We start from the raw sequence: 72,089 nt of genomic DNA on the forward strand, positions 1-72,089 counted from the left end.
AGAAAAGGATTGAGAAGATGGAAGAAAGGTTTAAGAAGGACTTAGAGGAAATAAAAAAGAGTCAACATACAATGAATAATGCAATAGATGAGATCAGAAACACTCTGGAGGGAACAAACAGTAGAATAACAGCGGCAGAAGACAGGATAAGCGAGCTAGAAGATAGAATTGTAGAAATAAATGAAACAGAGAGGAAAAAAGAAAAACAAATTAATAGAAATGAGAACAATATTAGAGACCTCTGGGACAATGTTAAACGTTCCAACATTCAAATCATAGGAGTCCCAGAAGAAGAAGACAAAAAGAAAGACCATGAAAGAATACTTGAGGAGATAATAGTTGAAAACTTCCCTAAAATGGGGAAAGAAATAATCACCCAAGTCCAAGAAACCCAGAGAGTCCCCAACAGGATAAACCCAAGGCGAAATACTCCAAGACACATATAATCAAATTAACAATGATCAAACACAAAGAACAAATATTAAAAGCAGCAAGGGAAAAACAGCAAATAACACACAAGGGGATTCCCATAAGGATAACAGCCGATCTTTCAACAGAAACTCTTCAGGCCAGGAGGGAATGGCAAGACATACTTAAAGTGATGAAAGAAAATAACCTACAGCCCAGACTACTGTACCCAGCAAGGATCTCATTCAAATATGAAGGAGAAATCAAAAGCTTTACAGACAAGCAAAAGCTGAGAGAATTCAGCATTACCAAACCAGCTCTCCAACAAATGCTAAAGGATCTTTTCTAGACAGGAAACAAGAAAGGGTGTATAAACTCGAACTCAAGGCAATAAAGAAAATGGCTACGGGATCGTACTTATCAATAATTACCTTAAACATAAATGGGTTGAATGCCCCAACCAAAAGACAAAGGCTGGCTGAATGGATACAAAAACAAGACCCCCATATATGTTGTCTGCAAGAGACCCACCTCAAAACGAGGGACACATACAGACTGAAAGTGAAGGGCTGGAAAAAGATATTCCATGCAAATAGAGACCAAAAGAAAGCAGTAGTAGCAATACTTGTGTGAGATAAAATAGACTTTAAAACAAAGGCTGTGAAAAGAGACAAAGAAGGAAACTACATAATGATCAAAGGATCAATCCAAGATGAAGATATAACAATTATAAATATTTATGCACCCAACATAGGAGCACTGCAATATGTAAGACAATTACTAACAATTATGAAAGGGGAAATTAACAATAATGTAATAATAGTGGGAGATTTTAATACCCCACTTACATCTATGGGTAGATCAACTAAACAGAAAATTAACAAGGAAACACAAACTTTAAATGACACAATAGACCAGTTAGACCTAATAGATATCTATAGGTCATTTCACCCCAAAACAATGAATTTCACCTTCTTTTCAAGCGCACACGGAACCTTTTCCAGGATAGATCACATCCTGGGCCATAAATCTAGCCTTGGTAAATTCAAAAAAGTTGAAATCATTCCATGCATCTTTTCTGACCACAATGCAGTAAGATTAGATCTCAATTACGGGAGAAAACTATTAAAAATGCCAACATATGGAGGCTGAACAACACGCTGCTGAATAATGAACAAATCATAGAAGAAACCAAAAGAGAAATCAAAATATGCATAGAAACGAATGAAAAGGAAAACACAACAACCCAAAACCTCTGGGACACTGTAAAAGCAGTGCTAAGGGGGAAGTTCATAGCAATACAGGCACACCTCAAGAAACAAGAAAAAAGTCAACTAAATAACCTAACTCTACATCTAAAGCAATTAGAAAGGGAAGAAATGAAGAACCTCAGGGTCAGTAGAAGGAAAGAAATCATAAAAATTAGGGCAGAGATAAATGCAAAAGAAACAAAAGAGACCATAGCAAAAATCAACAAAGCCAAAAGCTGGTTCTTTGAGAAGGTAAATAAAATCGACAAACCACTAGCCAGACTTATCAAGAAACAAAGGGAGAAGAACCAAATCAATAAAATTAGAAATGAAAATGGAGAGATCACAACTGACAACACAGAAATACAAAGGATTATTAGAGAATACTATCGGCAATTATATGGCAATAAAATGAATAACCTGGAAGAAATGGAAAAATTCCTAGAAAAGTACAACTTTCCAAAACTGAACCAGGAAGAAATAGAAAATCTGAACAGACCCATCACAAGCACGGAAATTGAAACTGTAATCAAAAATCTCCCAGCAAACAAAAGCCCAGGTCCAGACGGCTTCACAGCTGAATTCTACCAAAAATTTAGAGAAGAGCTAACACCTATTCTACTCAAACTCTTCCAGAAAACTGCTAAGGAAGGGAAACTTCCAAACTCATTCTATGAGGCCATCATCACCCTAATCCCAAAACCTGGTAAAGATCCCACAAAAAAAGAAAACTACAGGCCAATATCACTGATGAACATAGATGCAAGAATCCTTAACAAAATTCTAGCAATCAGAATCCAACAGCATATTAAGAAGATCATACATCATGACCAAGTGGGCTTTATCCCAGGAATGCAAGGATTCTTCAATATTCGCAAATCAATCAGTGTAATACACCACATTAACAAACTGACACATAAAAATCATATGATTATCTCAATAGATGCAGAGAAAGCCTTCGACAAAATTCAACATCCATTTATGATAAAAACCCTCCAGAAAGTGGGAATAGAAGGGACATACCTCAACATAATAAAAGCTATATATGACAAACCCACAGCAAACATTATCCTCAATGGTGAAAAACTGAAAGCATTTCCCCTAAAGTCAGGAACAAGACAAGGGTGCCCACTCTCACCACTACTATTCAACATAGTTCTGGAAGTTTTGGCCACAGCAATCAGAGCAGAAAAAGACATAAAAGGAATCCAAATTGGAAAAGAAGAAGTAAAGCTTTCACTGTTCGCTGATGACATGATCCTCTACACAGAAAACCCTAGAGACTCTACCAGAAAACTACTAGAGCTAATCAATGATTACAGTAACGTTGCAGGATATAAAATCAACACACAGAAATCCCTTGCATTCCTATACACTAATAATGAGAAAATAGAAAGAGAAATTAAGGAAACTATTCCATTCACTGTTGCAACGGAAAGAATTAAATACTTAGGAATATATCTACCTAAGGAAACAAAAGACTTGTACATAGAAAACTATAAAACACTACTGAAAGCAATCAAAGAGGACACTAATAGATGGAGAAATATACCATGTTCATGGATTGGAAGAATAAATATTGTAAAAATGAGTATACTACCCAAAGTAATTTATACATTCAATGCAATCCCTATCAAGCTACCAACGATATTTTTCACAGAACTAGAACAAATAATCTCACAATTTATATGGAAATACAGAAAACCTCGAATAGCCAAAACAATCTTGAGGAAGAAAAATGGAACTGGGGGAATTAACCTGCCGGACTTCAGGCTCTACTACAAAGCCACAGTCATCAAGACAGTATGGTACTGGCATAAAGACAGAAATATAGATCAATGGAACAAAATAGAAAGCCCAGAGATAAATCCACGCAGCTATGGACACCTCATCTTTGACAAAGGAGGCAAGAATATAAAATGGAGAAAAGACAGTCTCTTTAAAAAGTGATGCTGGGAAAACTGGTCAGCCACCTGTAAAAGAATGAAACTAGAACACTTCCTAACACCATACACAAAAATAAATTCAAAATGGATTAGAGAGCTAAATGTAAGACCAGAAACTATAAAACTCCTAGAGGAGAACGTAGGCAAAACACTCTCCGACATAAATCACAGCAGGATCCTCCATGACCCACCTCCCAGGATATTGGAAATAAAAGCACAAATAAACAAATGGGACCTAATTAAAATCAAAAGCTTCTGCACAGCAAAGGAAACTATAAGTAAGGTGAAAAGACAGCCTTCAGAATGGGAGAAAATAATAGCAAATGAAGCAACAGATAAAGGATTAATCTCCAAAATACACAAGCAGCTCCTGCAGCTCAATTCCAGAAAAATAAATGACCCAATCAAAAAATGGGCCAAAGAACTAAACAGACATTTCTCCAAAGAAGACATAAAGATGGCTAACAAACACATGAAAAAATGCTCAACATCCCTCATAATCTGAGAAATGCAAATCAAAACCACAATGAGATACCATTTCACACCAGTCAGAATGGCTGCTATCCAAAAGTCTACATGCAATAAATGCTGGAGAGGATGTGGAGAGAAAGGAACCCTCTTACACTGTTGGTGGGAATGCAAACTAGTACAGCCACTATGGAGAACAGTGTGGAGATTCCTCAAAAAACTGGAAATAGAACTGCCATATGATCCAGCAATCGCACTCCTGGGCATACACACCGAGGAAACCAGAATTGAAAGAGACACATGTACTCCAATGTTCATCGCAGCACTGTTTATAATAGCCAGGACATGGAAGCAACCTAGATGTCCATCTGCAGACGAATGGATAAGAAAGCTTTGGTACATATACACAATGGAGTATTTTTCAGCTATTAAAAAGAATACATTTGAATCAGTTCTAATGAGGTGGATGAAACTGGAGTCTATTATACAGAGTGAAGTAAGCCAGAAAGAAAAACACCAATACAGTATACTCACGCATATATATGGAATTTAGAAAGATGCAAATGATAACCCTGTATACGAGACAGCAAAAGAGACATAGATGTATAGAACAGTCTTTGGGACTCTATGGGAGAGGGTGAGGGTGGGATGATTTGGGAGAATGGCATTGAAACACGTATGTTGTCATATGTGGAACGAATCACTAGTTCAGGGTCAATGCATGTTATAGGACGCTCGGGGCTGGCATGCGGGGATGACCCAGAGGGAGGATTAAGGGAGGAGAGAGGTGGGAGGGTGGTTCAGGAGAAGGAACTTATGTAAACCCGGGGCGAATTCATGTCAATGTATGGCAAAACCAACCAATGTAATATTGTAAAATAAAAAAAAATTAAAAAAAATACAAATGGCATTTTTCACAGAACTAGAACAAAAAATCTTAAAATGTGTACAGAGACAGAAGATTCCAAATAGCCAAAACAATGTTGAGAAAGAAAAAGAGCTGGAGGAATCAACCTTCCTGAAATTATTCTACACAGCTACAGTACAAATTTTTATAAGTCTCAGTAGATTTTTCCAAATACATATATATTTCCCCAAATATATATAGGTCAGGCATACATCTTTCCAAGCTTAACATAAATAAATATGTGGTTATGAGTATATACATAATTAAAGTTATAGGAAAAGGAGTACGTCAAGGTTGTATATTGTCACCCTGCTTATTTAACTTCTATGCAGATTACATCATGAGGAACGCTGGGCTGGAAGAAGCACAAGCTTGAATCAAGATTGCCGGGAGAAATACCAATAACCTCAGATATGCAGATGACATCACCCTTATGGCAGAAAGTGAAGAGGAGCTCAAAGGCCTCTTGATGAAAGTGAAAGAGGAGAGTGAAAAGTTGGCTTGAAGCTCAACATTCAGAAAACAAAGATCATGGCATCTGGTCCCATCACTTCATGGGAACTAGATGGGGAAACAGTGGAAACAGTGTCAGACTTTATTTTTTTGGGCTACAAAATCACTGCAGATGCTGATTGCAGCCCTGAAATTAAAAGACGATTACTCCTTGAAAGGAAAGTTATGACCAACCTAGATAGTATATTAAAAAGCAGAGACATTACTTTGCCAACAAAGGTCCATCTAGTCAAGGGTATGGTTTTTCCCGTGGTCATGTATGGATGTGAGAGTTGGACTGTGAAGAAAGCTGAGTGCCGAAGAACTGATGCTTTTGAACTGTGGTGTTGGAGAAGACTCTTGAGAGTCCCTTGGACTGCAAGGAGATCCAACCAGTCCATTCTAAAGGAGATCAATCCTGGGTGTTCATTGGAAGGACTGATGCTAAAGCTGAAACTCCAATACTTTGGCCACCTCATGCGACAAGTTGACTCACTGGAAGACTCTGATGCTAGAAGGGATTGAGGGTGGGAGGAGAAGGGGACGACGGAGAATGAGTTGGCTGGATGGCATCACCGACTCGATGGCCATGAGTTTGAGTGAACCCTGGGAGTTGGTGGTGGACAGGGAGGTATGGCGTGCTGTGATTCATGGGGTTGCAAAGAGTCAGACATGACTGAGTGACTGAACTGACTGACTGATGATAATGATGTAGCCAAGGAAACAATTCAAAAGTTTTTCAAACTAATAACATAAGAAAATGTGAGTAATATATTATTCAACTGAGGTTATTTTTGAAAAACTATGTATAGCACTACCATAATATAATTTATATATAGAAATGTTTATATAAATTATGTGAATATAAATGCATATATAATATCTGTGTATTATTATACATAAAACCCCAAAAGTTAGCTGCAATGATCAGTGATTAGTGAAATTAGAAGAATTTGTTTCCCTTGTACTTCCTACATTTTCCACTTTTTTCTAAAATTAAACTTTTATTCTTTTGTTTTTAAAAGAAAGAAGCACGCTATAAAAGTAATAGTTGTAAAACAATATGTTTGAAATGCTTTGTTGATTAGTGTATAATGCCCAGTAGGTTGACTTTATTCTATAGGGAATCTTTTGATGGCATTGGGAGAATTTTAATATTACCTGCACAAAGAGACTTGAACATCAGTTCAGTTCAGTTCAGTCGCTCAGTCGTGTCCGACTCTTCTTCTGTATTTTATGGCATCTATGCATCTGCTTATAGGAATTAGGTGAGAATACAATGCTTTATTTTATTGTTGTTATTCTTTTCATAAAAATTACTTTTAGTACATAGAGTCTCTCATCAGCTGTCAAAATATTTGGATTATTTTTCGGATTATTTATCTATCAAAAAGAACAGAAAGCAATCCTAAACTGAATAAATTATATTTATTAGGTTCTGTGCAGCTTCCCTGGTGGCTCAGACGGTAAAGAATCCGCCTTCAATGAAGGAGACCTGGACTTGAACCCTGGATTGGGAAGATCCTCTGGAGGAGGCCATGGCAACCACTCCAATATTCTTGCCTGGAGAATCCCTTGGACAGAGAAGCCTGGCGGGCTCCAGTCCAGGGGGTCGCAAAGAGTCAGACACGACTGAGCAACTAAGCACACACATACATGTTCTCTGAACTGTTATGGATAAAAAGCTATATACTTGGAGAATGAAGACTTGAATTCATGCTATTACATGTAGAGTTTGTGTGCTTAACCACTATGCTATGCCACTTACTAAATAGCAAGGAGGACTCATAGTCTCATAGGCTATAGGCAGATGTTCCTTAGAAAATCCAGGGTGCTACAGATAAGAATCTTAAAACGAGGCCATAAATTGTTTTAAGTATAGTCATTTAATAATTTAGAGGTAGAAAATTAGCTTCAGAAAATTGGTTACATTTTTGTGAAAATTTTCTTTGCTAGAATAATTTGTTATAGAGCTAATCTATTTAATATTTTTATCCGTAAAAGTGGAATTCATTCTGGCCTTTACTGTAGTTCCACAGAATCTGGAAGGTTTTCCAACAGTGAAGAATCATAGGGTTATGGAGCTGTTAGGGCAGTTTGTCTTTGCCTTCATCCTGGTTCTTGTTTACTTTGTACTTCTCTGGAAATAGGCAGAAAGATGGAGTTGACCACATTTGCCCAGAGTCACACTTTATATTCTAGGCAGAGTGTAAAACAGGATAATGTGCTCATTTTAGTGATTTGACAACAGTGTGCTTACTTAATCAGTTCAGTCAGTTCAGTTCAGTTGCTCAGTCTTGTCCGACTCTTTGCGACCCCATGAATCACAGCACGCCAGGCCTCCCTTGTCCATCACCAACTCCTGGAGTTCACTCAAACTCATGCCCATCGAGTCGGTGATGCCATCCAGCCATCTCATTCTCTGTCGTCCCCTTCTCCTCCTGCCCCCAATCCTTTCCAACATCAGAGTCTTTTCCAGTGAGTCATCTCGTCGCATGAGGTGGCCAAAGTATTGGAGTTTCAGCTCTAGCATCAGTCCTTCCAATGAACACCCAGGATTGATCTCCTTTAGAATGGACTGGTTGGTTCTCCTTGTAGTCCAAGGGACTCTCAAGAGTCTTCTCCAGCACCACAGTTACTTAATAATTACTGTCAATTTAACCAACTCTCTGTACTGTTAAAGGCCTAATATTAATCTCAAATCATCTCTTTTCCTATTCTATATGAAGAACTTTTTCTCAACATAGCCTCTCTTGCAGAAAATATTCCAATTCTTCTATAGATTTACTGGTTAGAGGTAAATCTTGTCAGAACTGAATTTTTCACAAACTCTATATTCCTTAAATTTTCCACACGGTATCCTCTCTTTGGATTATAAAGTAGGCACTTGGGGAAAATGTTTCAGACCAGCAAAGACTCGGCAGTAAAGTCTTCAACAACGTTGTACAGGATTGGTGACTAGGTTATAGAAATAAAGATCTGTGTTGGAATGACTCTCACTTAGCTGGACATGTCATGAAGACAGGGAGCTGTGAATCCAACAATTGTGAGGACTCCCTTGCAGGGTTCTGTTCTTAGATCAGCTGCTTCTAAATGGCCATACCCTCCTTTATATAAACCGGGCAGGGATTTGGGTACACAAAGCACATTTTGTGTCCAGAATTCTGCATAATTTTTCATTGATGAAATGCATTGTGATGATGTGGACTTAGGTTTACCCCCTGGGTTTCCACAGGATCTATGCTTCTTACATGCTTCCCAGGATCAGTTGCTTCACAGATATCTTTAAAATATTTTTTTTTTATTTGGAGAATATTTGCTTTACAATATTATAGTGGTTTCTGCCATAAATCAGCATGAATCAGCTATACATACATATATCACCTCCCTCGTGAGCTTCCCTCTCACCTCGTCCCCATCCTACTCTGTCACAGAGCACCAGGCTAAGCTCCCTGTGTTATACAACTTCTCACTGCCTATCTGTTTTACACATGATAATGTATATATTTCAGTGCTACTCTCTCAATTCATACCATCCTTTCTTTCCCCCACTGTGTCTGCAAGGCTGTTCTCTTCATCTGTGACTGTCTTTCTGCTCTGCAGTTAAGTTCATCAGTACCATTTTTCTAGATTCCATTATATGCATTAATATATGATATTTGTCTTCCTCTTTTGACTTACTTCACTCTATATAACAGTCTCTAAGTTCATCCACCTCAGTTCCACTGACTGAGATTTGTTCCTTTTTATGGCTGAGTAATATTCCATTGTGTATACGTACCACATCTTCTTTACCATCATCTGTCAATGGACATCTAGATAGCTTCCGTGCCATGGCTATTGTGAATAGTGCTGTAATGAACATTGGGGTACATGTGTCTTTTTTAATTATTGTTTTCTCAGGGTATACGCCCAGTAGTGGGATTGCTCGATCACATGGTAGTTTTACTCCTAGATTTTTAAGGAATCTCCATACTGTTCTCTGGGCTTCCCTGGTGGCTCAGACGGTAAGTGTCTGCCTGAAGTGCGGGAGACCCGGGTTCAATCCCTGGGTTGGGAAGATCTCCTGGAGAAGGAAATTGCGATCCACTCCAGTACTCTTGCCTGGAAAATCCCATGGATGGAGGAGCCTGGTAGGCAACAGTCCATGGAGTTGCAAAGAGTTGGACACGACTGAGCAACTTCAGTATACTGTTCTCCACAGTGTCTGTATCAATTTAATTCCCACCAGAGATATCTTTATATTAGTTATTTCCTATCAATGTAATTCATCTTTTTCATTATTTGGATATAAACAACCTTTTTTTTAAAACTATTTTTTACTAGTTTTTACTATTTAAATTGAAACAGCTCCAAAACAGTGGCTAATCTTTTTGACTGTTTTGTCTTTTGTAAGATTTTAATCCACTCTGATTTTGAAAGTCCCAGTTCTAATTTCAGACATAGCAGGAAAAAAATGCTGCAATTTTTTAGTATTATGTGCCTTTGACATATCAAAAACATTCCTGTTTAATTGAATGATAATTGTTTACTTGGCATGTTTAACAACATCTCTTAGATCTTCCCCAAATTGGCAGATGAACTGGTTAGTGTCAGTTATTTTTCTTCTTAAAAGAGGGGTTATTTTAGCATCTTGGTGTAACACCTGAGTTAGTGGTTCTATATTTGACTGAGCCAGGAATAATGGTGTTCTAGTTTAGCGATTTCACTTTCACTTTCATGCATTGGAGAAGGAAATGGCAACCCACTCCAGTATTCTTGCCTGGAGAATCCCAGGGATGGGGGAGCCTGGTGGGCTGCCATCTATGGGGTCACACAGAGTCAGACACGACTGAAGCGACTTAGCAGCAGCAGCAGCGGCGGCAGCAGCTTAGGACATCAAACAAAAAATGTTTGATGGCAGAATGAATGATTACGATCATATATGAGAGTTTGTTGGATAAAATTATTAAATAACAAGAATCTATTTGAAATGTGAAGTGGTTTTGATGAATATATAATCAAAAGAGTCTACTAGGATTATGGGGTAAGTTGTTGTATATATAATCAAAGAACATAATGATAACAGATAGAAATCAGCAGAAACAGGATTTTAACTTATTGTCTTCTTACTCTACTCATGTCTTAGAAAGAAAAAATTATATATATTTATCAGTAATATAAAGGTATAGTCTATTTTTTGGTGCAATAGAAAATATATAAAAAAAGTTTCTATGAAACAGTGAACCAGAGTCTCACTTTTAGAGATTTTAGTATAAAATGCAGTATGAATTTTATACATATGCATTCAGTTTTAAGGTATTTATGAGTGACAATATATGGACTAAGTTAACTGGTAGACATCTAGAACTTCCTCCATAAACCTATAAGTAGTTATATACATATATATATATACTGACTTCTAAAAATCATTTATAATATTTATAACATACCTATAATACTCTTCAGTGTGCTTTACAAAAGAGAGACTCTGTACCTTCAGTTAGGGTATCTGACAAGATAAATAAATATACCATCCAATATATTTTTGTGACCCTTATTTTTCATTTCAGTTCTCCACTGCAGTGATCAGCCTGAGTGGATATGATGGAGGCAAACAAGACTCTGGTGACAGAATTTGTTCTCACAGGACTCACAGATCTCCCAGGGCTGCAGGTCCCCCTGTTCCTGGTGTTCCTGGTCATCTACCTCACCACCATGGTGGGCAACCTTGGACTGATTTTTCTCATCTGGAAGGACCCCCATCTTCACACCCCCATGTATTCATTCCTGGGCAGTTTAGCCTTTGCAGATGCCTGTTCTTCCTCTTCTGTGACTCCCAAGATGCTTATGAATTTTTTATCTAAGGATCACATATCCTTCATTGAATGCATCACCCAATTTTATACTTTTGCTTTTAGTGTCACCACAGAATGTTTCCTCCTGGTGGTCATGGCCTATGACCGCTATGTAGCCATATGCAACCCCTTGCTTTACCCAGTGGTGATGTCCTACAGACTCTGTACTTGGTTGATAAGTGCATCATATGCAATTGGTTTTCTGCATCCTATAATACATGTAGGATTATTATTTAGATTAACTTTCTGCAGGTCCAACATAATACATCATTTCTACTGTGAAATCTTGCCACTTTTTACAATTTCTTGCACTGATCCATCTATTAATGCTTTGGTGCTTTTTATTTCTGCCGCTTTTATACAAGCTTCTACTTTTATGACCATCATGGCCTCTTACACCTGTGTCCTCTTTGCCATCCTGAGAAAGAAGTCTGAAAAGGGCAGGAGCAAAGCCTTCTCCACGTGCAGTGCCCACCTGCTCTCTGTCTTCTTGTTCTATGGCACTCTCTTCTTCATGTATGTGCGTCCTGGGTCTGGCCCAGATCAGTATCAGGATAAAATGTATTCACTGTTCTACACAATTATAATTCCCCTGCTAAACCCCTTTATTTATAGTTTAAGAAATAAAGAAGCTTTAGGTTCATTTAGAAAAATGATAAAGAAATAAATATTTCTCAGGAAATCTTTCATTGTCTTTATATTTTACTGTTTTTAAATAAGGTATAATGACTGTCTCTGGGTTTTCACATAGTAGGGACTGCATGAATAGCTGTTTAATGAATGAATAATAATATTTAGTCTAGATATGCTTGTCTTAGTTATAAGTTAATGAGATCATAAAAATAATGAATACAATAAGAACAATCATCATTGACTTTTTTGTTGTTTTAATTTTCAAGGATGAAAATGAAAAATGAATCCCCAAATTGCTAAATCTTTGTAATATGAACTCTTGTGTTTCCAGATACACATATTTAAAACTCTTCTGAACTTATATTTTTTTAGAGGAAGATTCAGTCTGTGTAAATACTTTGTTGAAAAAGTATTCATGTCCTCCAAAATAACTCTTGGGCAGGTAGATTTCAAAACCTTATCTTCAGTGGCTATTTATAAATGAGCCAAACAATATGAACATCAAATTAATATTGTTATACTAACTATAACAACATACATTCCTCCTTAGGGCTTTGAAATGAATATTTCTAGATTTAAAAGTATTTTGAAAATTAACATATCTGTGTGGCATTCATTGAAAGATTAATTTAGCAAATAGTTGTAATACAATGAACTTTCTGGCAATACGATAAAATGTTGAGTGTTTAAAATGTTTTCCTTTTCAGTTTAGTAAGTAGTCTTACTGAGTACCTTGTTCCCAGCATGCATATAACAATTGAATACATTTTCTGCCCCAGAATTGACAGCAACCTGATATAGCAGGTGCTTTTGTTCAACTCATAATTATGTAACTTAAATTTTTTTTTCTTACAAGAACTTTGCATGTTTTGTGTTAATTAATCTTTGACAAAAGAGGCAAAAGTATACAACAGAGAAAGGACAGTCTCTTCAAGAAGTAGTGTTGGAATGCAGGACAGTTATGTGTAAATCATAAAATTAGAACAGGCTCTCATATCATCTACAAAAATAAACTCAAAATGATTTAAAGACCTAAATATAAGACACACGACCATAAGTCTCCTAGAAGAGAACATAGGCAAAACCTTCTCTGACATAAATCAGTCTCCCAATGCAAAAGAAAGTAAAGTAAAAATAAACAAATAAGACCTGATTAAACTTTAAAGCTTCTGCACTGCAACAGAAACCATCAACAAAATGAAATGAAAATCTACAGAACAGGAGAAAATATTTGTGAATGACATAAGGGGTTAAAATCCAAAATGTACAAACAGCTCATGCAACTCAATATTAAAAAGTAATCCAATCAAAATAGCAAAACTCCTGAATAGACACTTCTCCAAAGAAAACACCCAGGCCAACAGGCACATGAAAAGATACACAATATCACTAATTATTAGAGAAAGGTAAATGAAAGCCTCATGGGATATCACCTCACGCTGGTCAGAAGGCTATCATCAAAAAGTCTACAAATAGCAAATATTAGACAGGATGCAGAGAAAAGAAATCGCTTGTATAATGTTAATTAGGGAATGTAAATTTGTGCAGCTGTTATGAAAAACAGTATGAGGTTTCCTTATAGAACTACAGTAGAGGTACAATATGATCCAGCAACCCTGCTCCTGGGTATATATCTCCAAAAGATAAATACTAACTAGAAAAGACAGATGCATCCCAACGTTCATAGCAGCATTATTTGCAATAGCCAAGACATGGAAACAACAACCCAAGTGCCCTTCAGTATATGATTGGCTTAAGAAAATCTTTATATGTAGATATTAATCAGTCATTAAAAAGAATGAAATATTGCCATTTGAAGCAACATGGGTGGACCTAGAGAACATTATACTATAGACAGAAAAAGATTAATATTACATATCACTTATATGTGGAATCTAAAACATAATACAAATGTATGTATGCATGCTTTAGTCACTCAGTTATGTCCAACTCTTTGCAACTCCATGGACACAAACAAATACACATGAAATAGATACACAGATACACAGAGGATTTACTGTGTAGCACTGGGAACTAACTGTATTCATTATCTTCTAATAATTTATAATGGAAAATAATCAGTAAAAATAATTGTCAATATGCTGTACACTTATAATGCAAATCAAATTTACTTCAATAAAAGAAAAACCCTAGTCCTGGGTTTAATTATTGCAAAACAAATATAACACTATATAAAATTTCCTCCGTGCTTGTAAGTGGTATCTTTGGAGATGACTTTTAAGTTATTGCTATGCTAAGGGGCAGGAACATCTTTTGGCATGAAAAGGCATGAATAAACCATAATTCAGAGAGAATGAAAGTTGTCCCTTTCCTGAGGCCACCTCATGCAAGATTTCCATATTCTAAATGTTTGTGAGAGGAAATCTTAGCAATTCAACAGGGCTGTTGGGTAAATACATACATTTATTTCTGGTGATTCTGTGATTTAACTTTATTTTTTAAAGTAATTCAAGGCAGACGCGAGAGACAGCGGCCCCGGGGCGTTTTAAAAAATTACTTACAAAAATGTTAAATCACAGAATCACCAGAAATAAATGTATGTATTTACCCAACAGCCCTGTTGAATTGCTAAGATTTCCTCTCACAAACATTTAGAATATGGAAATCTTGCATGAGGTGGCCTCAAGAAAGGGACAACTTTCATTCTCTCTGAATTATGGTTTATTCATGCCTTTTCCTAGAGCCAGACATCTTGGAATGTGAAGTCAAGTGGGCCTTAGAAAGCATCACTACGAACAAAGCTAGTGGTGGTGATGGAATTCCAGTTGAGCTATTTCAAGTCTTGAAAGATGATGCTGTGAAAGTGCTGCACTCAATATGCCAGCAGATTTGGAAAACTCAGCAGTGGCCACAGGACTGGAAGAGGTCAGTCTTCATTCCAATCCCAAAGAAAGGGAATGCCAAAGAATGCTCAAACTACCGCACAATTGCACTCATCTCACACGCTAGTAAAGTCATGCTCAAAATTCTCCAAGCCAGGCTTCAGCAGTATGTAAACCGTGAACTCCCAGATGTTCAAGCAGGTTTTAGAAAAGGCAGAGGCACCAGAGATCAAATTGCCAACATCCGCTGGATCATGGAGAAAGCAAGAGAGTTCCAGAAAAACATCTATTTCTGCTTCATTGACTATGCCAAAGCCTTTGACTGTGTGGATCACAATAAACTGTGGAACATTCTGAAAGAGATGGGAATCCCAGACCACCTGACCTGCCTCTTGAGAAACCTGTATGCAGGTCAGGAAGCAACAGTTAGAACCGGTCATGGAACAACAGACTGGTTCCAAATAGGAAAAGGAGTGCGTCAAGGTTGTATATTGTCACCTTGCTTATTTAACTTATATGCAGAGTACATCATGAGGAACGCTGGGCTGGAAGAAGCACAAGCTGGAATCAAGATTGCTGGGAGAAATATCAATAACCTCAGATATGCAGATGACACCACCCTTATGGCAGAAAGTGAAGAGGAACTCAAAAGCCTCTTGATGAAAGTGAAAGAGGAGAGTGAAAAGGTTGGCTTGAAGCTCAACATTCAGGAAACAAAGATCATGGCATCTGGTCCCATCACTTCATGGGAAATAGATGGAAAAACAGTGGAAACAGTGTCAGACTTTGTTTTTTTGGGCTCCAAAATCACTGCAGATGCTGATTGCAGCCATGAAATTAAAAGACGCTTGCTCCTTGGAAGGAAAGTTATGACCAACCTTGATAGTATATTAAAAAGCAGAGACATTACTTTGCCGACCAAGGTCCGTCTAGTCAAGGCAATGGTTTTTCCCGTGGTCATGTATGGATGTGAGAGTTGGACTGTGAAGAAAGCTGATCGCCGAAGAATCGATGCTTTTGAACTGTGGTGTTGGAGAAGACTCTTGAGAGTCCCTTATACTGCAAGGAGATCCAACCAGTCCATTCTAAAGGAGATCAATCCTGGATGTTCATTGGAGGGACTGATGCTAAAGCTGAAACTCCAATACTTTGGCCACCTCATGAGACGAGTTGACTCACTGGAAAAGACTCTGATGCTGGGAAAGGTTGGGGGCGGGAGGAGAAGGGGACGACGGAAAATGAGATGGCTGGATGGCATCACCGACTCTGTGGACATGAGTTTGAGTGTACTCCGGGAGTTGGTGATGGACAGGGAGGCCTGGCGTGCTGTGATTCATGGGGTCGCGGAGAGTCGGACACGACTGAGCGACTGAACTGAACTGAACTGAACTGAACTTTCATGCCAAAAGATGTTCCTGCCCCTTAGCATAGCAATAAATTAAAAATCGTCTCCAAAGATACCACTTACAAGCATGGAGGAAATAGATAGAGTGCCTGATGAACTCTGGATGGAGGTTCATGACATTGTACAGGAGACAGGGACCAAGACCATCCCCATGGAAAAGAAATGCAAAAAAGCAAAATGGCTGTCTGAGGAGACATTTTCACAAATAGCTGTGAAAAGAAGAGAAGCCAAAAGCAAAGGAGAAAAGGAAAGATATAAGCATCTGAATGCAGAGTTCCAAAGAAGAGCAAGGAGAGATAAGAAAGCCTTCCTCAGTGATCAATGCAAAGAAATAGAGGAAAACAACAGAATGGGAAAGACAAGAGATCTCTTCAAGAAAATTAGAGATTCCAAGGGAACATTTCATGAAAAGATGGGCTCGATAAAGGACAGAAATGGTATGGACCTAACAGAAGCAGAAGCTATTAAGAAGAGGTGTCAAGAATACACAGAAGAACTGTACAAAAAAGATCTTCACGACCAAGATAGTCACGATAATGTGATCACTGACCTAGAGCCAGACATCTTGGAATGTGAAGTCAAGTGGGCCTTAGAAAGCATCACTACGAACAAAGCTAGTGGAGGTGATGGAATTCCAGTTGAGCTATTTCAAATCTTGAAAGATGATGCTGTGAAAGTGCTGTACTCAACATGCCAGCAAAATTGGAAAACTCAGCAGTGGCCACAGGACTGGAAAAGGTCAGTCTTCATTCCAATCCCAAAGAAAGGCAATGCCAAAGAATGCTCAAACTACCGCACAATTGCACTCATCTCACACACTAGTAAAGTTATGCTCAAAATTCTCCAAGCCAGGCTTCAGCAATATGTGAACCGTGAACTCCCAGCTGTTCAAGTAGGTTTTAGAAAAGGCAGAGGCACCAGAGATCAAATTTCCAACATCCGCTGGATCATGGAGAAAGCAAGAGAGTTCCAGAAAAATATCTATTTCTGCTTCATTGACTATGCCAAAGCCTTTGACTGTGTGGATCACAATAAACTGTGGAAAATTCTGAAAGAGAGGGGAATACCAGACCACCTGACCTGCCTCTTGAGAAACCTGTATGCAGGCCAGGAAGCAACAGTCAGAACTGGACATGGAACAACAGACTGGTTACAAATAGGAAAAGGAGTACGTCAAAGCTGTATATTGTCACCTTGCTTATTTAACTTATATGCAGAGTACATCATGAGGAACGCTGGGCTGGAAGAAGCACAAGCTGGAATCAAGATTGCCGGGAGAAATATCAATAACCTCAGATATGCAGATGACACTACCCTTATGGCAGAAAGTGAAGAGGAACTCAAAAGCCTCTTGATGAAAGTTAAAGAGGAGAGTGAAAAGGTTGGCTTGAAGCTCAACATTCAGAAAACGAAGATCATGGCATCTGGTCCCATCACTTCATGGGAAATAGATGGAAAAACAGTGGAAAGAGTGTCAGACTTTATTTTTTTGGGCTCCAAAATCACTGCGGATGCTGATTGCAGCCATGAAATTAAAAGACGCTTACTCCTTGGAAGGAAAGTTATGACCAACCTTGATCGTATATTAAAAAGCAGAGACATTACTTTGCCAACAAAGTTCTGTCTAGTCAAGACTATGGTTCCCATGGTCATGTATGGATGTGAGAGTTGGACTGTGAAGAAAGCTGATCGCCGAAGAATTGATCCTTTTGAACTGTGGTGTTGGAGAAGACTCTTGAGAGTTCCTAGGACTGCAAGGAGATCCAACCAGTCCATTCTAAAGGAGATCAGTCCTGGGTGTTCATTGGAGGGACTGATGCTAAAGCTGAAACTGCAATACTTTGGCCACCTCATGCGTTGAGTTGACTCACTGGAAAAGAGTCTGATGCTAGGAAGAATTGGGGGTGGGAGGAGACAGGGACGACAGAGAATGAGATGGCTGGATGGCATCACCGACTCTGTGGACATGAGTTTGAGTGAACTCTGGGAGTTGGTGATGGACAGGGAGGCCTGGCGTGCTGTGATTCATGGGGTCACAAAGAGTCGGACATGACTGCACGCCTGAACTGAACTGAATTGAAGTAATTCAATTCTTGCAGTTATTCAAAGCACCTCAGATAAACACAGTGCTAGACCATGGTTTCCTCTAGCATTTAAAGGATTTACAATTGCCTGTGACCTTTAGAACAGACTTCCTCAGAACGAAGAGTTCAACTAGTCCTTTATGGGCTTCCCAATGCAAACTGTGGGGTCTGCCAGCTTCATTCAATGGGAAAAGTTTGCATCTCTTTTTGCATCTGCAAAAGTGCAGTGTATCAGTCATTTTTGGTGTAACTAATGTGATTCTCGGAGAAGGCACAGGCAACCCACTCCAGTACTCTCGCCTGGAAAATCCCATAGACTGGGGAGCCTAGTAGTCTGCAGTCCATGGGGTCGCTAAGAGTCGGACATGACTGAGCCACTTGACTTTCACTTTTCCTTTCCTACATTGGAGAATGAAATGGCAACCCACTCCAGTGTTCTTGCCTGGAGAATCCCAGGGACGGGGGAGCCTGGTGGGCTGCCGTCTATGGGGTCGCACAGAGTCGGACACGACTGAAGCAACTTAGTAGCAGCAGCAGCAGTGTGATTCTCAGAAACTCAAAGGCTGCAATTGTGATGATCCTCAATAAATCCTTATTTGTTTTACTATCCTAGTCTTTGCAAAAACTGTATAAGGCATAGCTGATAATGATAGAAACCAGAAACAGCCCTGTAGAAAATTTCAATACAGTATCTGGTATGAGACATATGCTACTGATGTATGGAAAATGTATTCTGCCAATACCAATCATGAATGAGGATTAGAAGTATTTTATGTTCATCTGGGAAGGGTAACAGTATAAACTGAAGGTCTTGCTCCAGGGATATATGAAGAAAACTTTATTTCCAGAAATTTTTTTGAACAGCAGGTGGGTTTATTATATTGATGACAATATGTTAATTGAACCTGATAAGTACTGTGATTACCTTTGTAAAGTTCATATGCTCCACAGGATGCCAGAAAGATCCTATAAGAATTGCATCTTGGGTGGAGAAAAGGGAACTGTCTTGCACTGTTGGTGGGAATATAAATAGATACAGCCAGTATGGAAGACAGCCTAGAGATTCCTTAAAAAGCCAGGAATAAGACTACCCTATGACCCAACAATCCCAATACTGGGCACATACCCTGAGAAAATCATAACTGAAAAAGACACATGTAACCTAGTGTTTATTGCAGCACTATTTTAATAGCTAAGACATGGAAACAATGTAGATGTCCATTGACAGATGAATGGATAAAGAAGCTGTGGTACCTGTATACAATGGAATATGTCTCAGCCATAAAAAAGAACACATTTGAGTCAGCAGTAATGAGATGGATGAACCTAGAGCCTATTATATGAATGAAGTAAGTTAGAAAGAGAAAAACAAATACATATTTATGCATATTTATGGAATCTAGAAAGATGGCACTGATAAATCTATTTGTGGAACAGCAATGGAGATGCAGACATAGAGAACAGCCTGATGGACACAATGGGGGGTAAGAAGGAGAGGGTGGGACAAATGGAAAGAATAAGCATGGAAACATAAACACTAACATATATAAAACAGATAGCCAGTGGGAATTTGCTGTGTGACTCAGGGACCTCAAACTGGGACTCTGTGACGACATAGCAGGGTGGGATGGGGCAGGAGGTAGGAGGGAGTCTCAAGAGGGAGAAGACATATGTATATCTATGGCTGAGCCATGTTGATGTATAGCAGAAACCAAAGAAATTTTGTAAATAAACTTCAATTAAAAACAAGTTAAAAATTGTATTTTGGGAGTGTGTAATTGTAACCTGTGGCAAGATAATATGTATTAAAAGTTGTTGGTAACAACACAAAGAAGAGTCACATCTGAGTTTGCTGGAAAGAACAAAGTATTACCTTGAAATCATAGCTTTTTATTGAGCTAGGGACTAGATGGGAATTGGGTTTGACTAATTTTCAATTAGTTTGACTCTCGTTGGGAGAGGCTGAGAGTGTTCTACAAGTGGAAAGGAGGATAAAACAGGTAAATCATAAACAAAAGAAGTACAGAAGAAGAAAGCATTAGCTGATAACCAAATCCAGATAACCATTTTGTTCTCTCCCTAGATACATGGCCTCCCTTTTCAACTGACTGCAGTATTATTATTGAGGTTAGGATTGCAAGTGATAAACTAGCTCATAAGCCCCTCACAGTTGGAATCCCCCATGAATTGTCCCCTTCCAGCTTGATCCAGACGAGAACAAAATCGCTGAAGAAAGCTATGTGTGGGGACGTCCCTGGCAGTGTAGTGGTTAAGACTTCACCTTCCACTGCAGGGGGTGCAGGTTCAATCCCTGGTTGGGGAGGTAGGATCTCACATGCCTCGTGGCCAAAAGGCAAAGGCTTAAAGCAGAAGCAATACTGAATGTTATTTGTGGAAAATCCCTGAATGATAAGATGGAGCCTAGGATTCTGGATCATCAGTTGAGGCAGAATAGTCTATCAGTTAGGAACATGCGTTTTATACTCACCATGAATGGGAAATTAACTTCTATTTTGTCAACTTACTTAGATATGTTTATAATAGCCAGGACATGGAAGCAACCTAGATATCCATCAGCAGACGAATGGATAAGAAAGCTGTGGTACATATACACAATGGAATATTACTCAGCCACTAAAAAGAACACATTTGAATCAGTTCTAATGAGGTGGATGAAACTGGAGCATTGAAACATGTATATTATCATATGTGAAACGAATCGCTAGTCCAGGTTTGATGCATGATACAGGATGCTAGGGGCTGGTGCACTGGGATGACCCAGAGGGATGATATGGGGAGGGAGGTGGGAGGGGGGTTCAGGATGGGGAACACATATACACCCGTGGCAGATTCATGTCAATGTATGGTGAAACCAATGCAATATTGTAAAGTAATTAACCTCCAATTAAAATTTAAAAAATTTTTAAAAATTTAAAAATTAAAAAAATTGTCTATAAGTTCAATTAATGTTACCATAAAGGATACACACATACAATGCAATAAAATTCCTTAACTGCATACAGTTAATTATTGGCCTTATTTCTCAGTACAGGGACATGTATATGAGGTTTAAGAATTTCAGTTGTTGACAGAAACAGACCTACAGACTTAGCGAACTTATGGTTACCAGGGGTTTAGGGTGGAGGGGAGGGATAGTTAGGGAGTCTGGGATTGATATGTACACACTGCTATATTTAAAATGGGTAATGGAGCTTCCCTGGTGGTCTAGTGGTTGAGAGTCCACCTTGCAGTGTGGGGGACACGGGTTTCATCCTTGGTCAGGAAACAGGGATCCCACATGCTGGGTAGCAACTGAACCTGTGCACCACAACTACAGAGTCCATGAGCCACAATCCTTGCGCCGCTACTACAGGGTCCGTGGGTCACAACTACAGAGCCCATGCACAACTACGGAGTCCCTGTGCCACAACAAAAGATCCCACATGGCACAAGGAGCATCCTTCGTGCCACCACTAAGACCTGAAACAGTCATATAAATAAATTAAAAAATTTGTTTAAAACAGACAACCAACAATGACCTACCATACAGCACAGGAAACTCTGCTCAGTATATTATAACAAACTAAATGGGGAGAGAATTTGAAAAAGAATGGATACATGTATATGTTTAACTGAATCACTTTTCTGTACACCGGAAACTAACACAACATTGTTAATCAACAATACTCCAATATAAAATAAAGAGCTAAAAAAGAATTTCAATTATTATTTTATGTGCAATGAGAAATTATCAATAACATTTACATGGGGGCAAACGTGTTACGGTGTGGTAGTTGAACAGTATACATTTGATAAAAATCAGTCTGGTGTCAATGTGAAAAATAGATTGGATGACTGCGTTAGGAGTTGTAGATAGTATAGTTAGGAGGTTATTTAATAAACCAGGCAAGAGATGAATGTATTTCAGATTTTAGTACTGACTGCATAAAAAGGAATATTGGATTTAAGACATCTTTGGCAGATGAGTTCTTGGTTTGTGACCCTATTTTCTGTGACAGGAAACACTGGAAGAATACCAGGCTTGAGGGCAGAATAGAGGAAGACCATACTTTCCGATTTGGACATGTTGATTCTAAGGTACCTCTGGGAATTTCAAGCGAGCAAGTCTGGTAGGTAGTTGGGGAGTGGCAGCATTAGAAAAAAATAAGAGGAGGGAAAATAGCTTACTCTAAATTCTGTTCAGTCATATTTTTTAAACATGTCCCCACAGTGAACTTTGAGGACATTATGTGTAGTTTTAATTGTTATGACTAGAAGTGTATGGATAATTTGATGATTAGCTTATAATGCCCAGTAGAACAACTTTGACGTCATCCTACCTACTGGGAATATTCTGGAAGCATTAAGGGAATTTCAAAACTTTTTAAGAATGGGTTTGCAAATAGGAGAAAGAAATGTTATATCCTTCCAGTTTTGCGTTTCCAAGGAAAAGCAATGCTTAAATAGTTGTGCTTCATTTCTGTACCTTTTATACTCCTTTGAGAAAACCAGCACGTTTTCAGTTTCCCATATTTTACAGAAGCTGGGTGAGGATGCAGATATTTTCATAATTTTCATTATTATAGCTTTGCAATTTGTCTGTATGATAAAAAAAATCTAAATAAGACATTAAAATCCTAGACAGGCCTTTTCCTTTTTTATGTCAGCAAACAAAATCTGAGCAAGCAAGTAAATGTTTGTCTAAACATGAATATTTGTTAGAATATTTACTGTACAGATAACAAATTTATTGAGATATTTTTAAATAATAAACTTTGATTAATAGAAGAATGACAAATAGAACAAATGGTAGTGATAAAAAAAATCAGAGTGTATTTTATAATATGAAGTGTTAAAAATTGAGACATAAGCTATGCAGCCCAAAATTAACTTATTTGCAATTTTTCAGAATGGGAATTCTGGCTTCAGGTTTATTATATATAACAAAAATTCTTTAATTTCATGGAATCATAGGTATGTATGCTAAAGTCACTAAAGATAAAAGACTTTGTGTTATCTAACTCGAGAAAAAATTTCATAAAAGTTACTCTTTTTGTCCAAATTATATTTATACATTATAGGAACTAAAGTAAAGATAGCAATGACTTGGTTATTTGAGGTTCTAAAAGGAGTTGGGTCAATATATGCAGGGTAAATATTTCTTAAGGTTCTTAATTTCCAATTAATATTTCTGATATATATATATATATATATACACACACACACATATATATATATACACTGCTTTTCTCATGGAACTGTTATTCTTTCACTCACCTTTATTTCGATCATTATTATCTCTACTCTAACTCCAGGAAAACCAGTGCTGTAAACTTAGCGTCTATTATTCACGTGTTTCTCCATGTAAAAGATTTAAAAAATACATTGCTTGTTTTACAATGATAAGACCATAGATTTTATACCTCTTTGGATCTTGCACTTCAGAGATAACTCTATATTGTGGAAATGCCAAAATTAAAATTAGGTAGACTAGCTCTTTTCTTATGACTGAGTTATATTTCTTAATAGGAATGCTCTCAGTCTATTTAACCATTTCATTATTGATATGTCTGGTCTTTGTTGTTGTTAAGTTGCTAAGTCATGTCTGACTCTTTGCAATCCCATGCACTGCAGCATGCCGGGCTCCCTCGCCCTTCACTGTCTCCCTGAGTTTGCTCAAACTCATGTTCATTGAGTCAGTGATAACATCCAACCATCTTGCCCTCTGTTGCCCTCCTTCTCCTCTTGCCCTCAATCTTTCCCAGCATTGGGGTCTTTTCCAATGAGATGGCTCTTCACAGCAGGAGGCCAAAGTATTGGAGCTTCAACTTCAGTATCTGTCCTTCCAATGAATATTAAGGCTGATTTCCTTTACGATCGACTGGTTTGATCTCCTTGATGTCCAAAGGACTCTCAAGGGTCCCCTCCAGCACCATAATTCGAAAGCAACAAATCTTTGGCGTTCAGCCTATTTTATGGTTCAACTCTCACATCCATACATGACTACTGGAAAAACCATAGCTTTGACTAGATGGACCTTTGTTGGCAGACTGATGTCTGCTTTTTAATAAGCTGCCTAGGTTTGTCACAGCTTTTCTTCCAAAGAGCAAAAGTCTTTTAATTTCGTGGCTGCAATCACCATCTACAGTGATTTTGGAACCCAGGAAATCTGTCACTATTTCTACATTTTCCCCATCTATTTGCCATGAAGGGATGGACTGGAAGCCATGATCTTACTTTTTTGAACACTGAGTTTTAAGCCAGCTTTTTTTACTCTCCTCTTTCACCCTCATTAAGAGACTCTTTAGATCCTCTCATTTTCTCCCATTAGTGTGGTATCATATTCATATTTGAAGTTGTTGATATTTCTCCTGGCAATCTTGATACCAGCTGTGAGTCATCCAGCCCAGTATTTTGAGTGATATACTTTGCATATAAGTTAAGTAAGCAGAATGACAGTATACAACCTTGACATACTCCTTTCCCAATTTTGAGAACCCTATGAACAGCATGGTCTTTGCTACTCTAAAAAATAATGCATGGACTATTCTTTGCATATTTATCTTTGCATAGCAGTGCTTTTATTTCTAGAATATTTATATATATATGAATAATAGATGAAAGGATATATGTATTTTAAAATTACATGAAATCGTATAAAATTGTTTTTCAAAAAGGCTGTTGTAATTCATAGTTGCACAAGTAACATATGAAAGTACCACTTCTGTCACTTCAGTCAACATTGAGTATTTTTATTGATTTTAATTCCTGCTATTCTGATACATGAGAAAGGAGGTATTCACCTGTTTTTGTATGTCTGTTCATGTGCACATGTGTGTATTTGTGACATATAAATTTGGGCATCTTTTTACTTTATTTATTGGTTATTTTGATTTCTTCATCTGTAAACTTGCTTATTCTTATCCTTTATTCATACTTCTATTAGATTATTTGCCTTTTTTTAAATCTATGTGCTGTGTACTTAGTCACTCAGTTATGTCTGACTCTTTGCGACCCCATGGACTATAGCCCACCAGGCTTCTCTGTCCATGGGATTCTCCAGGCAAGAACACTGGAGTGGGTTGCCATTCCCTACTCCAGTTTTTATCTATACTTAAGTTGTATATTATGGATATAAATCTATGTCTTTCATAAACATACAAGATATTTTTCCAAACTAATTATATATGCTTTGACTCTGTTGGATATTATTTTGCTATGCATTCAAATTATTTTACTGGCTTCCTTCTCTTGGACAATAATTTCTCTGTTCCCTATGTTACATTCTCAATTACTTAAACAATATCTATGGGTGGGGTAGGAGCCTAACCTTATTTACCAATCCTTCCACACAGATAGTAGACAGTGTCAGCATAACCAATTAAATCAATTGTCCTTTTCCTACTGAACTGAAATATCATATTTGTTTAATGTCACATTCCCATGTATATTGGAACCTACTTTTGAGCTCTCTATTCTGTTGCACTGATCCTCTGCCTTCTTCTTATGTCACTATCTTAATGTTTTGATTATTATATCTCTAAATTATTGTTCAACATCAATTAAGGTATTCTGGACTATTCCATGTTTATATTTTTCTTGGGCATAATGAGAAGTTACTTCTTCCATGTGAATTTTAAATGAGTTTATGCAGTTCTAAAAACCATAAGTTACCCATGTTAGATGGAAAAGGATTTGCGTGAAATTTACTTGTCAATTTAGGTGAATATAATTTTAAAACATTTTATCACAGATAATTTTGAATGTATATAAAAGCAGATAAGTGAAGGTAAATGTTAAGAACTAGTAATTAAATGAGAAGCATGTCTTATATGTCAGTAACATAAAAATTCAGTTTTTATGACTCTTTTGTGAATTTTCCCTTACTTATTCTTTCATTTTAATTATTAGCTGGTCAGATACAGCAAAACAAAATGTTACTCTGGTGACAGAGTTTGTTCTCACAGGACTCACAGATCTCCCAGGGCTGCAGGTCCCCCTGTTCCTGGTGTTTCTGGTCATCTACCGCATCACCATGGTGGGCAACCTTGGACTGATTTTTCTCATCTGGAAGGACCCCCATCTTCACACCCCCATGTACTCATTCCTGGGCAGCTTGGCCTTTGCAGATGCCTGTTCTTCATCTTCTGTTACTCCCAAGATGCTTGTCAACACCTTAGACAAGAGTCAAATGATGTCTCTCTTTGAGTGCATGGCCCAATACTTTTTTTTTGGTTCTAGTGCCACCACAGAATGTTTCCTCCTGGTGGTCATGGCCTATGACCACTATGTAGCCATATGCAACCCCTTGCTTTACCCAGTGGTGATGTTGACAGACTCTGCTCTTGGTTGATAAGTGCATCATGTGCAATTGGTTTTCTGCAACCTATTATACATGTAGGATTATTATTTAGGTTAACTTTCTGCAAGTTTAATATAATACATCATTTCTTCTGTGAAATCTTGCCACTTTTTGCAATTTCTTGCACTGATCCATTGATTAATGCATTAGTGGTTTTTATTTTTGCCGCTTTTATACAGATTTTTACTTTTATGGGTATTATAGTCTCCTATACTTGTGTCGAGTTTGAGTGAACTCCAGGAGTTGGTGATGGACAGGGAGGCCTGGCGGGCTGTGATTCATGGGGTCACAAAGAGTTGGACATGACTGAGAGACTGAACTGAACTGAACTGATACTTGTGTCCTCTTTGCCATCCTGAGAAAGAAGTCTGAAAAGGGCAGGAGCAAAGCCTTCTCCATGTGTGGTGCCCACCTACTCTCTGTCTCCTTGTTCTATGGCACTCTCTTCTTCATGTATGTGCGTCCTGGGTCTGGCCAAGATCAATATCAGGATAAAATGTATTCACTGTTCTACATGATTATAATTCCCCTGCTAAACCCCTTTATTTATAGTCTAAGAAACAAGGAAGTTTTAGGTCCACTTAGAAAAATAATAAATAAATAATCGTTAATCAGGAAAACTTTCCTAGTCTTTCCTTTTTACTCTCCATTTACATAAAGTATAATAACTGTACCTGGGTTTTGCACATAGGGACCAGCTAAGTAGTTTTTAAATCAGTTTATAATATTTAGACTAGGTATGCTTGCCTTTATTATAAGTGAACCTAGGTCCTAAAATAACTGAAAAACAGGGTAAGATATCACTGACTTGTTGGTTTAATCCATTCTTATGAAGGAAATTGAAATTCCCAAATTACTAAGCTTGAAATATGTATAAACTCTTCTATTTCCAGATAAACATTTAAAAATTTTTTTATGAACTTCTATTCTTTTAAAGAAAGATTCAAATCCATGTGAAATTTCTATTAAAAAGTACTCATGCCTACCAATATAATTCTTGAGCACATAGTTTTTCAAAACCCTCTCTTTTGTTATTATTTGGAGAAGGAAATGGCAACCCACTCCAGTATTCTTCTCTGGGAAATCCCATGGACTAAGGAGCCTGGCAGGCTACAATCCATGGTGTCACAATAGTCAGACACGAATTAGCAACTAAACTACTAAAAAATAATGAAACTTGAGGCAGTTAAATGAACATTTCTAAGAGTTTTAATAGTAATTTTACAAATTAAGTTAGATTTGCATCACATTCATATAAAGGTATGAAAATTAACAAATACTTAAAATAATTTTCTTGTAATATAATTGAAAGTTCTGTTTCAAAAACTTCTTAATTTATTAAGTAATCTTACTGAATCTCTTTCCCTGATACACACATACTGATTGAATATATGTGTGTGTGTGTGTATAAGGAATAGGCAGCTACATGAATCGTGGGGGTATACTTGATCAAATCATTATTGCATAACTTAAATGGATTTTTCCTTACAAAAGCTATGCATAGTTTCCATTTGGCCCTTTTGCCTCTTGCCTCCTAACTTTATAACATTTGGCTTTGTGAATACCCTAAGGAAAATAAAGGAAATGATATTCCCATGAACATGATACATCTCTTGTCCCATAGCGTATTGATTTGAGGAAATAAACAATATGTGGGTCAGACACCCCAAAGCCCCAGATGGGTAGACTGCCTTCAGCACAGTGTGTTTGGGATTTGTTTAATCAGACCCTTGATCCTGTGATGCATCTGAGCTCTGACCCTGTTGTGAAGACTCATTCTAAGTAGGTTGCTCCCTGTGGATGCAGAAGCTCTGTAGGAGTTCCTGCCTCTATTTCATCACAGTCAAAGCCAGTGGCAAAGTTTTCTTTTTATTATGTTCCACACAGGTGGTTTAGGCTTGGCCATTATGCAATTGCTATATGTCAGTAGATAGTCATTGACATATCTATTGGATGGTTTGAAATCCACATAATACCTACATACCATGAGAACTGGGACTTTCAGGTAATGCTCAATCCAGTTTACAGCATATCATAAAAAGGAATCATTTTTGATGTGTCAGACCCTGTTGATAACAAGTGACAGAACCAGTAAATGAATAAATGTCACCAACTAGGTCTTGAATATTTTCTTCTTCCTCACCCAGAGAGTACAGATTATGGTTCTCACTCTTGGTTATCAACCCAAATCAAGCAAATTAGAATCTGTAGGAGGCGTTTTCAGGCACTGGTAGTTTTATAAACCTCTCCAAGTGGTTCTAACGTATAGGCAATGTTAATAATGACTGGAAACAACTGTGAAACTTAATAAGTTTTCCATGAAGATAGATGATTAGCAATTCACAAAAAACTAACTGTAATTATTCCCTAAGAAATTCTTTTCTTGCCTTATTAAGTCTCATATTTAGGCAGGTACTTAATTTTAGCTGGACAGCTCTCCACTTTCTGCCATATTATAGGGTATTAAAATCAATCCACTGAATATCAGCTGAACTATTATAAAATGTCTACTAGGTATTAGTTTACATAGTTGGAGCATATAGCCTCTATATAATATTTAATTTGGTCACTTAAGCAGAAGAGGAGACAATAATATAGAGATTTTTCACTTGAGTTTGTCATCATCAAACTTAGAAGAGCATGAGTTCACAGCTGTTGGATTCAGCAGATCATTGGTGGGCAGGGTCTGAGGTTTTTCATTTTTCAGAATATTCTCAGGTGGTTCTGATGCATCTGTGGGCATTGGACCACATTTTGAAAGTCAAATGACTAATATTGTGCAAGCATCCATGACCACCAAGTTAGAATCTGAATTCTGATTTCTTCCTAATAGGAAAGCCTACTTATAATGGTCTGAATGTGTACATCACCTCAGCATACATATGTTGAAATACCAAGCCTCAAAGATGATGGCTTCCCTAGTGACTCAGATGGCAAAGAATCTGCCTGCAGTGCAGGAGACCTGGGTTTGATCCTTGGGTAGGAAGATCCCCCGGAGAAGGGAATGACTACCCACTCCAGTATTCTTGCCTGGAGAATTCCATGGACAGAGGAGCCTGGTGGGTTTTGGCCAGGGGGTCACAAAGAATCAGACACAACTGAGTGACTTTTACGACTCACTCACCAAAGATGATGGTAGGCCTTTGGGGAGTTGCTTAATCTATGCTGTGGAGCCACATGAATGGGATGAGTGGAGTCTCATGTGGTGGAGTCTCATGAATGGGATGAGAGTCTTACAAAAGGGGTTTCAGAGAGATCCCTACTTTTATTCTTCATGTAAGGACACAGTGAGAACATGTAGGTGATGAACCAGGGAAAGGGTCTTCACCAGAGTTAGGTCATTTTGGCACCTTGATTTGGACTTCCCAGCCTCCAGAACTGTGAGAAATAAATTTCTGTTGTCCATAAGCTATCCAGTCTAGTGCGCATGATTTTATGGCAGCCCAAATGGACTAACACACGACCTCATATTTAATTATTACTTCAAGACTTTCAAAGTGTGTTCATCTGAATCATCTTAATTGTTAATGAGATGGTATGTCCTCCATTTACAAATCAGGCAGCCTGGAGCAGTGGAAAAGCATAGGATGTCAAATCAGAAGACCTATTTTTTTCCCCTGAATCTCAAATGAGAACCTCCATTAAATTTGCTAATGCATAGAATGAAGAAAGAATGTTTGAGGCTAACTCAGTAGACAGTGCCTTAATTTCTTCATGTATACAATGAGTATAATAATATGCACTTGTGATGACGCTATACATAGAAAATCCAAAAGATGCAATCAGAAAACTACTAGAGCTAATCAACGGATTTAGTGAAGTTGCTGGATTCATAATCAATACAGAAAAATCACTTGCTTTCCTATACACTAACAATGAAAAATTGGAAAGAGAAATTAAAGAAAGAATCCCATTCACCACTGCAAGAAGAAGGATAGAGTACTAGGAATAAACCTCTCCTACCCAAAGCAATCTACAGATTCAGTGCAATATCTATCAAAATACCAATGGCATTTTTCACAGAACTAGAGCAAAAATCTTAAAATTTGTATAGAAACACAGAAGATCCCAAATAACCCAAGCAATATAGAGAAAGAAAACAGAGCTGGAGGAATCAACCTTTCTGACTTTAAAATATACTACATAGCTACATAAAAAAACTTTTATAGATCTCAGAATTTGTACATGTCTGCCAAATACATATAGGTCTGGCATATATCTTGCCAAGCTTAACATAAATAAAAATGATTATGTGATTATTATGTGTATTCATAATTATAGCTTTTGATGATGATGTAGCCAAGGAAACAACCCAAAATTTTCATACTAATAACATAAGAAAATAAGAGTAATATATTATTCAACTGAAGTTATTTTTGAAAAATTATGTGCAGCACAGTCATAATATTATTTACATATAGAAATGTTTATATAAATGCATATATAGCTTCTGTGTATAATTATACATAAAAACCCAAAAGATAGCTGCAATGATCAGTGATTAGTGAAATTAGAAGAATTTTTTTCCTTTGTGCTTTCTACATTTTCCATTTTTTTCTACAGTTAAACAGTGATTCTTTTGTTTTTAAAAGAAAGAATCAGGCTATAACAGTAATAGTTGAAGAACAGTATGTTTGAAACGATTTGTTGATTAGTGTATAATGCCTGGTAGGCTGGCTTTATTCTATGGGGAATCTTTTGATGGCTTTGGGGAACTTCAGTATTATCTTCACAAACAGATTTGAAGATGGAAGATATAAATACCCTTTTCTTCAAAAGGCATTTTTCAAGGAAATTAATTGGAGATGAATATTTGTTTTGACATCTTTGTTCTTATACACTGAGCTGGTCATGAAAGTCTGTATTTTCTGGCATCTTTGTAACTTATAGGAATTAGATGAAAACACAATGCTATTGTTGTTATTCTTTCCATAAAAAGTGTAGAACAAATTTACTTTTTCAGGATACTGAATGAGGATACTGAATTCAGGATACTGAATGAGGAATTCCCCAGGTCGGCAGGTGCCCAGTATGCTACTGGAGATCAGTGGAGAAGTAACTCTAGAAGGAATAAAGGGATGGAGCAAAAGCAAAACCAATACCCAGTTGTGGATGTGACTGATAGAAGCAAGGTCTGGTGCTGTAAAGAGCAGTATTGCATAGGAACCTGGAATGTTAGGTCCATGAATCAAGGCAAATTGGAAGTGGTCAAACAGGAGATGGCAAGAGTGAACATAGACATTCTACTAATCAGTGAATTAAAATGGACTGGAATGGGTGAATTTAACTCAGATGACCATTATATCTACTACTGTGGGCAGGAATCCCTTAGAAGAAATGGAGTAGCCATCCCAGGCAAGAAAAGAGTCGAAAATGCAGTACTTGGATGAGTCTCAAAAACGACAGAAGGATCTCTGTTCGTTTCCAAGGCAAACCATTCAATATTAGAGTAATCCAAGTCTATGCCCCAACCAGTAATGCTGAAGAAGCCGAAGTTGAATGGTTCTATGAAGACCTACAAGACCTTTTAGAACAAACACCCAAAAAAGATGTCCTTTTCATCATAGGGGACTGGAATGCAAAAGTAGGAAGTCAAGAAACACCTGGAGTAACAGGCAAATTTGGCCTTGGAGCACGGAATGAAGCAGGGCAAAGGCTAATAGAGTTTTGTCAAGAGAACATACTGGTCATAGCAAACACCCTCTTCCAACAACACAAGAGAAGACTCTACACATGGACATCACCAGATGATTAACACCGAAATCAGATTGATGATATTCTTTGCAGCCAAAGATGGAGAAGCTGTATACAGTAAGCAAAAACAAGACCAGGAGCTGACTGTGGCTCAGATCATGAACTCCTTATTGCCAAATTCAGATTTCAATCGAAGAAAGTAGGGAAAACCACTAGACCATTCAGGTATGACCTAAATCTAATCCCTTATGATTATACAGTGGAAGTGAGGAATAGATTTAAGGGACTAGATCTGATAGATAGAGTGCCTGATGAACTCTGGACAGAGGTTTGTGACATTGTACAGGAGACAGGGACCAAGACCATCCCCATGGAAAAGAAATGTAAAAAAGCAAAATGGCTGTCTGAGGAGGCCTTACAAATAGCTGTGAAAAGAAGAGAAGCGAAAAGCAAAGGAGAAAAGGAAAGATACAAGCATCTGAATGCAGAGTTCAAAGAATAGCAAGGAGAGATAAGAAAGCCTTCCTCAGTGATCAATGCAAAGAAATAGAGGAAAACAACAGAATAGGAAAAACAAGAGATCTCTTCAAGAAAATTAGAGATTCCAAGGGAACACTTCATGCAAAAAGGGCTCAATAAAGGACAGAAATGGTATGGACCTAATAGAAGCAGACGATATTAAGAAGTGGTGGCAAGATACACAGAAGAACTGTACAAAAAAGATCTTCATGACCAAGATAGTCACGATAATGTGATCACTGACTTAGAGCCAGATATCTTGGAATGTGAAGTCAAGTGGGTCTTAGAAAGCATCACTATGAACAAAGCTAGTGGAGGTGATGGAATTCCAGTTGAGCTATTTCAAATCTTGAAAGATGATGCTGTGAAAGTGCTGTACTCAATATGCCAGCAAATTTGAAAAACTCAGCAGTGGCCACAGGACTGGAAAAGGTCAGTCTTCATTCCAATCCCAAAGAAAGGCAATGCCAAAGAATGCTCAAACTACCGCACAATTGAACTCATCTCTCACGCTAGTAAAGTCATGCTCAAAATTCTCCAAGCCAGGCTTCAGCAATATGTGAACCGTGAACTCCCAGATGTTCAAGCAGGTTTTAGAAAAGGCAGAGGCACCAGAGATCAAATTGCCAACATCCGCTGGATCATGGAGAAAGCAAGAGAGTTCCAGAAAAACATCTATTTCTGCTTCATTGACTATGCCAAAGCCTTTGACTGTGTGGATCACAATAAACTGTGGAACATTCTGAAAGAGATGGGAATCCCAGACCACCTGACCTGCCCCTTGAGAAACCTGTATGCAGGTCAGGAAGCAACAGTTAGAACTGGACATGGAACAGCAGACTGGTTCCAAATAGGAAAAGGAGTGTGTCAAGGCTGTATATTGTCACCTTGCTTATTAAACTTATATGCAGAGTACTTCATGAGGAACGCTGGGCTGGAAGAAACACAAGCTGGAATCAAGATTGCTGGGAGAAATATCAATAATCTCAGATATGCAGATGACACTACCCTTATGGCAGAAAGTGAAGAGGAACTCAAAACCCTCTTGATGAAAGTGAAAGAGGAGAGTGAAAAGTTTAGCTTGAAGCTCAACATTCAGAAAACAAAGATCATGGCATCTGGTCCCATCACTTCATGGGAAATAGATGGAAAAACAGTGGAAACAGTGTCAGACTTTATTTTTTGGGGCTCCAAAATCACTGCAGATGCTGATTGCAGCCATGAAATTAAAAGACGCTTGCTCCTTGGAAGGAAAGTTATGACCAACCTTGATAGTATATTAAAAAGCAGAGACATTACTTTGCCAACCAAGGTCCATCTAGTCAAGGCTATGGTTTTTCCCGTGGTTATGTATGGATGTGAGAGTTGGACTGTGAAGAAAGCTGATCGCCGAAGAATTGATGCTTTTGAACTGTGGTGTTGGAGAAGACTCTTGAGAGTCCCTTGGACTGCAAGGAGATACAACCAGTCCATTCTAAAGGAGATCAATCCTGGGTGTTCATTGGAGGGACTGATGCTAAAGCTGAAACTGCAATACTTTGGCCACCTCATGCGACGAATTGACTCACTGGAAAAGACTCTGATGCTGGGAAAGGTTGGGGGCAGGAGGAGAAGGGGACGACTGAGAATGAGATGGCTGGATGGCATCACCGACTCTGTGGACATGAGTTTGAGTGAACTCCGGGAGTTGGTGATGGACAGGGAGGCCTGGCGTGCTGTGATTCATGGGGTCGCGGAGAGTCGGACACAACTGAGGGACTGAACTGAACTGAACTGAACCTAGAGTCTCTCATCAGCTGTCAAAATATTTAATATTCTATTCAGATGATTTGTCTACCAAATAAAACAGAAAGTAACCCTAAACTTAATAAATACACATTATATTTTCTAAACCCTATGGATACAAAGCCATATATTTGGAGAATGAAGACTTGAATTCATGCTATTACATATAGAGTTCTTAACCACTATGGTATGCTACACACTAAATAGCAAATAGGACTCTTAATTTCATAAGCTGTGGGACTATTTTCCTTAGAAAGTTCAGTACACTATAGATGAGAATCTTAAAATGAGGTCATAAAGTGCATATTCATTTAATAATTCAGAGGCAGAAAATCAGCTTCAGAAAATTGGTTACATTTTTATGAAAATTTTCTTTTCCAGAATAATGAGCCATGGAACGAATCTATTTAATATTTATCTGTAATGTGGATTTCATTCTGGCCTTTACTGTAGTTTCACAGAATCTGGAAGATTTTCCAGCAGTGAAGAATCATAGGGTTATGAGCTGTTAAGACAGTCTATGTCTTTGACTTTATTCTGGTTCTTGTTTACTTGGTACTTCTCTGGAAATAGGCAGAAAGATGGAGTGGACCACATCCGCCTGGAGCCACATCTTATATTCTAGGCAGAGTGTAAAACAGGATAATATGCTCCTTTCAGTGATTTGACAGCAGTGTGATTACTTAATAATCACTGCCGATTTAACCAACTCTCTGTTTGTACATTTAAGTCTAATATTAATCCCCAACCATCTCTTTTCCTATTCTCTATGAAGATGTAGAAGGACTTTTTCTCAACATAGCCTCTCTTTTCAAAGGGAAAACCAACTTCTAGGTTCCTTTCTGTAGAAAATATCCCAATTCTTATCTATACTTACAGTTCAAAGATTAATCGTGTCAGAACTGAAGTTTTAACAAAATCTGTATTTCTTAAATTTTCCACATGGTGTCCTCTCTTTGAATTAAAAAGTAGGCACTTTAAGAAAACATTTTAGGCCAGCAAAGACTTGGCAGTGAAATCTTCAACACCTTGTACAGAATTGGTGACTAGGTTGAAGAAATAAAAACCTGCATTGGAATGACTCCTGCTTGGCTGAGTTATTGAAAAACAGAGAGTTGTGAATCCAATAATTGTGAGTACTCCCTTGCAGGGTTATGTACTTAGATCAGCTATTTTTAAATGGGTAGACCCTGAAGCGGGGATTTGGGTACACAAAACACATTTTATGTTCAGAATTCATAATTTGTCATTGATGAATTGTGATGGTGTAGACTTAGGTTTACCCTGTGGGTTTCCACTGGATCCAACCTTCTCACTTGCTTCCCAGGATTATAAAACTCACATATAACTTCATGTTAGTGGTTTCCTATTAATGTTGTTGATCTTTTTCCTTATTTGATTTGGATTTAAACAACATTTATAATTTTTACTACTTAAACTGAAACAGCTCCAAAACAAAGGCTAATCTTTTCAACTATAGTGTCTTCTGTAATGCTTTAATCCACTGTGATTTTGAAATTCCCAGTTCTTATCTCAAACACAGCAACAGCAGGAAAAATAAATGCTACAATTGTTTTAGTATTATGAGCCTCTGATATATTAGAAACATTCTCGGTTAACTTCATGATAATTGTTTACTTGGCATGTTTAACAACGTCTCTTAGATCCTTTTCAAATCTGCAGATGAGTGGCTAGTGTCAGGTTTCTTTTTCTTCTTAAAAGATGGGTTATTTCAGCATCTAGTGTGATACCTGAGTTAGAGGTTCTATATTTGACTGAGCCAAGAATGATGATGTTCTAGGTTAGGAGCAATAAAAATGTTTGATGATGGACTGAATGATTATGATCACATATGGGAGTTTATTGGATAAAATTAACAAGAATATATTTGAAATTTGAGTGGGTTTGTTGAATATATCATCAAAAGAGTCTATTAAGAATATGGGGTAATTTCATGAATATATTATCAAACAACATAATGACAATAGATAGAAATCTGCAGAAATGGGATTTTTAACTTACTGTCTTATTCATGTCTTAGGATGAAAAAAAAACATATATATATGTGATACATAGGCTATATAAAGGTATAGTCTACATTTTTGTTCAGTAGAAAATACATGAAGGAGTTTCGTTTGAAAAAATGAAAAATTTTTTGAACCAGTCTGAATTTTTAGAGATTTTAGTATAAAATGCATAATGTACTTTTTACTCTTAATTCTGTACAAAGTTTCAGTGGTAATACAATACATTCAGTTTTAAGATATTTATGAATGACAAGTTATGGACTAAGTTAACTGGTGTTTATAGCCTCCTCCATAAACCTTTAAGTATACACACACACACACACACATATATATATATACATATATGTGTGTATATATGTACACCTTTAAAAAAGACTTTGCTTCTGAAATTTATAATATTTATCACATAGTATAGTTGTTCAGTTGTGTCCAATTCATAATACTCTGAAGTGTGTTTTAAAAAAGAGAGACACTACTTCAGTCAGAGCATCAGAAACAGAGGAAGACATTACTATCCAATGCATGTTTTCATGAATATTGATAAATTTTTAAATTTCAATTCTCCACTGCAGTGATCAGCCTGAGTGGATATGATGGAGGCAAACAAGACTCTGGTGACAGAATTTGTTCTCACAGGACTCACAGATCTCCCAGGGCTGCAGGTCCCCCTGTTCCTGATGTTCCTGGTCATCTACCTCACCACCATGGTGGGCAACCTTGGACTGATTTTTCTCATCTGGAAGGACCCCCATCTTCACACCCCCATGTACTCATTCCTGGGCAGTTTAGCCTTTGCAGATGCCTGTTCTTCCTCTTCTGTGACACCCAAGATGCTTATGAATTTTTTATCTAAGGATCACATATCCTTCGTTGAATGCATCACCCAATTCTATGTTTTTGCTTTTAGTGCCACCACAGAAAGTTTCCTCCTGGTGGTCATGGCCTATGACCGCTATGCAGCCATATGCAACCCCTTGCTTTATTCAGTGGTGATGTCCTACAGACTCTGCACTTGGTTGATAAGTGCATCATATGCAATTGGTTTTCTGCATCCTATAATTCATATAGGATTATTATTTAGATTAACTTTCTGCAGGTCCAATATAATACATCATTTCTACTGTGAAATCCTGCCACTTTTTACAATTTCTTGCACTGATCCATCTATTAATGCTTTGGTGCTTTTTATTTCTGCTGCTTCTATACAAGCTTCTACTTTTATGACTATCATAGTTTCTTACACCTTTGTTCTCTTTGCCATCCTGAGAAAGAAGTCAGAAAAGGGAAAGAGCAAAGCCTTCTCCACGTGTAGTGCCCACCTTCTTTCTGTTTTCTTGTTCTATGGCACTCTCTTCTTCATGTATGTGCGTCCTGGGTCTGGCCCGGATCAGTATCAGGATAAAATGTATTCACTGTTCTACACGATTATAATTCCCCTGCTAAACCCCTTTATTTATAGCCTAAGAAATAAGGAAGTTTTACTTGCATGTAGAAAAATGATGAAGAAATGAATTTTTATCAGGAAATCTTTTATTATGTTTCACTTTTTCCTTTTTTAAATAAAGCATGATGACTGGCCATGGGTTTTCACATAGTAGGGACTGAATGAATAGTTGGTAAATGCATTAATAATGATATTTACACTAGCTTTGCCTGTAAGTTATAAGTTAAGGTAATCATCAAAACAATTAATGAACAATAGGAACAGCCATCACTGACTTTTTCTTATTCTTTTAAATTGGTCTTCAAGGATGAAATTGACACTGAATCCCCGAAATTATTAGATCTTTGTAACATGAACAAGCTCTTGTATTTCCAGATACACATATTTAAAACTCTCGAACTTATATTCTTTTAGAGGAAGACAGTCTGTGTAAATCCTCTTTTGAAATTGTACTCATGCTCTCCAAAGTAATTCTTGAACGAGTAATTTTTCAAAACCTTATATGCACATCAAATATTGTTAGACTAAATATGGCAACATATATTCCTCTTGAGGGACTTGAATATTTGTAGATTTAAAAGTAATTTGAAAATTACCTGAGATTTCCCTTGTGTTTACTGAAAGATATTAAATTAGCAAATAGTTAAAACAACGAATTTTCCTGCAAGATAATAAAATCTTGAGTCTTCAACAAATTTTCTTCTTCAATTTATTAAGTAATCTTATTGAGTTCCTTGTTCTAGGTGTACAAATTCCAAATGCATACATTTCCCCAGCCTAGAATTGACAACAACCTGAAATAGCACAGTTGTTGTTCAATTTACAATTGCATAACTTTTTTTTCCCCTACAAAAGCTTTGTATGTTTTCTGCCTTGTCCTTTTGCCTTTTGGGGTTTCTGGCCCTTTTGTATATGACCTTGTCAATAGCCTGCTGAACAATAAAGGAAAAGATGTTTCTATATGCATAACACATTTTCCTCACCCCTAGTCTATGTTTTTATTTAAAGAAATAAACTGTTGAATCATACAACACAAAAGCCCAAGGTAGGTAAGGCTGAGTTTAGGATGTCCACAGACCCTCATTTTCCCTAGACCCTGGATCCTCTCACTGCGTCTGAGCTCTGCCCTCTGCTGTGTGGGCTCATTTTAAGCAACTTGTTCTCTGTTTGCTAATTTTCTTAGGAATTCCTATCTCCATTTCTCTGCAGTCAAGGCCGGTGGCAAAGTTTTCTCCCTCTTTTTTTAATGTGCCATATACTGGTCTTAGCTATACCATGCTCAGTCACTTCAGTCGTGTCTGACTCTTTTCGACCCTATGGACTGTAGCCTGCTAGGCTCCTCTGTCCATGGGATTCTCCAGGCAAGAAAAACGGAGTGGGTTCCCATGCCCTTGAACCCACGTATCTCACATCTCCTTCACTGGCAGGCAGGTTCTTTACCACTAGTACCACCATATACATGCTGTGGCTGTATGTTAATATATAGACTTTCTCTGTTACCTTATACCTTTATTACTTCTGAAATACTTATACTAATTTGGGGTATAATCGAGAGGCAGATGATTACTTTTTAACCCTTTGGTCAGTACATGATGATACATGTCAGGACTGCCATCTTACAGTCTCTCTGGAGAAAATCAGTCACAGGAAGTTCCAAAGTCCATAGGATAATATTTTGTAAATTAAACAATAAAATTTTAATTTTCCATTTTTAACATGTTTCTTTTCATGGTAGAAAAAACTAACAATTGCTTTTCAGCAATTCTTATGGGTAGAGTTTCTAAATCCATTTATTTCCTTCTTTATATGTTGATATATCAGGCTTGGTGACTTTACCTTTCTTGTTTTTTTCTGTATATGACTAGAGGATTTAACCTTGCTACTCTGTTTAAAGGAAGACACTTCAAAATTGGGGGAAAAGTCTACCTCTTCTGGCCTTAGGAGATGATGAGGGAAAACAGAAGATGCAATAGTAGGGAAGGACTCAGACATGTAGGTTTTAATCCCCCATCTGGAGAGGCTGAAGATTTGGGAAGTAAAGAGGAAAATTAGATGGGTATGAGTAGTGTGTTATCTATTGCTGTTTTAACAAATTAGCATTGTGGCTTAAAAAATCAAGCCATAGCAAGCTTAGTGGCTTAAAACAATATAAAGTTATCATATTACCTTTCTGTAGTGCAGAAATCTTTTTAAAAATTTATTTATTGTAAATTGGAGGATAATTGCTTTACAATATTGTTTTGGTTTCTGCCATACATCAACATGAATCAGCTGTAAGTATATATATATATATATCCCCTCCCTCTTGAAACTCCCTTTCACCTCCCACCCCATTCCATCTCTCTAGGTTGTCACAGAGCATTGGTTTAAGCTCCCTGTGTCATATAGCAAATTCCCACTGGCTATCCATTTTACGTATGATAATATATATGTTTCCATGCTACTCTCTCAATTCGTCCCACCCTCTCCTTCCCCCACTGTGTTCACAGTTCTGTTCTCTATGTCTGCATCTCCACTGCTGCCCTGCAAACAGGGTCATCAGAGCCATCTTTCTAGATTCCATATATATGCATTTATATACAGTATTTTTCTCTTTCTGACTTACTTCCGTCTGTATAATAGGCTCTGTGTTCATCTACCTCATTAGAATTGACTCAAATGTATTCTTTTATATGGCTGAGTAATATTCTATTGTATATATGTACCACAGCTTCTTTATCCATTCATCTGTTGATGGATATCTAGGTTGCTTCCATGACCTAGCTATTGTAAATAGTGCTGCATGTAGTTCAGAAATCCGACATAGATCTAACTGGAGTAAAATCAAGGTATCAGTAGGGCTGAATTCCTTTCTGTATTCTGTGGGAGATTATTGTTTCCTTTCCCTTTCCAGCTTCTAGAGACTGTCTACATTCTTTGGCTCAGCGGCCTCTTCCTCTATCATCAAAGCCAGCACTGTTGCATCTCTCTGCGTCTGACTTTTGTAGTTACATTTTCTTTTGACCCTGATTTTTCTGTTTCCTTCTTTCACTTTAAGCACCCTTGTGATTGCAGTGGTCCCACCCAGATAAACAAGGATAATCTCCCTATCTTAAGGTCTGCTGCAGTACTAACTCCCTTTTTGCTATGCAACGTAACATTTTTGCAGGATCACATCTTTGTGGAGGCATTATTTTGCTCATCCCAAGAAGTTTTAGAAAGGAGCTGCTAAGTCACTGCTAAGTCACTTCTAGTGACTTAGAAAGGAGCTACTTTTGCCTAAATTACAGTTTAGGGCCTGAAAAGGAATCATATCTGGCTCTGATCCTTCCTTTTCTGCTTTTATTCAACAAAGTATTAGAGGTCCTAACTATAGTAATCAGACAATAAAAAGAAATAAAAGGTATCCAAATTGGAATGGAAAAGTCAAAATTGTCACTATTTGCAGTTGACATGATAAGCTATGTAGAGAACCCTAACATTTCCACACAAAAACTATTAGAACTAATAAATGAATTCAGCAAAGTAGCAGGATATAAGATTAATATACAAAATGCTTGCATTTCTTTACACTAACAATGAAATATTGGAAAGAGAGTAATTATATATATATATATATATATATATATATATATATGAAAGAGAGTGAAAACAATCCCATTAAAAATCATCAGAAAAATACCTTAGGAATAAACTTAACCAATAGGGTGAAAGACACATATGTTGAAAACCATAAAACACTGATAAAGGAAATTGAAGACATCCAAAGAAATGGAAAGATATCCCATGCTCTTGTGTTGGAAGAATATTGTCAATCATACCACTGAAAGTCACCTACAGATTTAATGTATTACCTATCAAAATACTCATGACATTTTCACAGAACTAGAACAAATAATCCTAAAGTTTATATAGAACCACAAAAGACCCAGAACTGCCAAAGCAACTCTGAGAAAAAAGCACAAAGGTAGAACCATAACTCTCCAGTCTTCACGCTGTACTGCTGCTGCTACTGCTGCTAAGTCACTTCAGTCGTGTCTGACTCTGTGTGACCCCATAGACGGAAGCCCACCAGGCTCCCCCTTCCCTGGGATTCTCCAGGCAAGAACACTGGAATGGGTTGCCATTTCCTTCTCCATTGTGTGAAAGTGGAAAGTGAAAGTGAAGTCGCTCAGTCGTGTCCGACCCTTAGCGACCCCACGGACTACAGCCTACCAGGCTCCTCCATCCATGGGATTTTCTAGGCAAGAGTACTGGAGTGGCTTGCCATTGCCTTCTCCGTCACGCTATACTACAAATCTAAAAATGAGCATAGTATTGGAACAAAAATAGACATATAAATAAATAGTACAGAATCACACACAACTACAGTCAATTAATCTTTGATAAAGGAGACAAAAGTATACAACAGAGAAAAAATAGTCTCTTCAAGGGTTGTGTTGGAAAAGTTGGACAGCTACATGTGAATCATGAAATTAGAACACTCTCTCACACCATATACAAAAATAAACTCAAAATGGTTTAAAGACTTAACAGTGAGACATGAAACCAGCTTCCCTAGATATAAAAAATCCCCCTGCCAGTTCAGGAGACACAGGTTCTATCTCTGGTCTGGGAGGATCCCACATACCACAAAGAAATGAATCCAGTGCACCACAGCTATTGAGCCTGTGCTCTAGAGCCCAGGAACTGCAACTACTGAGCCCATGTGCCAAAAGTAATGAAACCCACACAACCTAGAGCCCATGGTCTGAAACAAGAAAAGTCACCACAATGAGAAGCCTGCACACCGTGTCTAGAGAGTAGCCCGTGCTCCCCACAACTAGAGGAAAGCTAACACAGCAACAAAGATGCAATAGCCAAAATAAACAAATTAAAGAAAAAATAGCCAAATTGGACTTCATCAAATTTTTTTTTAAAAAGGCATAAAGTCAACAAAAACTTAGAAGAGACAATAGGCAACACCTTCTCTGACATAAATCATAGCAATATTTTCTACATCACTTCTGCAACACAAAGCAAAAATAAGCAAATGGGACCTAATTTGACTTCAAAGCTTTTGCATAACAAGGAAACCTTTAACAAAATAAAAGGACAGTCTACAGAATGGGAGAAAATACTTGCAAATGATGTGACTAATAAGGGGTTAATATCCAAAATATACAAATAACTCAAACACTCAATATTGAAAAAACAGCCCTATCAAAAAATGGACAGAATTCCTGAATAGATACTTCTCCAAAGAGGATGGTCAACAGGCACATAAAAAGATGCACAATATCACTAATTATTGCTACTGCTACTGCTAAGTCACTTCAGTCGTGCCCGACTCTGTGTGACCCCATAGACAGAAGCCCACCAGGCTCCCCCATCCCTGGGATTCTCCAGGCAAGAACACTGGAGTGGGTTGCCATTTCCTTCTCCAATGTGTGAAAGTGGAAAGTGAAAAGTGAAAGTGAAGTCTCTCAGTCGTGTCCGACCCTTAGCGATCCCACGGACTGCAGCCTACCAGGCTCCTCCATCCATGGGATTCTCCAGGCAATAGTACTGGAGTGGCTTGCCATTGCCTTCTCCGTCACTAATTATTAGAGGAATGCAAATCAAAATCACAATGCAATGTTACCTCACATTGGTCAGAATGGTTATCATCAAAAAGTCTACAAACAGGATGTAGAGAAAAGGAATCCCTTGTACACTGTTGAAGGGAATGTAAATTGGTGCAGCAACTATGAAAAAAAGTTTGGAGTTTCCTTGAAAAACTAAAAATAGAGGTACCATATGATCCAGCAACCCCACTCCTGGATATATCTGCTTAAGATAAAAGCTCCAATTAAAAACATACATGCATCCCAGTGTTCATCAGTTCGGTTCAGTCACTTGGTTGTGTCTGACTCTTTGCGACCTCATGGACTTCAGCACGCCAGGCTTCTCTGTCCATCACCAACTCCCAGAGCTTACTCAAACTCATGTCCATAGAGTTGGTGATGCCATCTAACCATCTCATTCTCTGTCATCCTCTTCTCCTCGTGCCTTCAATCTTTCTCAGCATCAGGGTCTTTTCAAATGAGTCAGTTCTTCCCATCAGGTGGCCAAAGTATTCGAGTTTCAGCTTCAGCATCAGTCCTTCCAGTGAATATTCAGGACTGATTTCCTTTAGGATTGACTGGTTGGATTTCCTTGCAGTCCAATGTGAAGTGAAGTCACTCAGTAGTGTCTAGTTCTTTGCGACCCCATTGACTGAAGCCCACCAGGCTCCCCCATCCATGGACTTTTCTAGGCAAGAGTACTGGAATGGGTTGCCATTTCCTTCTCCAGGGGATCTTCCCAACCCAGGGATCGAACCCAGGTCTCCCACACTGCGGGCAGACAGTAAAGCCTGAGGGTAAAGCCTGTCTGAGCCACCAGGGAAAAGTCTTCTCTAACACCAGAGTTCAAAAGTATCAATTCTTTGGTGCTCAGCTTTCTTTATAGTCCAATTGTCACATCCATACATGACTACTGGAAAAATCAAAGCCTGGACTAGACTGACCTTTGTTGGCAAAGTAATGTCTCTGCTTTTCAATGTTGTCTAGGTTGGTCATAGCTTTTCTTCCAAGGAGCAAGAGTCTTTTAATTACACGGCTGCAGTCATCATCTGCAGTGATTTTGGAGTCTAAAAAGATAAAGTCTGTCACTGTTTCCACTGTTTCCCCATCTACTTGCCATGAAGTGATGGAAACAGATGCCACAATCTTAGTTTTCTGAATGTTGAATTTTAAGCCACCTTTTTCACTCTCTTCTTTCACCACGAGGCTTTTTAGCTCTTCTTCACTTTCTGCCATAAGGGTGGTATCATCTGCGTATCTGAGGTTATTGATATTTCTCCTGGTAATATTGATTCCTGCTTGTGCTTCATCCAGCCTGGCATTTCACATGATGTACTCTGCATATAAGTTAAATAAACAGGGTGACAATATACAGCCTTGACATACTCCTTTTCCTACTTGGAAACAGTCTGTTGTTCCATGTCCAGTATTAACTGTTGCTTCTTGACCTGCATACAGAATTCTCATGAGGCAGGTAAGGTGTTCATAGCAGCACTGTTTACAATAGCCCATACATAGAAATAACTACCAAAGTGCCCGTCAATATATGACTGACTAAAGATATTTTAGGAAGATAACTCAGTCATAGAAAAGAATAAAATCTGCCATTTGCAGCAACAATTGGACCTAGAGTATATTATACTAAGTAAAGTGGGTCAGACAAAGACAAATTATCACTCATAAGTGGAATCTAAAACATAATATAAATGAATCTGTACACAAAACAGAAACAGACTCACAGATATAGAAAACAAATTTATGGTTACCATATAGGAAAGTAAAGGAGGAAAGGGAAAATTAGGAGTATAGGATGAATTGATACAAACTACTATACATAAAATAGGTGTAAACAACAAGGATTTATTCTACGTCATTGGAAACTAACTATATTCAATATCTTCTAACAATATATAGTGGAAAATAATCTGAGAAAAATAATTGAATCACTCTGCTGTGTACCTGAAACTAACGTAATAATGTAAATCTAATATACTACAATAAAAAGAAAAACCCTAGTCCTGGGTTTCACTATTGCAAAGCAAAGTATAGCACTACATAAAAATTTCCTCTATACCCATGAATGATATCTTGGAGATGATTTTCAAGTTACTGCTAAGCTAAGGAGCTAAGGAGGATAACCATTGTTTGGTTTGAAAGGTATGAGAAAACCATAATAGTCCACGGTGAATGCAGTTTGCTCTTTTTCTTAGGGAACCTCATGTAAGATTTCCATATCCTAAATGTTTGTCCGAGGAAATTTTTGCAACTCAAGATTGTCTGTTGTATAAATATATACATTCCCCCCCACCCCCCAGAGATTCTGTGTTTTAACATTTAAAAAATATTAATGGTTCAATCCTGCAGGCATTCAAAACACCGTAGGTAAAGGCAGTGCTAGACTGTGGTTTCCTCTAGTATTTAAAGGACTTGCAAATACTTGTGATCTTCTTTAGCATAAACTTCCTTAGAACAAGCAATTCTGTTCAACTAGTCATTTAGGATCTTCCCAATGCAAACTATCCATCTTCATTCAATGGAAAAGTTTGCATCTCAGAGAAGCATATCAGGCATTTTTGGTTCAACTAGTATGATTCTCAGAAACTCAAAGGCTCTGATGGTGGTGATCCTCATTACATTCTTATTTATTTTACCATCCTAAACTTAAAAACTGTATAGGGAATGGCTGAAAATGGTAGAAACAAAAAACTTAGCCATGTCATATTGCCTATTGTTTTGCAAATATGCTGCTCTTATTAAATAGAATAATTCAATACAATATCTGGTATGAGATATATGGCTACTGACGTGTGAAAAATGTTTTCTTCCAATACCAATCATGAATGAGGGTGGTGCTGGTTTACTTGCTAAGTTGTGTCCGACTCTTGTGATCCCATGGACTGTATCCTGCCAGACTCCTCTGTCCATGGAGATGAGGATTATAAGTATTTTATATTTATCTGGGGTGGGTAATGTTGTAAATTGATGGTCTTGCTCCAGGAATAACTTAGCTCTTTTGCTCTATATTTGAAGAAACATTTATTTTATGGACATTTTGTAGAACAGCAGACTGGTTCATTATAAGATGATAATATGTTAATTTAACCTGATAAGTTCCGTGGATACCTTTTAAAGTTCATGTGCTCCATTGGATGACAGAAAAACTCTACAAAATTGTGTTTTGAGAGTGTATAATTATTTGTTATTTAGTTTCTAAGTCATGTCCCAGTCTTTTGCAACACAATGGACTATAGCATACCAGGCTCCTCTGTCCATGGGATTCTCCAGGCAAGAATACTGGCATGGGTTGCCATGCCTTCCTCCAGGGGATTCTTCCAGCCCAGGGACAGAACCCATTTCTCCTGCATTGGCAGGTGGAATCTTTACCACTGAGCCATGCATGAAAGCCCGTGTGTAGTTATAACATGTGGCAAAATAATATTTTATTTTTATTTTTTATTGGAGACTAATTTGAACTGAACTGAATTATTTTACAATATTATATTGGTTGGTTTTGCCATACATTGACATGAGTCCGCCCCGGGTGTACATGAGTTCTCCCTTCCGAACCCCCCTCCCACCTCCCTCCCACCCTTATCTTCCCTCGGGGTCATCCCCGCATATCAGCCCCGAGCATCCTGTAACATGCATCGACCCTGAACTGGTGATTCGTTTCACATATGATAATATACATGTTTCAATGCCATTCTCCCAAACCATCCCATCCTAACCCTCTCCCACAGAGTTCCAAAGACTGTTCTATACATCTGTGTCTCTTTGGCTGTCTCCTATACAGGGTTATCATTTGCATCTTTCTAAATTCCATATATATGCGTTAGTATACTGTATTGGTGTTTTTCTTTCTGGCTTACTTCACTCTGTATAATAGGCTCCAGTTTCATCCACCTCATTAGAACTGGTTCAAATGCGTTCTTTTTAATGGCTGAGTAATACTCCATTGTGTATATGTACCAAAGCTTTCTTATCCATTCATCTGCAGATGGACATCTAGGTTGCTTCCATGTCCTCGCTATTATAAACAGTGCTGCGATGAACATTGGAGTACACGTGTTGTTCAATTCTGGTTTCCTCGGTGTGTATGCCCAGGTGTGCGATTGCTGGATCATATGGCAGTTCTATTTCCAGTTCTTTGAAGAATCTCCACACTGTTCTCCATAGTGGCTGTACTAGTTTGCATTCCCACCAACAGTGTAAGAGGGTTCCCTTTTCTCCACACCCTCCCCAGCATTTATTGCATGTAGACTTTTGGATAGCAGCCATTCTGACTGGTGTGAAATGGTATCTCATTGTGGTTTTGATTTGCATTTCTCTGATTATGAGGGATGTTGAGCATTTTTTCATGTGTTTGTTAGCCATCTTTATTTCTTCTTTGGAGAAATGTCTGTTTAGTTCTTTGGCCCATTGTTTGATTGGGTCACTTATTTTTCTGGAATTGAGCTGCAGGAGCTGCTTGTATATTTTGGAGATTAATCCTTTATCAGTTGCTTCATTTGCTATTATTTTTCCCATTCTGAAGGCTGTCTTTCGCGTGGTACTTATACAGCAAAATAATATTTAAAAAAATTATTGGTATCTACAAAAGGAAGAGCCATAGCTGAGTTTGCTGGAGAGAACAAAGTATCACCTTGAAATCCTAGCTTTTTATTGAGTTAGGGACAAAATAGGAATTGGGTTTGACTGCCTTGAGAGGCTGAGAGTATTCTGTACATAAGAAGGAGGGTCTAGTCTAGACTAGTCTAATCTAGTGAAGTCTATAAGCAGGACAAGATAACTCCCTTCAGGAGTGTCATGTAGTGCTGCCCAGTGATTGTGCTTAGTCAATCAGTGTTGTGTCCAACATTTGTGATCCTGTGGACTGTAGCCCACCAGTCTCCTCTGACCATGGGATTTTTCAGGCAAGAAGACTGGAGTGAGTTGCCATTTCCCCCTCTAGGGGATCTTCTGGAACCAGGGATCCAACCCGCGATTCCGGAGTCTCCTGCATTGTAGGCAGATTGTTTACTCGCTGAGCCATCGAGGAAACCTCAAGAAGGAGGGTAAAAAAGGTAAATGATAATCAGAAGAAGTAGAGGAGAAGAAATAATTAGCCAATAACCAAATGCATGTTCTTTTCTTCCTAGATACACAGTCTCCCTTTTTAGTTCACTGCAGTATTATGATTGAGGTTAGGACTGCAAGTGATAAACTAGCTTGTAAGCCCCTCACAGTCGGAATCCCCTGTGAATTATCCCCTTCCAGCTTGATCAGATGAGAACACAATCACTGAAGAAAGTTATGTGTGGGGAACGTCCCTGGCAGTCTAGTTAAGACTTCACCTTCCACTGCAGGGGGTGCAGGTTCAATCCCTGGTTGGGGAGCTAGGATCCCACATGCTTCGTGGCCAAAAGGCCAAGGCTTAAAGCAGAAGCAGTGCTAAAACTTATGTGTGGAAAATGCCTGAATGATAAGTTGGAGTCTAGAACTTTGAATAATCAGTTGGGATAGAATAGTCTAACAATTAGAACATGTGATTATATTTATCATGAATGAGAAATTAACTCCTGCTTTGTCAGTTTACTTAGATATTGATAAATATCTGTAATTTCAGTTAATGTTCCTGTAAAAAATACACACATACAATGTAATAAAATTCCTTAACTGCATACAGTTAATTATTGGGCCTATTTCTCAGCTCAGGGACATGAATATGAAGCTTAAGAATTTCAGTTGTTGACTGAAACAGTCCTATAGACTTAGAGAGTGAACTTATGGTGACCAGAGGGTTAGGGGTCAGGGAGAGGGATAGATCGGGAGTCTGGGACTGATGTTTACACACTGCTATATTTAAAATGGGTAATGGAGCTTCCCTGGTATTCCAGCGGTTGAGAGTCTGCCTTGCAGTGTGGGGGACATGGGTTTGATCCCTGGTCAGGGAACAGAGATCCCACATGCTGGGGAGCAACTGAGCGTGTGTGCTGCAACTACAGAGTCCATGCCCCACAGCTACAGAGCCAGTAGTTACAGTGAGTAGTTACATAACCACAGAGTCCATAGAGTAGGTACATGTATATGTATAACTGAATCACTTTTCTGTACACCTGAAACCAGCACAAAACTGTTCATCAACAATACTCCAATATAAAATAAAAAGCTAAAAAAAGAATTTCAGCTGTCATTCTATGTGCAATGAGAAATTATTAATAACATTTAAATAGGGGCAAGCATGTATTATGGTGTGGTAGTGAAACAGTATACATTTCATAAAAATCAGTCCTGTGTCAATGTGGAAAATAGATCAGATGACTGTGTTAAGAGATGCATATAGTGTAGTTAGGAGGTTATTTAATAAGCCAGGCAAGGGATGAATGTATTTTAGATTTTAGTACTGACTGCATAAAAAGGAATATTGGATTTAAGACATCATTGGTAGATGAACTCTTGGTTTGTGACCCTATTTTCTGTGACAGGAAATACTGGAAGCATACCAGGTTTGAGGGCTGAATAGAGGAAGACCATAATTTCAGATTTGGACATGTTAATTCAGGTACCTTTGGGAGTTTCAAGTGGGCAAGCCAGGTAGGTAGTTGGGTCGTGGAAGCATTAAAAAAATAAAAGAGGAAGGAAAACAAGTTTATTCTAAATTCTGTTCAGTAATATTTTTAAACATGTCCCCAAAGTGAACCTTGAGGGCACAATGAGTAGTTTTAATTGTTATAAATATAAGGGTATGATGATTTGATGATTAGCTTACAATGCCCAGTAGAACAACTTTGACTTCATCTTACCTACTGGGAATACCTTGGAAACATTTCTTAAGAATGGGTTTGCAAATAGCAGACATTTTCATATTTTCATTATTACAGATTTGTAATTTGTCTGTATGATAAGAAAATATCTAAGTAAGATATTAAAACCCTAGACAGGCTTTCCCTTTTTTAAGTCAGCAAACAAAATCTGGGCAAGCAAATAAATGTTTGTCTAAACATGAATATTTGTTTTAGAATTTTTGCTGTGTAGATAGCACATTTATAGAGATATTTCTTAATAAGAAATTTTGTTTAACAGAAGAATTAAAAATAGAAAAAAATAGTAGTGATAAGAAAAAAATCAGGGTTTATTTTATAAATATGAAGTTTTAAAAATTGAGACATAAGCTATGAAGTCTAAAGTTAACTTATTTGTAATTTTCAAAATGAGAATTCTGGCTTCAGGCTTATTATATATAATAAAAGTTCTTTAATTTCATGGAATCATGAGTATGTAAACTAAAGTCACTAAAGGTAACTTTAGAAGGCTCTGTGCTATCTATCTCTTGAAAAAAATTCACAGAAGTTAACTATTATTGTCTAAATTGCATTAATACATTATAGGAACTAAAAGTAAGGATAGAAATGATTTGATTATTTGAGGTTCTAAAAGAGTTGGGCCAATTTATGCAGGGTAAGTATTTCTTAAGTTTCATAATTCCAAATTAATATTTATGATATATATATATATATATTTGCTGCTTTTCTCATGGAACTGTTATTCTGACTTTTACTCTCCTCTATTTCAATTATTACTATCTCTACTCTCACTCCAGAAAAACCAGTGCTATAAACTTAGCGTCTATTCACGTTTCTCAATGTAACAGAGAGAGTTAAAAAATACATTGCCTATTTTACAACGATGAGACCATAGATTTTACACTTCTTTGGATCTTGCTTTTCTGAGATAATTATACATTGTGGAAATTCCAAAATTAAAATTAGGTAGAATAGCTCTTTTTCATGATTGAATTATATTCCATAATATGAACGTACTCTGGTTTGTTTAACCATTTCACTGTTGACTCATCTTGTCTTTGCTGTTGTGTCCAACTCTTTGCTATCCCATGGACTGCAGCATGCCAGCCTTCCTTGTCCTTCACTGTCTCCCAGAATTTGCTCAAACTCATGTCCATTGAGTTGGTGATACCAGCCAACCATCTCATCCTCTGTCAATCCCTTCTCTTCTTGCTCTCAATCTTTCCCAGCATCAGGGTCTTCTTCAGTGAGTCAGCTATTCTTATCAGGTGGCCAAAGTATCGGAGCTTCAGCTTCAGCATCAGTCCTTCCAATGGATATTAAGGAGTGATTTCCTTTAGGATTGACTGCTTTGATCTCCTTGCAGTCCAAGGGACTTTCAAGAGTCTTCTCCAGGACCACAATTTGAAAACATCAAATCTATGCCAACTCTCACGTCTGTGAACAACTACTGGAAAGACCATAGCTTTGACAAGGTGGACCTTTGTTGGCATAGTGATATCTTTGCTTTAATATGCTGTCTAGGTTTGTCATAGTACTTCTTCCAAGGAGGAAATGTCTTTTAATTTTGTAGCTACAGTCACCATCTACAGTGATTTTTGATCTCAAGAAAATAAAATATGTTACTGTTTCCACTTTTTTCTCCATCTACTTGCCATGAAATGATGAGACCAGATGCCATGACCTTACATTTTTGAATGCTGAGTTTTAAGCCAGGTTTTTCACTCTCGCCTTTCACCCTCCTCAAGAGGTTCTTTAGTTCCTCTTCACTTTCTGCCATTAGAATGGTATCATCTGCATATTTGAGGTTGTTGATATTTCATTGGCAATCTTGATTCCAGCTGTGAGTCATCCAGTCCAGCATTTCGCATGAGGTACTCTCCATGTAAGTTAAATAAGCAAGGTGACAATATATAGCCTTGATGTACTCCTTTTCCAATTTTGAGAACCCCATGAACAGCATGGTCTTTGCTACTCTGAATAATAATGCGGTAAATATTCTTTGTATATTTACGTTTGCATAGCAGTGCTTTTATTTCTAGGAGATATATGGAGAAGGAGATTATATATATATATAAATGACAGATGAAAAGATATATGCATTTAAAAAACTTAACTGGGATTGCATAAAATTGTTTTTCAAAAAGGCTGCTACAATTCATAGTTCTATGAATAACATATGAAAGTACCACTTTTCTCACTTTAGTTAACATTGAGTATTTTTATTCATTTTGATTTCTGCTATTCTGATATATGGGAAAGGAAGTGTTCTTCTATTTTTGTGTTTCTGCTCTTATTCACATGTGTGTATTTGTGACATAGAAATTTTGGCATCTTTTCATTTTATTTATTGGTTATTTTGATTTCTTCATCTGTAAACTAGCTTATTCTTAACATTTACTCATTCTTCTATTAGATTGTTTGCCTTTTAAAATCTATTCTTAAGTTGTTTTATACTATAGACATAATCTATGTCTTTCATATACATGGAGGATATATTTCCAAACTAATTATATATCCTTTGACTCTGTTGGATATTGTTTTGCTATACATTCAAGCTATTTTACTGCTTCCTTCGCTTGGACAACAATTTCTCTATTCCCTATGTTACATCATTGTCTTCTCAATTACTTAGACAATACTTATGGTGTGGGGTAGGAGACTAACCTTATTTACTAATCCTTCCAGACAGATAGCAAAGAGTGTCAGCATAACCCATTAAATCAACTGTCCTTTTCCTACTGAACTGAAATATCATATTTGTTTCATGCCACATTCCCATTTATACTGGAACCCACTTCTGAGCTCTCTATTCTGTTGCAGTGATCCTCTGGCTTCTTCTTATGTCACTATCTTAATGTTTTGATTATTATGTCTCTACATTATTGTTCAACATCAATTAAGGTATTCTTGACTACTCAATGTTTATATTTTTCTTGGGCAGAATTAGAAGTTATTTTATTCCATATGAATTTTAATGAGTTCAAGCAATTCTAAAAATTGTAAGTTACCCATGTTAGATTGAAAAGGATTTGCATTTAAATTTGGTAAATGCAAACTTACCTATCAATTTAAGTGAATCTAATTTTAAAATATTTTATTGCAGATAATTTTGAATATATATAAAAGTAGATAAGTGAAGGTAAAAATTAAGAACTACTAATTAAATGAGAAGCATGTCTCATATGTCAGTAACATAACAATTCACTTTTTTAAATGACTCTTTTGTGAATTTTCCCTTACTTATTCTTTCATTTTAGTGATTAGCTGGTCAGATATGGCAGAAGAAAATATGACTTTGGTGATGGAGTTTGTACTCACAGGACTCACAGATCTCCCAGGGCTGCAGATCCCCCTGTTCCTGGTGTTCCTGGTCATCTACCTCACCACCATGGTGGGCAACCTTGGACTGATTTTTCTCATTTGGAAGGACCACCATCTTCACACCCCCATGTACTCATTCCTGGGCAGTTTAGCCTTTGCAGATGCTTGCTGTTCATCTTCCGTGACTCCGAAGATGTTTATAAATTTTTTATCAAAGAATCATGTAATACCTCTCTTTGACTGTCTGACCCAGTTTTATTTTTTTGGGTCTACTGCCACCACAGAGTGTTTCCTTCTGGTGGTGATGGCCTATGACTGCTATGCAGCCATATGCAACCCTTTGCTTTATTCAGTAGTCATGTCCAACAGACTCTGTATTCAGTCTATAGGTGTTTCATATTTCATTGGTTTTCTACATTCAGCCATTCATGTGGGTTTGTTATTCAGATTAACTTTCTGCAGGACCAATGTAATACATTATTTCTACTGTGAAATTTTACAACTGTTCAAAATGTCTTGCACTGATTCTACACTTAATACACTTCTGGTATTTATCTTTTCAGCTTTTATACAAGTCTTCACTTTTATGACCATCATGGTCTCTTACATCTTTGTCCTTTTTACCATTCTGAAAAAAAAGTCTGAAAAGGGCAGGAGCAAAGCCTTCTCCACATGCAGTGCCCATCTGCTCTCTGTTTCCTTGTTCTATGGCACTCTCTTCTTCATGTATGTGCGCCTTGGGTCTGGCCCCTCTGAAGATCACAGCAAAATATATTCTTTATTTTATACAACAATAATTCCTTTACTAAATCCTTTTATTTACAGCCTGAGAAACAAAGAGGTTATAAGTGCTTTGCGAAGAATAATGAAGAGATGAATAGTTGCTAGACAATTTTCAAACTGTTTCTTTTTTACTGTCTTCTAAAAATGCCCCCATTCCTAAAGATTTGCCATGGCTCTGCCATTTCATCAGAGAACTAGAGGTCAGCATGGTCTGTGAACTTCCTACTATTTTTACTTGGATATGGGACCAGTGAAAGTTTGGTAGTGAGTGAAAAGTGAAAGTGAATTCACTTAGTGTAGTCGTGTCCAACTCTGCAACCCTGTGGACTGTAGCCTACCAGGCTCCTACATCCATGGGATTCTCCAGGCAAGAGTACTGGAGTGGGTTGCCTTTTCCTTCTCCAGGGGTTCTTCCTGACCCAGGGATCGAACCCAGGTCTCCCACATTGGAGGCAGATGCTTTAACCTCTGAGCCAACAGGGAAGATTGGTAACTTACCTATAACTAGCTCATTTAGAAACACTGTGCTCCATTTTATCTAGACACTAAACTTTCTCAAATTAGCCAGTTTTCTGAGACTTAAAAAATTCCAGATAGTAACTGACAGTTTACTAGAAACAGCTCTGAGACTGGCATATAGGGTTAGTCACTTAGTTCCTTACCCCAATTCACTGCTATGGACCTGCTAGGTAATAGAGCGTCACTGTTCTCTTCCATACACAATAACTACAGTAGATGGATAAAAGTCTGCTTCTTGACAGAATATATTCTTGAGGAAAAATGTATTGTTTAATGATAAAAGTTAGGAGAAAGTAAAAGGTTCTAAAAATCTGGTGGATCTTAGGAAGAAAAATGGGAGCAGGCATGAATTAAAGAATGGAGGATCAAAATTAACCACAGCTCCTACTTGTAAATCCACATACTATTTTTATCAGGAATATTGCCTGTAGCATGATATAGCATGATATTCAATAACTTATAAGTTTAGGAATATTTGAGTGTAATAAAAAGCAATCTCAGAGATCAGCCTTGGGTGCATTACTAAATACTTTGGCCACCTCATGCAAAGAGTTGACTCATTGGAAAAGACTCTGATGTTGGGAGGGATTGGGGGCAGGAGGAGAAGGGGACGACAGAGGATGAGATGTCCCACCGACTCGATGGACATGAGTTTGGGTAAATTCCGGGAGTTGGTGATGGACAGGGAGGCCTGGCGTGCTGCGATTCATGGGGTCACAAAGAGTCGGACATGACTAAGCAACTGAACTGAGTGATATCCCCGTGGACAGCAAGGAGATCAAAACAGTCAATCCTAAGGGAAATCAACCTTGAATATTTGTTGGAGGACTGATGCTGAAGCTGAACCTCCAGTATTTTGGTCATGTGATAATAGTTGACTCATTGGAAAAGTCCCTGATGCTGGGAAAGATAGAGGGCAGAAGGAGAAGAGGGCATCAGAAGATGAGATAGCTGGATGGCATCATTGATGCAATGGAAATGAACTTGGGCAAACTCCAGGAGATGGCGAGGGACAGGGAGACCTAGTTTGCTGTAGTTCATTGGGTTGCAAACAGTTGGACATGACCCGGTGACTGAACAACAGCAACAACAACATATATCAAAACTCTGATCACAAGCTGAAGCTAATGTTAACAACTTTGGCTAAGAAGCTTAACACAATGTGGACTTACATTACTTATCACCCAGAAAGCAGTGGTTTAATTAAGAACTGGAACAGACTATTTAAATACCTGATATTAAAAATAAACAGTAATAATGGTATAGAGGATTAGCTGGCTTGACTATATAAATATTTCCATCTGAATAAGAAGTTTAGTCAAGTGGGGATACCTCTGCCACAGTTTTCAGATACAGAGATGGTAGTGAGGGAGTGGAGATTTCTGTACTTAAACAAAAGTAACTTGAGGCCTATCTTCTTTTTAATTGAGATATAACTCCACGGGATCTCAAAGAGTCAGACATGACTGAGCAACCAGCACCACCACTACACCACCACCACCAACTTACATATAGGCTTCCCTGGTAGCTAAGTGGTAAAGAATCCGCCTGCAATGCAGGGGATGCAGGAGATGTGGGCTTGATCCCTGGGTTGGGAAGATCCCCTGGAGGAGGGTATGACAACCCACTTCAGTATTCTTGTCTGCAGAAACCCATGGCCAGAGGAGCCTGGCGGGCTACAGTCCATAGTGTTGAAGAGTCAGACACAAGTGAAGCAACTTAGCATGCATGCACAACTGACATATAGGTCTTCTCTGGTGGCTTAGATGGTAAAGCATCTGCCTGCAATGAAGGACACCCAGGTTCAATCCTGGACTGGGTAGATCCCTGGATAAGGAAACATCTACCTATACCAGTATTCCTGCCTGGAGAATTCCATGGATATGGGTGCCTGGTGGGCTACAGTTCATGGGGTCGCAAAAAGTTACACATTACTGAATATCTAAGCACACACACACACACTTCACTTCTGAGCCATAGTCAGCTCCAGGTCTTGTTTTTGCTGACTGTATAGAGCTTCTCCATCTTCAGCTGCAAAGAACATAATCAATCTGATTTCTGTATTGACCATATGGTGATGTCCATGTGTAGAATTGTCTTGGGTTGTTTGGAAAAAAGTGTTTACTATGATCAATGTGCTCTCATTGCCTTGCTTCATTTTGTACTCCAAGGCTAAACTTGCCTGTTACTCCAGGTGTTTCTTGACTTCCTACTTTTGCATTCCAGTCTCCTATAATTCCAGTATATCTTTTAAAACTTTTGGGGGGTGTTATTTCTAGAAGTTGTTGTAGATCTTCATAGAACTGTTCAACTTCAGCTTCTTCAGCATTAGTGGTTGGGGAATAGACTTGGATTACTGTGATGTTGAATGGTTTGCTGTGGAGACAACCTAGATCATTCTGTTATTTTTAAGATTGTACACGAGCACTGCATTTCAGACTCCTTTGTTGATTACGAGGGCTGCTCCATTTCTTCGAAGGGATTCTTGTCCACAGTAGTAGATATGATGGTCATCTGAATTAAATTCACCCATTCCAGTTTACCTTAGTTCACTGATTCCTAAGATGTTGATGTTCACTCTTGCCATCTCCTGCTTGACCACACCTAATTTACCTTGTTTCATGGACCTAACATTCCAGGTTCCTATGCAATACTGTTCTTTACAGCATTGGATTTTATTTTCATCCCCAGAGATATCCATAACTGAGTGTCATTTCCACTTTGGCCCAACTGCTTCATTCTTTCTGGAGCTATTAGTATTTGCCCTCTGCTCTTCCCCAGTAGCATACTGGATACTTTCTGACCTGGGGGCTCATCTTCCAGTGTCACATCTTTTTGCCTTTTCATATTGTTCATAGGGTTCTCACAGAAAGAATATTGGAGTGATTTGCCATTCTCTCCTTCAGTGGAACACATTTTGTCAGAACTTTTCACTGTGATCCATTTGTCTTGGATGGCCCTGCATGGCATGGCTCATAGCTTCATTAAATTATGCAAGCCCTTTTGTTACAACAAGGCTGTGATCCATGAAGGGAACATACATTTTTGCACAGCAAAGGAAACAATAAACAAAATGAAAAGACAACATATGGACTTGGAGAAAATTGCATATTATGCAACCAGCAAGGGCTTAACTTTCAAAATATATGAACAGTTCATACAACTCAATAGCAAAAAAAAATCAAATAACCCAATTGAAAAATGAAGAGAAGATCTAAATAGACATTTCTCTCAAGGCAAACAGATGGCCAATGAACACATGAGAAGATGTCCATTAAGATAATAGAATGGACATCATTAAAAAGTCCACAAATAATAAATGTTACAGAGGGTATGGAGAAAAGGGAACCAAAAGGGAACCTTCTTACATTGTTGGTAAGAATGTAAATTGGCACAGCTGCTATGGAAAACAGTGCGGAGGTTCCTCATAAAACTAAAACTAGAGTCAGTTATCATATGAGTCAGCAATCCCCCTCCTTGGCATATGTCCAGAAAAAACTATAATTCAAAAAGATACATGCACCCATATGTTCATGTTGTTTAGTCTCTCAGTCATGTCCAACTCTTTGCAACCCCATGGACTGCAGCATGCCAGGCTTCCCTGTCCTTCACCTATGTTCACAATAGCACTATTTACAATAGTCAAGACATGGAAACAACCTAAGTGTCCATCAACAGATGAATAGAAAAAAAAGATGTGGTATATATACACAATGGGATGTTACTCAGACATTAAAGAAGAATAAAATAGTGCCATTTGTAGCAACATGGATGGACTTAAAGATTATCATACTAAGCAAAGTAAACCAGAAAGAGAAGACAAATAGTAGAAGATATACCTTATATGTGGAATCTAAAACGTAACACAAATGAATATATCTGTGAAATAGATTAACAGACATAGAGAACAGACTTGTGATTGCCAAGGGGGAAGGGGCTGGTGGTGGGAAGGATTGGGAGTTTGGGATTAACATATGCAAACTTGTGTATATAAAATGAATAAACAACTGGGTCCTATTATACAGCACAGAGAATTATAGTCAATATCCTGTGATAAACCATAATGGAAAAGAAAATGAAAAAATATATATATTATGTATAACTGAACCACTTTGCTGTATAGCAGAAATTAACAAAACAGTGTAAATTAGCTATACTTCAATAAAATTAAATGGTTATAAAAATGATAGCCAATAAATAAAATGGGTATAAAATAGATAGTCAACAACGATTTACTGTATAATTGTGCTAAGTCGCTTCAATCGTGTCCGACTCTTTGTGACCTCGTGGACTGTAGCCTGCCAGGCTCCTCTGTCCATGGGATTCTCCAGGCAGACACCAGAGTGGGTTGCCATTTCCTCCTCCAGGAGATCTTCCTGACCCAGGAGTTGAACCCACATCTCTTATGTCTCCTGCATTGGCAGGCAGGTTCTTTAACACTAGCACCACCCAGGAAGCCTTTACTGTATAATACTATTGTCGTTGTTGTTCAGTTGCCCAGCTGTGTCCCACTCTTTGTGACACCATGGACTGCAGCATGCCAGGCCTCCCTGTCCTTTATCATCTCCCAGATTTTGCCCAAGTTCATGTTCATTGCATTGGTGATCCCATCCAGCCATCTTATCCTCTGATGCCCTCTTCTCCTTATGCCCTCAATATTTCCTAGCATCAGGGACTTTTCCAGTGAGTCATCTGTGTACCTCAGATGACCAAAATACTGGAGCTTCAGCTTCAGCATCGGTCCTTCCAGTGAATATTCAGAGTTGGTCTCCTTTAAGATTGACTGATTTGATCTCCTTGCTATCCAAGGGACTTTCAGGAGTCTTCTCCAGCACCACAGTTTGAAGGCATCGATTCTTTGGCATTCTGTCTTCTCTATGGTCCAGCTCTCACAACTGTATGTGACCACTGGGACGACCACAGCCTTGACCATATGGACTTTTGTTGGCAGAGTAAAGTCTGTTTTTCAACAGACTGTCTAGGTTTGTCATTGCTTTCCTGCCAAGAAATAGTTGTCTGTTTCATGGCTGCAGTCACAGTCTGCTGTGATTTTGGAGCCCAAGAAGAGGAAATCTGTCACTACTTCTACCTTTTGCCTTCTATTTGCCACGCATAATGGGGCCGGATGCCATGATCTTAGTTTTTTTAATTGTCTTAAGCTGGTTTTTTCACTCTCTTCCTTCAACCTCATCAAGAGGCTCTTTAGTTCCAGGGAACTATATTCAATATTTTGTAGTAAAGTATAATGGGCAAATATCACTGATTCAATGGATATGAATTTGAGCAAAACTCTGGGAGATGATGGAGGACAAGAGTCTGGTGTGCTACAGTCCACTGGGTTGAAGAGCTGGACAGAACTTAGTCACTGAACAACAACAACACAATGGAAAAGAATTAAAAAAAAAAAAGACTATTTCACTGAGTCACTTTGCTGTACACATGAAACTAACACAGTATTGTAAATCTACTATGTGGGTGCTCAGTCACTCAGTTGTGTCTGACTCTCTGTGGCCCCGTGGGTTGTAACTGACCAGGTTCCTCTGTCCAAGGCATTTTCCAGAAAAGAGTACTGGAGCAGGTTGCCATTTCCTCTTCCAGGGGATCTTCTTGACCCAGGGATTGAACTCACATCTCCTGCATTGTAGGGGGATTCTTTACCACTGAGCCATCAGGGAAGCCCCATATATTAATAGTTAAATCTCTTTCTGAGAATATTTTGTCTTCTTTGATTCTTTCCTGAGTTTGGTCAACTCTTGTCTTGGACCTTAATTTTAGTCCATATCTGTTCTTTTTGTCTCTAATTTTTTTTAAATATATATGTGCTTGTTTAAAAATCTGAGTTGGTGTTCTATGATACTATGTCACAATGATATCCTGTTCTCTGAATGATTTTAGGGGGAAAATGTAGAAATGCATTGGTTTTCATTTTGTTTTATTCTTATAACAGCTTGCTGTGGATATTTGCGATTGCTTTCTGATCATTTGAAATTTAAAATTTTCCAGGACCCTCAATTACAGTTCTAGAAAGACAAGTAGGAGGAGTATTTATATGTATATTATTTCACTATGTCCTTCTGTTAGTCTATAGTGCAATGAAAGTCAAATTTCTAGGACCTTTCTTGGAGGAGCATTTGAAGTGTCTTCTGATTTTGTGATTCTCTTTTGTTTCTTTTTTTTTTTTTTTAAACTATTTACTTACTTATTTTTATCTATTTAGCTGTGCTGGGTCTTAGCAGGTGGGATCTTTTAGTTGCAACATGTGGGATCTCATAACAGTTCCCTGAATAGGGTTCAAACCTGGGCCTCCTGCATTGGGAGCACAGAGTCTTAGCCACTGGACCACTGAGGAAGTCCCTCTTTTGTTTCTGTAAGGCCCTAATTTCCTTCTCTTTAATGTCTTTCCTTTCTTTTTACAACCAAGCTTTCTAGGAATTCCTTTTTCTTCCATGTCCCTCCTTCCACAGAGGTGATGCTTTCACTGAGACTGCTTATTTTACTCTGCATACTTCCCAGTCCCTTTCAATACTTCATAGCCTCTGCTATGGTTCAAGATTCTCTAGATAAGTAGGATAGTATGGAAGTGAGTCAGATCTGCTTTAAGATATCAGGATGCTGCTAAGTCACTTCAGTTGTGTCCGACTCTGTGCGACCCCATAGATGGCAGACCACCAGGCTCCCCCATCCCTGGGATTCTCCAGGCAAGAACACTGGAGTGGGTTTCCATTTCCTTCTCCAATGTGTGAAAGTGAAAAGTGAAAGTGAAGTCGCTCAGTCGTGTCCGACTCTTAGCGGCCCCATGGATATTCTTCAGAAAGATAATGATGGTTAGGACATTTTGACTTTTGCAGATCTCCATAGTTTCATATATATTCTTTACAGCAATTTAAGGACTTCTTTGGAAGCTTGATTGTCTGAACAGAAATTATGTTAAGTCCTGGGTTTATTATTTCTCATGTCTGTGTCAACTATGATATTCCATTCACAAAGGCCATGGCCAGGATTTACTTACCCTTTATAGAATGCTTCTCTTATCAAATGAAGCTGGATTAAGGAGATGTTGAAATTATGTTGCTATGTGAGAAAATTTTGAACACTTGTCAACTATTTCTGAGTCTAGCTTAAAAATCCATAGTAATAATGTTTATGCAATGTCATGCTAAATACCTCAGGCACTGTTAGCCAAGAACCATAAAACTATATCAATATGGTTATTATCCTCTTATTGAAGTGGATAATAGTAGATAGAACTTGGTGTCAGTGTGACATTAAAGTCCAAGCTAAGGCCAAAGAAATCAAGCGTGCTAATCTCTATAACCATAAATGTTGAAATTTCAAACAGTACAATACTTCGATTCTACAGCAAGGTTGATCCATGTCATCTATAAATTTTATAAATATTTATTCACACTAAACAACACATAGGGATATCACTTGCTTGCCAGCATTTTTGTTCTTGTTACTGCTTGGCCAATCACTGAGGACTGGTCACCATGAAAGAATAAAAAGCCACCACATCTATTTAGGATAACCTGAAGAGGGTGTTAAACAAAGGCAAGAAGGACAGATGGAAATTTGCAACTGTAAATACTTATTCAGGACAAATTAACTACTACCAGATTACAGTTACCTGTTTAGTTGTATGTGACCTTATTTTTGTTAATGAATTCTTGAAGTAGAAGACTGTAAATTATCATGTTTCCAATAAGGGGAATTGAAATAAACTGGGGATAAAAAAGATAAAAACTTTCTGTCTCCTAGTTTAGTAGGTTATACAGATGGAGTTTTAAGCTTGTTTTTAAATGACTCAGAATTCTGGAGCAAGTCTTTTGGGATAGTTAGAAGACCCCCTGGAGGCGGGAATGGCAACCCACTCCAGTATTATCGCCTGGAGAATCTCCATGGACAGAGGAGCCTGGCAGGCTACAGTCCATGGAGTTGCAAAGAGTGGGACATGACTGAGCGACTAAGCACAACACAGCACAGCTCTCTTCTTAAGAGGCAGTTTTAGATCAACATCCAAGGTGGGTAATTAAGTGAGAAGAGACTGGTCCAGAGAAAAGTCTCTTCACACTTAGCTGAGGAGATGTGACACAAGGGAGCTTTCCTTTCAATGTAAACTCATTTAGGACTTTTAGAAAGCAAGGATCAAGCCAACTACGATGACTGAAATATGCCCTATATCGTCCTGTGTTACACTTGACTTCTTTGCTCTTATGGGGAAAAACAAAACAAAACAAAAACCTAACAAGGTGTCATGAGAATGGTTATTATTTGAGATAATGAGAAACTGCCCAAGGGAAATTAGCAAAAGTTTGGTTTGTTGACAGGAAATTACATGACAGTTTCACTAAGTAACTTTTCAATTCTCATATGAGTAGGAATGGGCATTATGAATAGATGTTTCCATCAGCCCCTGAAACATCTCCTCTAAAGGAGTACTAGGTTAATAATGAGAGACTTTAAGATTCAAATTATATAGGGTACTAATTAATTCATCCCTTATTAAATCAGATTCAAATCAGGGCCTTGTCAGCTAGGGATTCTCATTATTCTTCCTTTCCAAGCTCAATTAATGCCAGGATCCCTGGCTTTTTAAACTTCACTAATAATATGAATTTGTGAGAATAGCTGACTTATTCCCAAAATATATTTGGAAACAAGTTGTTCTCAATTTTTAATATGCACATGCTATTGAACTTTTATTATTGACTTCAGAAACTTTCTTGATCCTTTGAATCACCAATATTACTTCCTCTAAAGTTTCAAAAATGAACCTTTTCATAGAGCCACAAGAGATTCCAAATAACCAAAACAATCTTGAGAAAAAAGAACAAAGTAAGAGTAAGTCTCCCTGACATCAGACTATATTTCAAAGCCACAATAATCAGAACAACATGGTACTGTCACAAAAACAGAAACATAGATCAATGGAAAAGAATAGAGAACCTATAAATAAATCCATGCACTTATCATAAACTAATCTATAACAAAAAAGGCAAAAATATACAATAGACTAAAGAAAGTCTCTTCATTAATGAGTGATGGGAAAACTACAAGTAAAAGAAAAGTTAGAACATTGTCTAATACCATACATAAAAATAAACTCAAAATTAATTAAAGGCCTAAACGTAAGACCAGAAACCATAAAACTCTCAGAATACACAGGCAGAACACTCTTCGACATAAATTGTAGTAACATTTTTATCTGTCTCCTAATGGCAGAAAGTGAAGAGGAACTCAAAGGCCTCTTGATGAAAGTGAAAGAGGAGAGTGAAAACGTTGGCTTGAAGCTCAACATTCAGAAAACAAAGATCATGGCATCTGGTCCCATCACGTCATGGGAAATAGATGGAAAAACAGTGTCAGACTTTATTTTTTTGGGCTCCAAAATCACTGCAGATGCTGATTGCAGCCATGAAATTAAAAGATGCTTACTCCTTGGAAGGAAAGTTATGACCAAACTAGATAGCATATTAAAAAGCAGAGACATTACTTTGCCAACCAAGGTCCGTCTAGTCAAGGCTATGGTTTTTCCCGTGGTCATGTATGGATGTGAGAGTTGGACTGTGAAGAAGGCTGATCGCCAAAGAATCGATGCTTTTGAACTGTGGTGTTGGAGAAGACTCTTGAGAGTCCCTTGGACTGCAAGGAGATCCAACCAGTCCATTCTAAAGGAGATCAATCCTGGGTGTTCATTGGAAGGACTGATGCTAAAGCTGAAACTCCAATACTTTGGCCACCTCATGCGACGAGTTGACTCACTGGAAAAGAGTCTGATGCTGGGAAGGATTGGGGCCGGAGGAGAAGGGGACGACAGAGAATGAGATGGCTGGATGGCATCACCGACTCGATGGACATGAGTTTGAGTGAACTCCGGGAGTTGGTGATGGACAGGGAGACCTGGCATGCTGTGATTCATGGGGTCGCAAATAGTTGGACACGACTGAGTGACTGAACTGAATTGAACTGAACTGATGGTGGTTTTATTCCTAATATTTTAAGGAATCTCCATACCATCTTCCATAGTGGCTGTATCAATTTACATTCCCACCAACTATGCATGAGCATTCCCCTTTCCCCACACCCTCTCCAGGATTTATTGTTTGTAGACTTTTTGATGATGGCCATTCTGATTGGTGTGAAGTGATATTTCATTGTAGTTTTGATTTGCATTTTCCTAATAATGCGTGATGTTGAGCATCTTTTCTTGTGTTTGTTAGCCATTGTATATCTTCTTTGGAGAAATGTCTGTTTAGGTCTTTTTCCCACTTTTTGATTGGGTTGTTTGTTTTTCTGGTATTGAGTTGTATGAGATGCTTGTATATTTTGGAAATTAGTCCTTTGTCAGTTGCTTCATTTGCTATTATTTGTTCCCATTCTGAGGGTTTTCTTTTCACCTTGCTTATAGTTTCCTTTGCTGTGTAAAAGCTTTTAAGTTTCATCAGGTCCCCCTTGCTTACTTTTGTTTTTATTTCCATTACTCTAGGAGGTGGGTCATAGAGGATCTTGCTTTGATTTATGTCATCAAGTGTTCTGCCTATGTTTTCCTAAAAGAGTTTTATAGGTTCTGGTCTAACATATAGTTCTTTAATGCATTTTGAGTTTATCTTTGTGTATGCTAATTTCATTCTTTTATATCTAGCTGTCCAATTTTCCCAGCACCATTTACTGAAGAGACTGTCTTTGCCCCATTTTCCTCCTTTGTCAAAGATAAGGTACCCATACGTTCATGTTATTTCTGGGCTTTCTATCTTGTTCCATTGGTCTGTTTTTGTGCCAGTACCATACTGTCTTGATGACTGTAGCTTTGTAGTGTAAAAGTCAGGAAGATTGATTCCTCCAGCTCCATTCTTCTTTCTCAAGACTGCTTTGGCTATTCATGGTCTTTTGTTTTTCCATATGAATTGTGAAATTTTTTGCTCTAGTTCTGTGAAAAATACCATTGGTAATTTAATAGGGATTGCATTGAATCTGTAGATTGTGTTTGGTAGTATAGTCATTTTCACAGTATTGATTCTGCCTACCCAGAAACATGGAATATCTTTCCATCTGTTTATGTTGTCTTTGATTTCTTTCGTCAGTGTCTTATAATTTCTTTCATCTGTGATGAAAGATGTCTTTCATCTGTGTACAGTTCTTTTGTCTCCTTAGGGAAGTTGACTCCTAGATATTTTATTTTTTTTGTTGCAATGGTGAATGGGATTGATTCCTTAATTTCTCTTTCTGATTTTTCATTGTTAGTATATAGAAATGCAAGTGATTTCTGTGTATTGATTTTATACCCTGCCACTTTGCTAAATTCACATTAGCTCTAGTAATTTTCTGATATTACCTTTAGGGTTTTCTATGCACAGTATTATGTCATCTGCAAACTGTGAGGGCTTTATTTCTTCTTTTCTGATATGGATTCCTTTTATTTATTTTTCTTCTCTGATTGCTGTAGCTAGGACTTCCAGAACAATGTTGAATAATAGTGAAAGTGGACACCCTTGTCTTGTTCCTGATCTTAGGGGGGATGGTTTCAGTTTTTCATCATTGAGAATAATGTTTGCTGTGGGCTTATCATATATGGCCTTTACTATGTTGAAGTAGGTTGCTTCTATGCCCATTTTTTGAAGATTTTTAATCATAAATGGGTGCTGAATTTTGCCAAAGTCTTTTTCTGCATTTGTTGAGATTATCGTATGGCTTTTATCTTTCACTTTGTTAATATGGTGTATCACATTGATTGATTTGCATATATTGAAGAATCCTTGCATCTCTGGAATAAGCCCAACTTGATCATGGTGTATGAGCTATTTGATGTGTTACCGAATTCTGTTTGCTAAAATTTTGTTGAGGATTTTTGCATCTGTGTTCGTCAGTGATATTGGCCTGTAGTTTTCTTTTTTTGTGCTGTCTTTGTCTGGTTTTAGTATCAGGGTGATGGTGGCCTTGTAGAATGAGTTTGAAAGTGTTCCTTTCTCTGCAATTTTGAAAGAGTTTTAGAAGGATAGGGATTAGCTCTTCTCTAGCTCCAAAATCACTGCAGATGCTGATTGCAGCCATGAAATTAAAAGACGCTTACTCTTTGGAAGGAAAGTTATGATCAACCTTGATAATATATTAAAAAGCAGAGACATTACTTTGCCAACAAAGGTCCGTCTAGTCAAGGCTATGGTTTTTCCCATGGTCATGTATGGATGTGAGAGTTGGACTGTGAAGAAAGCTGAGCGCCGAAGAATTGATGCTTTTGAACTGTGGTGTTGGAGAAGACTCTTGAGAGTCCCTTGGACTGCAAGGAGATCCAACCAGTCCGTTCTAAAGGAGATCAATCCTGGGTGTTCATTGGAGGGACTGATGCTAAAGCTGAAACTGAAATACTTTGGCCACCTCATGCGACGAGTTGACTCACTGGAAAAGATTCTGATGCTGGGAAGTGTTGGGGGGCGGGAGGAGAAGGGGACGACTGAGAATGAGATGGCTGGATGGCATCACCGACTCTGTGGACATGAGTTTGAGTGAACTCTGGGAGCTGTTGATGGACAGGGAGGCCTGGCGTGCTGTGATTCATGGGGTCGCAGAGAGTCGGACACGACTGAGCGACTGAACTGAACTGAACTGAAATGTTTGATAGAATTCTCCTGTGAAGCCATCTGGTCCTGGGCTTTTGTTTTTTGGTCTATTTTTTATCACAGCTTCAATTTCAGTGCTTGTAATTGGGTTGCTCATATTTTCTATTTTGTCCTGGTTCACTCTTGGAAGATTGAACTTTTCTAAGAATCTGTCCATTTCTTCCAGGTTATCCGTTTTATTGCCATATTGTTGTTCATAATAGTCTCTTATAATGCTTTGTATTTCTACATTGTCTGTTGTAGCCTCACCATTTTCATTTCTAATTTTGTTCATTTCATTCTTCTCTCTTTTTTTCGATGAGTCTGGCTAAAGGTTTGTCAATTTTGTTTACCTTCTCAAAGAACCAGCTTTTGGTTTTATTAATCTTTAATATTGTTTCTTTTCATTTATTTCTGCTCAGATCTTTATGATTTCTTTCCTTCTACTAATTTTTTTTTGTTGTTCTTCTTTTCCCAGTTGTTTTAGGTATAACATTATGTTGTCTATTCGATGTTTTTCTTGTTTCTTGAGTTAGGATTGTATGCTATAAACTTCCTTGTTAGACTGCTTGCTGCATCCCATAGGTTTAGAGTTGTCATGTTTTCATTGTCATTTGTTTCTAGAAATTTTTTTGATTTCCCTTTTGATTTTTTCAGTAACATGCTGGTTATTTAGAAATGTATTATTTAATCTCCATGTGTTTGTGTTTTTTAGTTTTTTTCTTGTAATTGATATCTAATCTCCTAGCATTGTGGTTGGAGAAGATGCTTGATATGATTTCAATTTTTAAAAATTTACTGAGGTTTGATTTGTGACCCACAATGTGACCTATCCTGGAGAATGTTCCATGTGCACTTGAGAAGAAGATGTATACCTCTGCATTTGGATGGAATGTTGTGAAGATATCAATGAGATCCATCTCATCTAATGTATCATTTAAGACTTGTGTTTCCTTATTAATTTTCACTTTTGATGATCTGTTCATTGGTGTAAAGAAAGTAAAGTCTCTCAGTCATGTCTGACTCCTTGCAACCCCATGAACTGTAGCCTACCAGACTTCCCCGTCCATGGGATTTTCCAGGCAAGAATACTGGAGTGGTTTGCCATTTCCTTTTCCAGGGGATCTTCCTGACCCAGGGATCGAACCTGGGTCTCCCACATTGCAGGCAGACATTTTACCCTCTGAGCCACCAAGGAAGCCCCAAGTCTCCTACTATTATTGTGTTGCTTTCAATTTCTCCTTTTATGTCTGGTAGTGTTTTTCTTATGTGTTGAGGTTATCCTATGTTGGGTGCATAGATATTTACAATGGTTATGTCTTCCTCTTGGATTGATCCCTTGATCATTATGTAGTGCCCTTCCTTATCTCTTGTAATCTTCTTTATTTTAAGGTCTATTTTGTCTGATGTGAGGATTGCTACTCCAGCTTTCTTTTGCTTCCATTTGCAAGGAATATATTTTCCCATCCTCTCACTTTCAGTCTGTATGTTTCTTTAGGTTTGAAGTGGGTTTCTTGTGGACAGCATATATATGGGTCTTGTTTGTATCCATTCGGCCAGTCTGTGTCTTTTGTTTGGAGCATTTAATCCATTTACTTTTATTTTTATTTTTTTTATTTTTTTTTAGGTAATTAATTTATTTTTTATTGGAGGCAAATTATTTTACAATATTATATTGGTTGGTTTTGCCATACATTGATATGAATTTGCCCCGGGTTTACATAAGTTCCCCCTCCTGAACCCCCCTCCCACCTCCCTCCTCCCTTTATCCTCCCTCTGGGTCATCCCCACATGCCAGCCCCGAGCATCCTGTAACATGCATTGACCCTGAACTAGTGATTCGTTTCACATATGACAACATCCGTGTTTCAATGCCATTCTCCCAAATCATCCCACCCTCACCCTCTCCCATAGAGTCCCAAAGACTGTTCTATACATCTGTGTCTCTTTTGCTATCTCATATACAGGGTTATCATTTGCATCTTTCTAAATTCCATATATATGTGTTAGTATACTGTATTGGTGTTTTTCTTTCTGGCTTACTTCACTCTGTATACTAGGCTCCAGTTTCATCCACCTCATTAGAACTGATTCAAATGTATTCTTTTTAATGGCTGAATAATACTCCATTGTGTATATGTACCAAAGCTTTCTTATCCATTCGTCTGCAGATGGACATCTAGGTTGCTTCCATGTCCTGGCTATTATAAACAGTGCTGCAATGAACATTGGAGTACATGTGTCTCTTTCAATTCTGGTTTCCTCGGTGTGTATACCCAGGAGTGCGATTGCTGGATCATATGGCAGTTCTATTTCCAGTTTTTTGAGGAATCTCCACACTGTTCTCCATAGTGGCTGTACTAGTTTGCATTCCCACCAACAGTGTAAGAGGGTTCCTTTCTCTCTACATCCTCTCCAGCATTTATTGCATGTAGACTTTTGGATAGCAGCCATTCTGACTGGTGTGAAATGGTATCTCATTGTGGTTTTGATTTACATCTCTCTGATTATGAGGGATGTTGAGCATTTTTTCATGTGTTTGTTAGCCATCTTTATGTCTTCTTTGGAGAAATGTCTGTTTAGTTCTTTGGCTCATTTTTTGATTGGGTCATTTATTTTTCTGGAATTGAGCTGCAGGAGCTGCTTGTATAATTTGGAGATTAATCCTTTATCAGTTGCTTCATTTGCTATTATTTTCTCCCATTCTGAAGGCTGTCTTTTCACCTTGCTTAGAGTTTCCTTTGCTGTGCAGAAGCTTTTGATTTTAATTAGGTCCCATTTGTTTATTTTTGCTTTTATTTCCAATATTCTGGGAGGTGGGTCATGGAGGATCCTGCTGTGATTTATGTCAGAGAGTGTTTTGCCTACGTTCTCCTCTAGGAGTTTTATAGTTTCTGGTCTTACATTTAGCTCTCTAATCCATTTTGAGTTCATTTTGGTGTATGGTGTTAGGACGTGTTCTAGTTTCATTCTTTTACAAGTGGCTGACCAGTTTTCCCAGCACCACTTGTTAAAGAGACTGTCTTTTCTCCATTTTATATTCTTGCCTCCTTTGTCAAAGATGAGGTGTCCATAGATGCGTGGATTTATCTCTGGGCTTTCTATTTTGTTCCATTGATCTATATTTCTGTCTTTATGCCAGTACCATACTGTCTTGATGACTGTGGCTTTGTAGTAGAGCCTGAAGTCCGGCAGGTTAATTCCCCCAGTTCCATTTTTCTTCCACAAGATTGCTTTGGCTATTCGAGGTTTTTTGTATTTCCATACAAATTGTGAGATTATTTGTTCTAGTTCTGTGAAAAATATCGTTGATAGCTTGATAGGGATTGCATTGAATGTATAAATTACTTTGGGTAGTATACTCATTTTTACAATATTTATTCTTCCAATCCATGAACATGGTATATTTCTCCATCTATTAGTGTCCTCTTTGATTGCTTTCAGTAGTGTTTTATAGTTTTCTATGTACAAGTCTTTTGTTTCTTTAGGTAGATATATTCCTAAGTATTTAATTCTTTTCGTTGCAACAGTGAATGGAATAGTTTCCTTAATTTCTCTTTCTATTTTCTCATTATTAGTGTATAGGAATGCAAGGGATTTCTGTGTGTTGATTTTATATCCTGCAACGTTACTGTAATCATTGATTAGCTCTAGTAGTTTTCTGGTAGAGTCTCTAGGGTTTTCTGTGTAGAGGATCATGTCATCAGCGAACAGTGAAAGTTTTACTTCTTCTTTTCCAATTTGGATTCCTTTTATGTCTTTTTCTGCTCTGATTGCTGTAGCCAAAACTTCCAGAACTATGTTGAATAGCAGTGGTGAGAGTGGGCACCCTTGTCTTGTTCCTGACTTCAGGGGAAATGCTTTCAGTTTTTCACCATTGAGGATAATGTTTGCTGTGGGTTTGTCATATATAGCTTTTATTATGTTGAGGTATGTCCCTTCTATTCCCACTTTCTGGAGGGTTTTTATCAAAAATGGATGTTGAATTTTGTCGAAGGCTTTCTCTGCATCTATTGAGGTAATCATATGATTTTTATTTTTCAGTTTATTAGTGTGGTGTATTACGTTGACTGATTTGCGGATATTGAAGAATCCTTGCATTCCTGGGATAAAGCCCACTTGGTCATGATGTATGATCTTCTTAATATGCTGTTGGATTCTGATTGCTAGAATTTTGTTAAGGATTTTTGCATCTATGTTCATCAGTGATATTGGCCTGTAGTTTTCTTTTTTTGTGGGGTCTTTACCAGGTTTTGGGATTAGGGTGATGGTGGCCTCATAGAATGAGTTTGGAAGTTTCCCTTCCTCAGTAATTTTCTGGAAGAGTTTGAGTAGAATGGGTGTTAGCTCTTCTCTAAATTTTTGGTAGAATTCAGCTGTGAAGCCGTCTGGACCTGGGCTTTTGTTTGCTGGGAGATTT

At 37.9% G+C, this 72,089-nt stretch overlaps 4 protein-coding genes across 4 annotated transcripts; all 4 read left to right on the plus strand.

The window, feature by feature from the left end:
• Positions 1-11,054: 11,054 nt before the first annotated feature.
• LOC129551313 (olfactory receptor 5AC1-like) lies at positions 11,055-11,975 on the plus strand. The gene has a single exon (XM_055419149.2). It carries the CDS (start codon positions 11,055-11,057, stop codon positions 11,973-11,975), a length of 921 nt encoding a protein of 306 aa, XP_055275124.2.
• A 7,705-nt stretch (positions 11,976-19,680) lies between these two features.
• On the plus strand, positions 19,681-27,239 carry LOC129551322 (olfactory receptor 5AC1-like). Its single transcript, XM_088830603.1, is given in 5 exon segments — positions 19,681-19,757; positions 22,293-22,403; positions 26,185-26,600; positions 26,603-26,864; positions 26,987-27,239. Coding segments are annotated over 5 exon segments (1,119 nt in total).
• A 10,011-nt stretch (positions 27,240-37,250) lies between these two features.
• LOC129550360 (olfactory receptor 5AC1-like) lies at positions 37,251-38,171 on the plus strand. Its single transcript, XM_055417955.2, has one exon. The coding sequence runs from the start codon at positions 37,251-37,253 to the stop codon at positions 38,169-38,171; it is 921 nt and encodes a 306-aa protein (XP_055273930.2).
• A 15,556-nt stretch (positions 38,172-53,727) lies between these two features.
• LOC148778726 (olfactory receptor 5AC1-like) lies at positions 53,728-54,651 on the plus strand. Its single transcript, XM_088838409.1, has one exon. The coding sequence runs from the start codon at positions 53,728-53,730 to the stop codon at positions 54,649-54,651; it is 924 nt and encodes a 307-aa protein (XP_088694535.1).
• The last annotated feature ends 17,438 nt before the right edge of the window (positions 54,652-72,089 follow it).

The sequence above is a fragment of the Moschus berezovskii genome, chromosome 1 (genome assembly GCF_049115385.1).
Source record: "Moschus berezovskii isolate FMDL1 chromosome 1, NW_MosBer_1.0, whole genome shotgun sequence".
Lineage (NCBI taxonomy): Eukaryota > Metazoa > Chordata > Mammalia > Artiodactyla > Moschidae > Moschus > Moschus berezovskii.

What these genes read in the sequence shown, in the direction of transcription:
- LOC129550360 (XM_055417955.2), top strand. Translation starts at nt 37,251, where the DNA reads ATGATGGAGGCAAACAAGACTCTGGTGACAGAATTTGTTCTCACAGGA.
- LOC148778726 (XM_088838409.1), top strand. Translation starts at nt 53,728, where the DNA reads ATGGCAGAAGAAAATATGACTTTGGTGATGGAGTTTGTACTCACAGGA.
- LOC129551313 (XM_055419149.2), top strand. Translation starts at nt 11,055, where the DNA reads ATGATGGAGGCAAACAAGACTCTGGTGACAGAATTTGTTCTCACAGGA.